The sequence below is a fragment of the Cibotium barometz genome, chromosome 59, assembly GCF_041138505.1.
Source record: "Cibotium barometz isolate CiBa-2024 chromosome 59, ASM4113850v1, whole genome shotgun sequence".
Classification (NCBI taxonomy): Eukaryota; Viridiplantae; Streptophyta; class Polypodiopsida; order Cyatheales; family Cibotiaceae; genus Cibotium; species Cibotium barometz.
The window spans coordinates 26,910,510-26,982,598 of NC_141104.1; the positions used below are offsets into that span (position 1 = coordinate 26,910,510).

The 72,089-nt window shown below is 40.3% G+C and overlaps 2 protein-coding genes and 1 long non-coding RNA gene across 4 annotated transcripts; 2 read left to right on the forward strand and 1 right to left on the reverse strand.

The window, feature by feature from the left end:
* Nucleotides 1-1,412: 1,412 nt before the first annotated feature.
* LOC147605651 (putative LRR receptor-like serine/threonine-protein kinase At1g06840) lies at nt 1,413-24,529 on the forward strand. Of its 2 annotated transcripts, XM_086793455.1 has the most exons (21): nt 1,413-1,734; nt 2,172-2,313; nt 2,484-2,628; nt 2,747-2,818; nt 2,945-3,016; nt 3,128-3,271; nt 3,389-3,460; nt 4,070-4,141; nt 4,229-4,303; nt 4,413-4,481; nt 4,664-4,729; nt 4,856-4,927; nt 5,047-5,136; nt 5,240-5,320; nt 5,551-6,065; nt 6,195-6,362; nt 6,473-6,768; nt 16,774-16,825; nt 22,843-23,105; nt 23,202-23,336; nt 23,757-24,529. In XM_086793455.1, the coding sequence occupies exons 2-21, from the start codon at nt 2,214-2,216 to the stop codon at nt 24,129-24,131; spliced, it is 2,934 nt and encodes a 977-aa protein (XP_086649581.1). In that variant the 5' UTR covers nt 1,413-1,734; nt 2,172-2,213; the 3' UTR covers nt 24,132-24,529. The 2 variants fall into 2 exon arrangements, with proteins under 2 accessions (XP_086649581.1, XP_086649582.1); XM_086793456.1 differs by lacking the exon at nt 1,413-1,734 and having other exon boundaries at nt 2,098-2,313.
* On the reverse strand, nt 17,212-24,715 carry LOC147605652 (uncharacterized). Its single transcript, XR_015265171.1, has 3 exons — nt 24,623-24,715; nt 24,407-24,492; nt 17,212-17,310 (listed from the first exon to the last, which is right to left on the reverse strand). It is a non-coding gene; the product is annotated as an uncharacterized LOC147605652 (long non-coding RNA).
* Nucleotides 24,716-63,818: 39,103 nt separating this feature from the next.
* On the forward strand, nt 63,819-67,161 carry LOC147605653 (uncharacterized). Its single transcript, XM_086793416.1, has 6 exons — nt 63,819-64,107; nt 64,490-64,517; nt 66,033-66,260; nt 66,347-66,410; nt 66,496-66,555; nt 66,804-67,161. The coding sequence occupies exons 1-6, from the start codon at nt 63,983-63,985 to the stop codon at nt 66,863-66,865; spliced, it is 567 nt and encodes a 188-aa protein (XP_086649542.1). The 5' UTR covers nt 63,819-63,982; the 3' UTR covers nt 66,866-67,161.
* Nucleotides 67,162-72,089: the final 4,928 nt, after the last annotated feature.

Sequence of the window (72,089 nt, forward strand, 5' to 3'; positions counted from 1 at the left end):
AAGGGCTTTTGAGTGACTATCATCATGAGTGATATTGATGCCAAATGGAAGTTATTTGCTTGCTCGAAATTACTGTCATGACAGTTTTAAAGGCCCCATAAGTGGAAGATTTTAGTTCTCATGCAAGAAATCTTTCATAGGAGTTACATATGGATATGGGGAATCATTTGGGAACTAACTCTAAGAGCGTATCATGCAGTTTCTTGGTGTGTGGAAGACATTATGCTCTCATGGACAAATTTGGAGCCATGTACATTGAAGCCACTACACAATACATATGGCTTACATGGTTATTGGAGTTGTATTCCGTCTTGTGAGCTGAATATACATGGTTATTGCAGTTGGATTTCATCTTGTGAGCTGAACATACATGGTTATTGTAGTTGCATTTCATCTCGTGAGCTAAATATTCATGGTTTCGAGGATGAAGCCAATGGGCGGGGATGGTTTGTAACATGGTTTTTCTTATTTTGTATATACTTATATAGGCCCGAAGGCCATAGGGCATGAATAATTGGTGTGGACATAACTAAGGGCCAAGACCACAAGGACGACCATCAATAATGTAGTGTGGAATGGGGCTCCATTACATGGAAAATCTCATATGGGTGAAGGACGCCATGGAAGCTTGCATGAAGCAAGAAAAAGATTAATCTTTGATTAGTAAAGTGTCATTAAGCAGTACATCCCCGCTCTCTTACACACACGGAGAGCCCCTTCTCCACATAGCTAATGAGTCATCATTGTGACTTTAGTCTCTAGCTTCTATATTAGCATACATCCTTTGTTTCAACAATTCTAGATCAGCCATTGAAGGTCCCTACACACGGGATTGGACACGAGAGTGGGGGGTTTGCCGTTTGTTGTATCACATTAATAAGACTATATTGTTCTAACGTCTAATTAGGCCTTCAATTGTCCCATATCTAAGGTTCCCTCTCTTCAAGTAATTAATATATATTTATTGTTCTCTATTTTTGTCATTGTGCAATTTGAGTGTGAATGTCCACATCTTTTTTAAGGTTGGCACCGAGCAACCATGGCAATAATAATAATAATTTATTGGGGTGTGTTGAGAAGAGAAGGAAAAAAAAAACAAGTGGCATCATTTCTAGAGTAGTAAACCTTATATTTGCAGGCACGTCACGCAGCAGCAGCATCATCATGCTGGTTTAGCAAGATACTTGGGAGAGAGAGAGAGAACCAGCATGCTGCAAGAATGTAATTTGGGCCCATCGAGCATGAGAAGAATTGGGCCTCACACTACCACTAGTAGCAGCTGCAGCACGCTCGACTTAATGCGCAGTTGTTATTATGGTGGTGGGTGAAATGCTAATAATAATTGGATTAAGCTAAGGCTTGCACACTACGTCGTCGTCCAGCTGGGGCTCAAAAGATCGACCCTGAGCTGCGAGGAGGAATCGCAATCGCAGGCAAGCAGATATAACAACAACCGTTTTCATGCTGTTTAACAATCAAAAGTTGTTTTCGTCGTAATAACTGACTGTATTTCCTCTTTAGTGAAATTCCGTCGTTGCGCCGGCTCTGTTGGGCCATCGTTCCGATGCCGCGTCTTTGTGCCGGATTTGTTGGGCGATCGGAAGCTGTCGAATAACTTGTTGATCGATCAGCGTCGTCCATCGGACAGCTTGTTTAGTGAACGGGCTGCCGTTTTCGTTGGGGGGCTATCGGAATTAGCTGCCGTTGCCGCGTATAATTTTTTTTTTTTGTCAGGTGAAAAAGTTATGGGAATTGATTCATCCAGATTATAGTGTTTTCCCCCCCCCCCCCCCCCCCCCCCCCCCACCCCCGGCCGATGATTTGTAGCACACTGTTTGCCTTGACTCAATCCACATTTTGTCCGTTTGTGTGATTAACGCCTTGATTTTTTAATCTATTCCAGTACCGCCCAGCATATAGTCCACAATGCATCATGTGCCCCACATCTCAATCCCAATCCCAATCCCTCACCTCGGGATTATCCCCCCTTTTACTTGTTGAAAACCCCATTTCTCTTTGGCCATCTCTTGCATCACTGTTCTTTTTCCCTTAACTTTTCAACACACTCTATGCTACTTCAATTTAAAACTATCCTGTCTTCATAATGTAGGCTTAGTCACAATTAACATAGAGATTAGCTATAAATCACACTCAAAATTAATCACATGCAGATTGACTGGAGGTAAGAAAACGCCAGAGTACACGCACTGAAAATGGCATTGTACACGCAATGGAATGCTGCTTTCTGGAGCAGCGTGCTATGCTTGACCATGGTAGTTCTTGAAACAGATGGTGCTACAGATCCTGCAGATGGTATTGATAATTTCTTTACCTTATCATGCTTATAATTTTGAGAACTTGGGTAGGTGATATTTGAAGGCATTTTAAAGTTTTCTCAAATGCAATTTTGGGTATGTGATTTGATGGCATTTCTAAGCTTTCTGAAATGCAAAAATTTGGGTATGTGGGAATGAACATGGCAGTTGCTGCATTAAGGGCTTTCCTAAGCACAATACAGGATCCCTTAGGAAGGCTTCAAAACTGGCAAGAAGAAGACCCCTGTGGTGACCAGTGGGAAGGAGTCTTCTGTAGCCCTCCGATCGACGGAACCTGCAAAGTAACAGAGCTGTATGTACCCTCTAGTCTTCCACTTTGAAAAAATAATATTTTGTTTTTTATGACTTGAATCTGTATCTTTTTCTAGAAATATAAATATGTTTTATACGTCTTTGTTTGGGGTTCACAGACGCCTTCTCAACCACAACCTAACTGGCCATCTCGCCACCGAGCTCGGAAATTTGAACAGCTTACAAATATTGTAAGTCTAGTGTTCAGTCAGGGGTTTGCCATACAAAAGAGAAAGCTCTACATATTCTGCTTTTCTAAATAAGGTTTACCAATGCATTAGCATCTTTACGATAATAATTTAGACTACCATACCCAGGGACCTCATGTGGAATCAGATATCAGGGAGCATTCCTAAAGAGTTGGGAAATCTGAAGCAGCTCACGTTAATGTAAGTTTTATCAAAAGAAGCTCAAATATGAGAAGAAATGTGTGTGTATTGTATGTATTCCTTGTGTCTTTACAGAGGTTAGTACTAAGGATGACATCCTTGCTACACCAGGCTGCTGAATGGAAACAATCTCACAGGTACAATTCCAGAAGAATTGGGGAACCTTCAGTTACTGGACCGGTTTCAAATAGATTCAAACCAAATATCCGGACCTATCCCTGTAACCTTTCAAAATCTCATAAGCATAAAGCATCTGTAAGTAGCACATTATAAATTAATCATTTCAAGCATTATTGTGAGGTTCTTTAAAAGTATTGCTTTCACCTTTCCTTTTAGACTTTTAAGCTGCATATGACTTCTGATCACAAGCAGGCATATGAACAACAATTCTCTGAGTGGAAGCATTCCCAAAGAGCTTGGAAAACTCCCCAAGCTGGTACACTTGTAAGTACTGATGCTTTAAGTGCATGGTATATCACGAGTCCATTTAAATCAGTATTATTGATTCAAAGGTTCTTGTCTGCTGTATTATATACCTCCCAAAACCATGTTGAAAAACTGTCAACTCTCTGTGTGAAATGCTGATAAATTGGTCAATGAAAAGTGTAAAGTTAAAACTATAAACGTTCTCTGTAAGGGTCTTTGCACACAGTTCCTCTGACCAGGGAAAGGGTCGGACAGGGGAGATGTCTCCCCTTTTCACCGGTGGGGTTTGTGTCATGTTTCATACCTTTTGAAAAGGTTTCATGAATGTTTCATACACCACGGGAAGGTGGGTATTGGCCCCAAAAATCATATGTATGCAGCTTTATATTTGTTTTCCTAATAAGAAGCTTAAAGAAGCTATAAAACATGCTGAAATCATGATTCAAATATCATACAATGATACATGCAAGTTGTAACATCAAGCTATCAACACACTAAGATCCAATATTGTAATTTGTATTACTACTCAAAACTCAAAAACAATACATAAGAGAGTCAAGAGTCCACTCAAAGTGCCAAGTGCTCACTACTCAAAGAAAGATATTCACGTTTTTATTTTCCTTTCAGGCTTGTCGATACCAATCATCTTGATGGCACCATACCCTCTCAGCTTGCAAATATTTCAACCTTGCAAATATTGTGGGTGCAACTTCTCCTATGTCTAGTCAAATTTTTGAAAACTAAGCAATTCCATGCAATCTTTGATTTTTCTTTATGTGGGTGCAGACAACTGGACAACAATGCCTTTACAAGTGCATCCATACCAGCTGACTTCAGTAGCATGCTTAATCTGACTAAATTGTAAGTTTCTTGTGTTCTCTCTCTCTCTCTCTCTCTCTCACTCACTCACACACACACACACACACACACACACACACACACACATTCTTAATGTTTGCCTTCCCTGCAGGAGCATGCGAAGTTGCAATCTTCAAGGAGGAATCCCTGACCTAAGCCATCTGCTCAGTCTTGAATACTTGTAATTTTTCATTCTCACCTAGCTGTTCCTCCTCTGAGTATGGCATGTGGCAATATGTGTGGTGCTTTGAAATTATTTCATTTGCATTTCTTAATTCATCGTAGTGGTGGTTATAGCTGAAAACATCATTTTTATGGATTCTGACGCGTGGCCCTACATCATCTGTTATTGATGTTACGCAGAGACTTGAGTCAAAATCAGCTAGGAGGAGAAATACCATCCAAAGTTCCTCAAAACTTAACCACCATGTAAGGTTACTCGTATTTGTCTGTAAATTGTCTGGTTAAAGATGTGATAGTGGCAACCCAAGGTTATAAAACGTTGTTCCTGCTAATCTGAAGTGCTAATATGGGTTTTCCTTTGTGCTATTTTAGTGATTTGTCTTCCAACCTACTTCATGGGAGTATACCAGATATTTTTGGCAGCCTTCCAAACTTACAGCTTCTGTAAGTTCGTGTAACTTCTCTAAGAACTCGAGCATCAAACACTTTTGATAGCTAGAACCTTTTCCTCAATTTTTCCTATTCAGAATTTACTAATTTGAGCCTTTCTATGCCATCCTTAGGGCCCTCCGGAACAATAACCTTTCAGGTCCCATTCCACCTAGTTTTGGAACAGGAGCTTATTTCACTTCTTCAAACGATGAACTTTTGTTGTGAGTAATACCTTGTAATCTGTCTGTTTCAATGTATTCTCTTCCTATCCTGTTGTTATAGGGCTTTCGTGTTTGTACATCTCGTTGTTCTTGTAATGAGCAGGGATTTTCAGAACAATTCTCTGTCATCTATTTCAACCAACTTGACGAATGCCGTGAAGTTTCGCCCGAATTTATTTGTGTGGTAATTGTTCGTTGTTTCTAAGATATTTCAATAACATACATTTGTTCTTGCTGCTGGCAATCAAGCCCATGAATTGTGCCTCCTGCACATCTGTGGAGCATTTGTGTAAAGGCCTTAAGGCATAGGACCCTTGCAAAACCATTGTCTCTCAATCAATACAGAGCAGACAATGCTCATAACACACTTCACTACAAGATCTATTTATGCTCTTGCTGATGTTTTTAATGCAGGCTACACGACAATCATGAAATATGCAGTACAAATGATACCTTGATTCACCGGCTTTGCAAATCACATCATGATACATTTTTTGGTGAGAGCAAAGAAGAAGATAACAACTACAGCCCAAGTTGTGATCCAATGACTTGTTCACCAGGAGAGGAGCCCATTCCTGCAGTCTTTTACAGCCAAGGCCTTTGCAGGTGTGCCATGCCCATAGTAGTTGGGTACAGGCTGAAAAGCCCTAGCTTTGCTTTCTTTGCACCATTCATAAGGGGTTATGAGCAATGGATTGCAGGAGGCATTCTACTCTCTCAAGATCAAGTTCACGTGGACGCTTTCACCAAAGAGCCAGGGCCTAGATTTTCTACTATTCTCAAGATCTTTCCCACCTCCGACGGACCACGTGTTTTCGCCGAAGGTGAGGTGTTGAGGATTTTCTCCATTTTCAGTGGTTGGAAGATGCCCCCAAATGATTTCTATGGTCCTCAAGAGCTCTTGTTCTTCAACTATACATTCTATCAAGGTATTGAACTACATATTCTATCAAGGCAATGGCTAGTTGCTGAATTTTCTTGATAATTAAGAGGTTTGCTGAGGCTTTGCTAAGGTTATGATGTTTACTAATGTGGAGGGTTGCGCTAATCACACACAGGGGATCTCAATGCTCTTTCTTCGTATCAGCAAAGCTGGAGAGTAATCTTTGCTGTTTTGCTGAGTTCCATCGTTGGCACTGCAGCAACAGTTGCGACAGTTGTGGTGTTTGTGTTAAGACATCGGCGCTCCAACAGCAAAGCTCGCAGATCCACACGAGCAAAATTAGGTGAGAAACCCAAATTCATTGACAAATCAAGCCAGCCCTAATCATCACAAATAAAGAGAATTAATCAAGATTAAAGAAAACCCTAACCGCCACAGGTGTCTCTCATGCAGGTAAGAGCGAGAGCAGCCAGAGGCTCCTCAAAGTGACGGGAGTGAAGGATTTTACCTTCGAGGAGCTGGCGATGGCGACCAAGTACTTTGACGACGGGATGCAGGTGGGGCAAGGAGGGTATGGACGAGTGTACAAGGGAGTGATGAGCGATGGGCAGGTTGTGGCCATCAAGAGGGCCAAAGAAGGGTCTCGCCAGGGTGAAGAGGAGTTTCACACGGAGATTGAGCTCCTGTCACGTGTGCACCACCGCAACCTCGTCTCACTTTTGGGTTACTGCATTGACCACAATGAACAGGTGTGTGTGTGTGTGTGTGTGTGAGAGAGAGAGAGAGAGAGAGAGAGAGAGAGAAAAGGGTAGGAGGAGGGGGCTGGGGGGCAGAGGGCATTCTTTGATGGATGATGATGACAATTCAAAAATTGGGGTACTTCCAGAATTTATTTTTTTTATTTTTTTTTGGGGGGGGGAGAGGGAAGCATGGGAAATTCTTGTAGACTTTGACAAGAGAGGCATGACAAATTCTTGGCATTCTAACTTGTCATAATTTGGTGTACATTTTGAGGAAGATTTGTGCTCAATTGTATTGTGGGGATTTGACTCTTCACAATCCCAAGGGGAAATGTGGAGCTGTACAATAAAGTGGGAGTCGTATTGATACTAGTTGTTCCTTTTTGTCTTCATGTGACTACCACTTCCTCTGTGTCTCCATGTGTATTTGATTACTTCCAAACGGTACATGTAGCCCTTCTGTAGTATAGCCTAGGTGTAAAGTCTCCACAGACCACGGCCAAGGATCATCTGACCTAGAATTGAACCCTAACAAGGTTTCATAGACCCGACATCGTACGCATCGCATGACTGCGATAGATTGTGGCTAGCGACTCACATCCCAACCATAGAGTCCTCCGGACTCACTCCCGAGCGTGAGGTTTGATTGACTGCAAGCTTGCTTGGTACTGATGGCCCCAACCTAGCATCCCATACCTCTAGGCCTATTTACCCACCTTGCAGCTCCATGGCCATGAGGTCTTGCACGCCTCTGGTAGCCCTCTTGTCTACCGCGTGGATACCTCAATAATTTATAAGTGCCCCCAAGGTCACTTACATAGCAATAACCTGGCTATTATTGGCCCTTGTTTTATTTATAAGTTTTCCCACTTTATTATAAGCTTTTAGCCATTATTAGCCCTAAGCTATTAATTATAAGATCTTAGCCAACTTAGCCCACATGTGAACCCTCCAGGTCCCCATGCCCCAGCTAACCCCTAATCCTAACATGGGTTAGTCCACATCCCTAGTCCTAACCCTAGGCGTGTCGGGAAGTAACATACTTCCCTCTTTCTATTCAATTAATGTCCTCATGAATGCATAAGGAGACAAGCCTATGTATGCGAATCCCTGGATTTGGGCATCCGTCCATAGCATTTATTTAAGTCTACTGCCTCTGACCTAGGCGAGTGTAAGAGGCAGTAGACAAGCCTATGTAAGCAAATCCTTAGATCTGGGAATGTGTTCATAGCATCTACTTAAGTCTATTGCTCCTTACCACCCACCTTCTAGCTCCATGGCCATGAGGTCTTGCACGCCTTTGGTAGCCCTTCTATCGCATGGATACCTCAATAATTAATAAGTTCCCCCAAGGTCACTTATATAGCAATAACCTGACTATTATTGGCCCTTGTTTAATTTATAAGCTTTCTTGCTTTATTATAAGCTTTTAGCCATTATTATCCCTAGGCTATTAATTATAAGATCTTAGCCAATCTAGACCTCATCCTATTGGTGCTCTTGAGTCTTAGCCCACGTGTGAACCCTCTCGGTCCCCACGCCCAAGCGAAGCCCCTAATCCTAACTTGGGTTAGTCCACGTCCCTAGCCCTGTTCAATTCACATCCTCATGAATGCATAAGGAGACAAGCATGTGTAAGCGAATCCCCACATTCGGACATTCATCCATAGCATCTACTTAAGTCTACTACCTTACCTAGGCCAGTGTAAGACTCCTCTTGTAGACCGTGCTACAAAGATCCAATTTCTTATTGTCAATTCATCTCATCCAAGAGCTGAATCCCAATAGGACATCCAGTCTTAGAGGTGCAATAAGCTCTACCATAACAACCCTAGCACAGACCCATATCATACCAAATGGCATCCTCCATGCGTTGTCGGAAAACACTAGTCCACTTAATGCACAAACAAAAACTAGTGCCATGTACTTCTAGTACAATATTCTAACCACAACATCTCCCATGTTCAATCCCCATCCAAGATTGTGTTTTCACATAACCATTAGATACCTACGTCTACTTTAGGGCAAGCATAAAACTCCCCATCAATTTCTGCATAGGTGAGCGTCCTCAAACAACCTGAAGACAACATATGGCTTCAAGCTACTTTTCACCCCACCAAATATAACGTATTCCACCCCTAACATATTACACCCCATCAAACACGTGGAAAACTCACATAACTCCGAAGTCCTGGAATCAAAATAATCCCATGGAACTCTATCCACCCTAGAGTATTGAACGATCAAACCGTCAACTGGTCTAGACACACAGTCTAAGACCAAGAAGTTCCAAACTTCTCATCTCTTTCATGTACAATTTCGAGGCTGTCTTATGCATCAATATCATTTGGCCATCATGAGAGAGTGCGATGAATCATAAAACTTGTCACCCTATGGTTGACATGTTGATGCTCAGACAACCAAGAAAGTTCCTTATCTTGTTGTCACTCACATGCTAGCATTGCTCTTCACAATTATTAGAGGTTAACTATGCCAAGGCATAGAGTGCCCTTGCATAGCCTTGGGAGATCCTACATGGGAATACACTCTGGAGTACACTCTGCGTGGGAATACACTCGCGTAGCCTTGGGAGATCCTGCATGGGAATACACTCGCGTAGCCTAGGGAGATCCAGCATGGGAATACTTTGGCATCCCATACCGCTAGAGCACACCCCACATAAAAATCCCGTTACGCATGAAGCATGATCATAGGTAGAATGGTGAACTTCCACCCTTCAACCCAGCCTTGAAGCAACCGAATTCCTCTTTGAACACCAAGGTCAAACCTTAGGTCAAATCTATCCATGCAAAGTCAAGGATGAAAGATACCACCATGTTCACACCCCAATACTTCTCCCTAGCTTCTATAGTTAGCTCTATTGGTTGGCTATACGCCATCTGGAAATCTTAGTCTAGGCATCTTGGATTATGACCATCACCACAAGGCTGCCTAACTCGGCACCCTGTCCTGGGTTGTGCCAATTTCCGACAAGACTTCATGTCACTTGCCACCTAGAGACTATCCGGATAACATGAAGGGTTCATGGTAAAAGCAGGTATGGTTTGGTTTGTTCACCGTTTTAAAAAGAACTATCCACTTATGTGGAAGAGTAAGAGCATGCAACAAATTAGATTCCATCACTATTTGCAGCAAAGATTATTAATTAGGGGTTTGACAAAAAAGTACAAAAAAATACTTGAAAACAAGTGTCATGACTTAGGGTCTGAAGTCAAGACTATTGAGCCATTCCTGGACCCCACTAGTGTGTTTGTGTGACGGTCATTGGTTGGCAAAGGCATGGAACACTTATCAACCTTGTGCCCGACACTCTCCTCCCTCAAGGGATCCTGGATAACGCGCTCTTGTTTATCTTCCAACCTTATTGCTTTTGGTAGGTAACATCGGAGCTTCACTTGCTTAAAGTTGTCATCACCCGACATACTTTACGTCGTTTCTGCCAGATGACTTCATGGAATTACTGCTTGTGCACACTAAACGTGCATGCTAACTTGGAGAAAAGAGATGACAGAAAGGTGACGGGTTATGAGCTAGAAAGAAGTGGAAGGTTAGAAGAAGAGCTTTTAGGGTGGATGAGAGGTCCCTTTTACCTCTTCGTTTTCAGATTTCTAGCCCTGTTTTGCTGTGTTTTCTGGACTGATTCCTGCTGGTAGCGCTACCTTCACTTGGGTTTCTTCAGTTGGACCCAAAGGTACCTTCTCTTCAACGGTTTTTCCTCATATGAGGTGAGGAAGCTGGTCGGCCTGAATTTTCAGGTTTGCCGTCCTTTGGTTGGCTGCGTTTTCTTCTCCGGTGGACACATATCACTTGCAGAGGGGGTTTTGTGTGGATTGTGGCTTTGGTGGCAGTTTGGTACTTGAGGACACTGAATTTCTGATTTCAATCAGCGTTTTGCTGATTTTGGAGCATCTATACCTGCATTTTGTTCCTGGCCTACACAGTTACCCGGTTTCTTCATGTTCCTTGCCTTGTGTTGGCGGTGGAGTGCTGTTATTTGCTGGACAAGAGTGTTTTGGCTGTGGTTTGCTTCTCAAAGGAGTTTTCTACACTCAGAGGGGGCCCATCTCCAGCTACTTCACTTGAGGATCAGTTTTCGGGAGCTGTTTTGTATCTATGAAGACTTTCTTCTTTGACAAAAGTTTTCAGATTTTGGAGGAGAGTAGTTCTTTCTTGACAAGAGTAGTGATCTTTTCAGAGATTCTAAGCAGAGTTTATTTTGTCTGAGCCTGTGTTCTTTGCAGTGTTTGCAGAGAAAGGATGGTGTTTTCCTGTGAGGTGTGATCCTTTCACATGGATCACTTTTTTTTTGCTCATTCTTGGGATATGATTCTACTTATGGAAGAGTCTTCTACTACCAGTGATGCTCTTGAGGATTTTGTTATCACTGCAGTTTATATTCTTGCTTCCCTTCTTGATTGTGAGGAGTCTACCTTTGCCTCTTTTTGTGATGCTTTTGAGGATGCCCCTCCCCCTGCCAGTTTTGCATTGGGTTTGATGCAGTGTTCAGGTTTGTTGTTTTGGAGGATGGACTTTTGGACCTGGTGGGATGCTTTGGATCTGTGGTTGCTAAGTGTGCCTGGGGCACAGTAGTACTTCCAGAGTATTTTGGATTTGGATCAGAATCAGGTTGGGCTTATACCAATCTGACGACATCATTTTTCCGAGGGGATGTGGAGTCCCTTTCATCTGGTAGTGGAGTGTGCTTATGTACAGCATTGGACAACTCATGGTACAGAGTTTGAGCAGATGGACCCCATCTTTTCTATAGAATCTTTACATCTTGCGATGTCGACCTTTCCAAAGGATGCTTCTTTTTAGCATTTGGCAACTCTTGTTACAGAGTTTGAGCAGAGGAACTCAAAGGGTTCCAGTGAGGAGCAGCCTGCTTTTCCCAGGATTGATTATCTACAGGATCTGATCTTGGTTGGTTTTGAGATTTTTCATACCTTCTCCAGGTTGGATACACGACATTCAACTTCGGGGAGTGTTCTTACACTTGGGTTTGGCACCATTATTTGGAGCAGCATGTCACCACCTACTTGGTTGTTTTCTTCCAGAGGAGCTGTGTAATTGGCAAGCTTGTTCTGTTGCTTTTGTACCTGAGTTGCTGAGGAGATTGCTTGTGGAGCTTTCTTGGTATCTGCTTTTGCAGGCTTTTATCTATGATGGAGGACGGCGTCTCTGGCTTCTTGGAGTTCACTCAGCATCCGGTGCTAAGAGGGGGTGTAAGACATCATCCCCTTGCTTCTGGCTTCCTGTGTGGTGTCCTATTTTAGCCTTCAGGACTGACCATGTTAGCTAGAGGGGCTAGTCACTCCTCACATCATTTACCCACCTATTTTTCCCTTTTATGGAGTCATGGGCATTTATCCCTAGTCGTGAGCTCGTCGTATGCCTCTACATGGGCATATGTATAGCTGGGCATATCCTCACTCATTTTTCATTGCTTGCTTTGTGCCTCTTGCATGCCTTAGTGCCTCTGCATATTGGCTTGTTGCAGTCCCTCACATACGAGGTCTTCTTCCCCTCTTGCTCGGGACTTGTATTCTTGTTTGATGATATTGAGAGCAGGTCTACACCTGTGTTTCCTCTCCATCTGTCTCTCTCTCTCACTCTCTCTCGTGTTTCCACCTTCCATCTTCTGTTGTGCATATGTTGGATGCTCCCTCCTCTCCCTCCTGCGTTTTTTTCTCAGTTTTACTGCCGGACAGTGTTCCTCTTCCAGGTGCTTGTCCACTACAGCTTGTGGTCATCCATCATCGGTTTGACCCCTGAGTACAGCTGTTGGCCTGCTCTGCTTCAAAGCAGCAGCAGCACTGTTGGTGCTGCATTTCTTCATCTACAGGTGGTTTGCAGCAGTTGGCTTGCCGATTGGGTTATCCGAGGCTTGGTGGTACCTTTCACTTCTGCGTTCCAGAATCTCCCTATCCACTGCCCCTTTTACCTCTGCGTTTTCAGATTTCTAGCCCTGTTTTGCTGCGTTTTCTGGACTGATTCCTGCTGGTAGCTCTACCTTCACCTGGGTTTCTTCAGTTGGACCCAAAGGTACCTTCTCTTCAGCGGTTTTTCCTCATATGAGGTGAGGACGCTGGTTGGCCTGAATTTTCAGGTTTGCAGTCCTTTGGTTGGCTGCGTTTTCTTCTCCGGTGGACACATATCACTTGCAGAGGGGGTTTTGTGTGGATTGTGGCTTTGGTGGCAGTGTGGTACTTGAGGACACTGAATTTCTGATTTCAGTCATTTAGTTAAAAACAATGCGAATTGAATTGAAGGTGTTTACATAGCGTAAGAACACTACTAAAGAGCTTCCCAATAAGCCAAAAAGTTTCCGATTTCGTGACCATTTGGATGGTCAACCTCTCATAGTTGAATTTCAAGTCAAAATAGAGAGGTATAGGGGTGCTCAAAGTGGTGATCTAGGGTGATAGAAGTGTTCATCTCATCAAGGTAAATGCGAAAAACTAAAGAAATCCCAATTTAGTTGCCGTTTGCTATGTTAACCACTTGGTAACATGGGGAACCATGGAAGGCCATCGTGATCTCAAGCACAAGTGCCCGGAAGACAACCAAGCTCATGATGACGCCAATAAAGTTGTTCGTGATGATATGGGACATGTGGGTGATGCTCCATTGAGTGAGAATCCACATTCCATTGTTGAATATGAGCAAAGTTCAAGGGCTATGCAACAAGATAGAGTACCTCTTAATGACATTAGTGGAATAATAGTCAATGAAGAAATGCCGGTGGACACTAATGAACAGGATCAAATCTCATTGGGTAACATTACTTTGGATATGTTAAGGATTGCTCTCCCCGTTTTGCTGATTTTGGAGCATCTATACCTGCATTTTGTTCCTGGCCTACAGAGTTACCCGGTTTCTTCATGTTCCTTGCCTTGTATTGGCGGTGGAGTGCTATTTTTTGCTGGACAACAGTGTTTTGGCTGTGGTTTGCTTCTCAAAGGAGTTTTCTACACTCAGAGGGGGCCCATCTCCAGCTACTTCACTTGAGGATCAGTTTTCGGGAGCGTTTTGTATCTGTGAAGACTTTCTTCTTTGACAGAAGTTTTCAGATTTTGGAGGAGAGTAGTTCTTTCTTAACAAGAGTAGTGATCTTTTCAAAGATTCTGAGTAGAGTTTATTGTGTCCGAGCCTGTGTTCTTTGCAGTGTTTGTAGAGAAAGGATAATGTTTTGCCTGTGAGGTGTGATCCTCTCACATGGATCACTTGTTTGTTGCTGATTCGTGGGATCTGATTCTACTTATGGAAGAGTCTTCTACTACTAGTGATGTTCTTGAGGATTTTGTTACCACTGCACTTTATATTCCTGCTTCCCTTCCTCATTGTGAGGAGTCTAACCTCTGACTCTCTTTGTGATGCTTTTCTGAGGATGCCCCTTTCCTTGCCAGTTCTGCATTGGGTTTGATGCGGTGTGCAGGTTTGTTGTTTTGGAGAATGGACTTTTGGACCCGGTGGGATGCTTTGGATCTGTGGTTGCTAACCGTGCCTGGGGCACAGTGGTACTTCTAGAGTTTTTTGGATTTGCATCAAAATCAAGTTGGGCTTGTACCAGTCTGATGACATCATTTTTTAGAGGGGGATGTGGAGTCCTTTCATCTGGCGATGCCCACCTCAATGGAGTGTGCTTATGTACAGCATTGGGCAACTCATGGTACGGATGGACCCCATCTTTTCTACAGAATCTTTATATCTTGCGATGCCAACCTTTCCAAAGGATGCTTCTTTTCAGCGTTTGATAACTTTTGTTACAGAGTTTGAGCAGATGGACTCAGAGGGTTCCAGTGAGGAGCAGCCTGCTTCTCCCAGGATTGATTATCTACATGATCTGATCTTGGTTGGTTTTGAGGTTTTTCATACCTTCTCCAGGCGTCCTTACACTTGGGTTTGGCACCATTATTTGGATCAGCACGTCACAACCTACTTAGTTTTTTTCTGCCAGAGAAGCGGTGTACTTGGCAAGCTTGTTCTATTGCTTTTGTAGCTGAGTTGCTGAGGAGATTGCCTGTGGAGCTTTCCTGGTACCTGTTTCTGCAGTCTTTCATCTATGATCGAGGACGTCGTCTCTAGCTTCTTGGAGTTCACTCAGCATCTGGTGCTAAGAGGGGGTGTTAGACATCATCCCCTTGCTTCTGGCTTCGTGTGTGGTGTCCTATTTTAGCCTTTAGGGCTGACCATGTTAGCTAGAGGGGTTGGTCACCCCTCACATCATTTACCCACCTATTTTCCCCTTTTATGGAGTCATGGCATTTATCCCTAGTCGTGAGCTGGTCGACTGCCTCTACATGGGCATATATATAGCTGGGCATATCCTCACTCATTTTTCATTGCTTTCTTTGTGCCTCTTCCATGCCGTAGTGCCTCTACATATTGGTTTGCTGGAGTCCTTCACATACGACGTCTTCTTCCCCTCTTGCTCGGGACTTGTATTCTTGTTTGGTGATATTGAGAGTAGGTATACACCTATGTTTCCTCTCCATCTCCATCTCTCTCACTCTCTCTCCTGTGTTTCCACTTCCGCTGTGCATTCTATCACTAACTTGGCTATTATTGGCCCTTGTTTTATTTATAAGCTTTCTTGCTATTTGTAAGCTTTTAGCCATTATTATCCCTAGGCGATTAATTATACGCTCTTAGGCATCTAGATCTCATCCGGCTAGCACCATTAGCCCACGTGTGAACCCTTAGACCTCATCCTACTAGAGCCCTTAGCCCACGTGTGAACCCTCTAGTCCCCACACCCCCACACCCCCAGCTAAGCCCCAACCCTAACCTAGGTTAGGGTTAGGTTTAGGGCTAGTCCATGTCCCTAGCCCTAACCCTAGGCTTGTTGAGACATAACACTAGCCCTTCTTATTGGTTATGGACTGGGCCTTGATATTATCATTTTATTATTTTTTTGGCCCTTTTGCAATGTATCCTTAAATTGCCTACCTTAAAATTTCAACGTGGAATCTTTGGGTGTTAAACCGAACTAGCCCTAACCCTAGGCTTGTTGAGACATAACACTAGCCCTTCTTATTGGTTATGGACTGGGCCTTGATATTATCATTTTATTATTTTTTTGGCCCTTTTGCAATGTATCCTTAAATTGCCTACCTTAAAATTTCAACGTGGAATCTTTGGGTGTTAAACCGAACTAGCCCCAATGTGGGATGAAAACTAGAGGGAAGTTAGCGGCTATCCTATGGCATCTACTTGGTTGCGTGAACTAAGTCATGGTCCACTAGTTGCCCACTAGAGGCCCATCACTTCCATCATGTGAAAAACTCCTATTCTGGTCACAATTTTGGTGGGGAAAATTTTATCACTATAGACACTGCTGTGTTTACAAGAAATAACCTCTCTCTCTCTCTCTCTCTCTCTCTCTCTCAAAGAGAGTTGGGGAGGTAGATGAATGTGGATGGGAACTGACTAGTTCAAAGTATTGAGCTTGAATTTCAAAACAATAGTGTCACACCAGAAAATATATATTGAGGTCTTTAATTTCACAAGGAAGAGTACATGCCTTTAGGTGCAATGCTTAGATTCATAGTATTGTTTTCCTTCAAAAGTCTGACTTGTTACACATGCACTTGGGCTAATCTTAATATGATTATACACTTCTCAATATGCACTTGTATTTGAGCAATGCCTTATTTTCATCTCCATAGGTTTAGCATCATAGGCCCTTTGTTTTAATTCACAAATGTAAATCTTTAGCTACATTGTGCATAGTGCATGTTATGAGTAGATTTTTGAGAAGCATCCATTTGCAAAAGTTCTAAGCCACCACATTGACCAGTTTGGTAATCTGAATATTTGGGCCATTGAATTGCTCATATTTATGTCACTTGGCACATGTATTTGGACAAAGGATTGATTTAGAACTTCATAATTTGTGCAGAAATTTTCTTTATTTAATGTAATACTATTACAAACTCAATTTACCTCGTGCATTTAGGCAATGCTTAATATGTGAGGCTTCCTCTTCAGATGCTTGTTTACGAGTACATGCCAAATGGAACTCTCAAGGATCGCCTCTCAGGTAATGTCATAATCACAATGATACTTGTCTTTGTTAATTTCTGCTTTAAGCATGCTTAAGTCTCAAAAACTCTTTAAAAAAATCACAAAAAAAATGCAACATTTTGCAAAAAACACTCTTAATTTGAGGAACTCTGCATTATTGTCATCCTATTGCTATCTAGCAATAAAAGTGTAGGTGGAGTTTCTCTTCTTGTCCTAGTTTAGTATCAAAAAAGGTATCAACATCACAAACTCTTGATTTCGATGGTTTGAAAATTACAAATACTAGGTCTTTTTCTTGAAATTATTATATAGAAGCTAATAGCAATGGTACCTTAATATCACTTGTTTCTTATATTGTTCCTTCCAATTCATGAAGTAAAGACAATGGGTAAGCATACCATGCTTAATCTATTTTGAAGTTGATGTCACATTTGTGTATGCTTGACCTTAGTTCTTCTAACTTAGTCATGCTTTTACGTAGACAACAACCTGCAAACTCTCCTGAGATGCAATAAGCCACATTAAGACATCTCATTAGCTTGGCGTTCTTCAAGCATACTTGCACAAAGCTTCACATTTTCTAGCTTATTTAGTAATAAAAACAGACCTTAAAACATGTGAGGAGGAATAGATTACACAACTTGATGTTGCTCTTCATTCAAATCAAGTTGTTTTGAAATTGATTATAGAAATTATTTCTTAAAAATCTTCATTCAACATTCTAAAATTCATTTCCTTAACAAACTATGTACTCATCATTTATTTTAATGCTTGATACAATAATTTGAAGGCCTTAAAGATGCATCCTCAGGTTTTGACCTTTCAAAACAACACTCCTTAATTGACTCCAGGAAATACTATACAGATCCTCCCTCCTTAACTGACTCCAAGAAAATACTACTCAGATCCCTCCTTCCTCCTTTGCCCTTTCTTCTTTTTCATTTCTCTAACTAGTACCACCCTCTCCTTCGCTCCCCTTCGCTCCTTGTTGTGCTATCTATAAGAAAATAAACGACTTGTGCTCTCACACAAACACCAAAATCTTTCACAAGACAAAGAACTTAATGTGAGAGAGATGCAGAACAATTAATGTTTGTAAACTAGATTACAAACTAGTGGTGTCTGCTGACCCGTGTGCTCCAACAAGGAGCTTTGATGGCAATCTAGGTAGTCTAAGGCTGAAGATATCATGCACACTAGTAAGCATGCACAATGTAGTGAAGATAGATCTCAACTCGATGATCTCAAAATGACAGATAGACTTCCACATGCATCTAAATATGCTGCGTAGGGTTGATTTGTATCATATCGTGTGCAAGCCACCCTATGACTGGTGGGCCGAACCGACCACCTTATCTGTTGACTGGAATAATATTAGACTAAACATGAGACTGCAGGTTGTGGTGTAATTTTCAGGCCCATCCGAGCTCTGGGGCTGTTCGGGCCCAACAAGCCAAGAAAACCAAGTGTTCCTGCAAAATAATACTGAAATCAATGCTGACAAGTGATTACAACAAACACGTCTAGGTTCCACTTTGGGCCCGGAACCCAAAGACCAGGTATCTTAGGAAGATCTCAATCTGGCCCAACATGGGAATATTGGTCTACATTTGCATGTAGCCTATATCATAGTAACATGAACTCCCAGAATAGAGTCTAGTCTATCAACCTGCACTTACATGCATCCTGCTTTGCATGGTGCTAAGTCTACATAAGCAGTCTCACAACTATCTGGACACCTATGGTCATTCCCAATGTCTAACTGGACACTATTAGGCACCCGGGTATGCTCTCAACACACAATGACCACTTCTCATAAACTGGACACTACTAGGCACCCGGTTATGCTCTCAACACACAACGATCACTTCTCATAAAGGAGGCCTTACTAAATAGATCAACCCATCAACCCCATAGTCACAATGAGGAGGGTGGAGCATTGATTTCAAACACCCCTTCTTAACCCGTAGGCAAGAGGCTTTGTGAATATGGCCGCACAATTCTCAATTATTAGCTTAGTCTCTCCATTTATATTAGCTCGTGCACAAAGTGCTGCTGTATCTCAATATGTGTATCTCAATGTGCTTTGTGCAAGCGTGGATTTGTGAGCTTAGAACACCGGGTTCTTTGCGAGTGCCATGTAACTTTGACTATGGCACAACTACTCTGTTGTTTGCTCTTGTGCAACTCCCATGTCTCCCAAAATTCTCCTCAATGAGATTGTCTCACATGAAGCAAAGCAAGCTGCCTTGTACTCACTTTTGTGCAGAAAAAAGGGCCAATGTAAACTGTTTCTGTTTCTTACTTATCCAAGAGGCAACTCTAGACCCAAGTAAAAAACAATAAATCTAGAAATTGATTCTTGCTATCCCAATCTCGTGCCCAATTTGAGTCACAATATCCAGTCAAGGTCATGCACAATATCCAGTCAAGGTCATGCACAAGGTATAGGTGATGCCGTACTCTAGTGTATCTCGGATGTATTTAAACACTCACGTCCCTTGGTTCTCTTGGGGTTGATTCAAGAACTCGCTCAATAAAGCAGCTGCAAAGCTCATGTTTGGCCATGTATTGCACAAGAAAATTAAACATCCCACCAATTTCATGTACTCCTTCACATCCACGAGTGGAGAAGTGTACTTTCTAGACAACCTTGCATCAACCTCCATAGGGGTTCTGTATGACTTGCATTCAGCAATACCAAATGTCTTCTCTTGCATACTTCTGCTACAAAATGAAGATGGCATAAGTGTATCATTTTATACTGTGAACTTAGCAACTCCTCCATCTCTGCAAGACCTCCTCCTCATGGTTTCCCATCAAAATGAGGTCATCCACATAAAAGGACTATGAGTACATGCCCAGCTTAGAGAAAATATATACGTAGAAAATAAGTATATGTATCAAATGTATCAAGCTTGAGGGGAATGTTTCAGCCTATACAATGCCTTCCGAAGTCTCATATCATACCTTCTAAATTGCAAAGCCTGGTGGCTATTCCACATACACCTTCTCCTTGAGATGTCCATTAAGGAAGGTTGACTTCATGTTCATCTGCCTCAACCCAAAAGGTATTTCACAATCCTTTCCCCTTCAGCACATACTCCTAGCCCATCTCCACGAACCTACAGTTCTTACCGTTTTGCAACTCCATTTTGTTGAGGTCCGAGGAGTATGAGCAATGGTCAAATGTCTTTTGATCCCATGCTTCTTGTAGTAGGCATTGAATTCACATGATGTAAACTTTCCACTCGGTCAATTATAAACTTCTTTAGCTTCTTTTATGCTCATTCTCGACCAATTTATGCCATACCTTAAACTTTCCAAATGCATCCACCTTATCCCGAAGAAAATACACCCACATCTTTCTACTATAGTCATCGATTGATAACATAAAATACAAAGAACTACCCTATTCAATGGTAGGCATCTTACCACAAAGATGAGCATGTACAAGATCTAGAGGAGACTTAGCCCTATTGTTGCTCTCTTGTTGAAAGAGTCGTCGATGATGCTTGCCCATCAAACTTCACATACATTTTGGCACTTAAAATGCTAAATGCTAGTGGGTATCCCTGACTTTGCATCTCTTTCAAGACCACACAGCTCAAGTGTCTTAACTTTTTGTGCCACCAGATTAGCTTCGGGGTAAAGGCTGATAATTCATATAGATTGTTGCATCTAGTTCCTTTCCTAATGACATTGCTGGTGGCATCCAATATGGCTAAACCAGACCAATTAAAGTGAACCCTCAGGTCATGTTCTATGATGGTTGCAATGGAGAGTAGATTATGCTTGATATTTCTTGGTACATAGAGGGGACATTTGACAACTTTTAAGTATGACACAAAGGAGATAGTGCATGTGCCTTTTGCACATCTTTCTCGACCCTGATTGCAGGATGGACTCTCCTACTTGCTGTAGGGAGAAGTCTGAAATGGACCTCAACATGAACTTTCAAAGTCTATAGTTGGTTTCATTTAACTTACCATCACTGAATGGTGGTGGTTGAGCCCTTGGGATTGTGTTATTTACAAGTTTCAGCCATTTCTCCAAATCTACTACCATAGAGCCACTTGCAAAAAAGCTTTGTCTAGAGTTCGTGCTCTACTACCATGTAAGAAAATACAACTTGTGCTGAGTGCTCTTACACAAATAAACAAAATCTTCCACAAGACAAAGAAATTAATGCATATTGCTTTGAGACCGAGAATGTCATCCACTAGTAAGGACCACTAGTAAGGACGCACAATGCGGTGAAGATCAATCTCAACTCGATGATCTCAATATGATAGAGAGGCTGATAAATTCGTCTATATATATTGCACATAGTTGATGGTATTGTAGATTGGTGCACATTGGCTACCCTATGACTGGTCCAGATGGAGCGAACCGATCACATCACCCAACTAGGACAATATTAGATTAAACATAAGACCATAGGTCTTTGGCGCAACTTCAAGGCCCATCCAAGATAGTTTGGCACCTATTGGACCGCACAAGCCGAGGACAAGGTGTCTCGAGAAGATCTCCTTCTACCCTAGAGTGTGGTCCATCAATCTGTACTTACATCCATCCTACTTAGCATGGTGCAAAGTATACATAAGCCATCTCACAACCACCCGAGGACAAGGTGTCTTGCGAAGGTCTCTTTCTACCCTAGAGTGCAGTCTATCAATCCGTTCTTACATGCATCCTACTTAGCATGGTGCAAAGTATACATAAGCCATCTGGCCACACCTATGGCCAACCCCCATGTCTAAACTAGGCATTGTCAGGCGCTAGGGCATGCTTAGTACACAACAACTACTACTCATAAAGAGGGCTCTACAAAATAGAGCAACCCATCACCCGCATTGTCACAGTGACGAGGGTGGAGCATTGATTTCCAACACTGTACCCCATCTGTCCTCCACTTGCTAGCTTAAGCTCTGTCCTTCTACACTTGCTTTTACCTACTTCCACGTTATTGGTTACTTATGAGGTTGATTGTCTGTTTTGAAAATTTTAGGGTGTTTTTACTTGTATTGATTTTTAGCAAATTTTATGCTAAATTGTGTATTTTGTAAAGGTTTTTGATGATTTTGAAGGGTAGGGCAGCCTGTCAAAAAGCAATCCTGGTGGTTACCTTCTGCCTCATAACTAGAGTTGCCACCACATCCAACAATCTCTCGTACAAAATCCTTCATACCATCACAAATCCCCATTTTACCATAGTGAGTTAAGGTCATTGTAATGTCCGAGTTGACCTGAGCCATTTCTTGATACCTTTCCATAGAGGAGACACCTTCCAACAGCTTTAAAAAAGGAGGAATGCATCCTTCTTGGCCTTTTTGCAAGGTAGGCACACGAATCTACCTTCGACTATTGGCTTTGATTTTAGCCAGCCACTTACCTTATTTATTAGCTCAGATGTACAACCACTTGTCATTGGATAGAAAAGGGAATGTGGGCTAGCCCTCAAGAAAGCCAATAGTAGCGTCTCAAGAAATCATATTCCTCAATGCTGATGTTATATCTAGTCACAATTGTGAAATAGTCCATCCACTCTTGCTTGTCTTCTTCCCATTTCTTGATTCCTCTTCTATGGAGTTTCTTGGCTTTATGCAAATTAAATATAAGCTATCAACTTGCCATCCCCTCTCATAGGACCACCAACAAATACATTCTCCCATCACCTGTAACAGCTCTGATTCTCTAAGAAGGGCTTCCTTCTAGCTTAGCACCCATGCTTTTGAACAAGAGGACTGACGAATTCTACATGGGGCTAGCAAAAACAATCAGTCTCTCCACATAGGGCCAATCCATTTTAGTGGGATGCCTCCTGCATGAGGAAGCCAATCCTTCACGATGTAGGCCCCAGGGTTCTTAGGAGATCCATTTGCACGCTAATCCCATGATGATATTTGGGAGACGGACTCCACCTTGATCCTAATAACTGCACATTTGTTCCCATCATGACATTCAATATTTGAGTTAACGAGAGAGAGAGAGAGAGAGAGAAAGAGCTGATGGCGTGTGTTGCTCCACCAGACAATGATTCTGCTGGCAAGGGGGCAGTGTTAGACTTTGCAAGCAGGCTGCGGATAGCCATCGGCGCGGCAAGAGGCATCCACTACCTGCATGTGGAGGCGAATCCACCTATCTTCCATCGCGACATCAAGGCCTCCAACATCCTGCTGGATGCACGCCGCAACCCCAAGGTTGCCGACTTTGGCCTGTCCAGGCTAGCCCCCACTCCCGACTTCGAAGGGGCCGCCCCCGGCCACGTCTCCACCGTCGTCAAAGGCACCCCAGTAAGTACTTCCCCATTCTATGTTCATTAATCTGTTTGCTGATTGGCATTGTTTAATCGTCCTGTTTTGTGATTTGGGTTTGCATGAATTTTCTAGGGTTACCTCGACCCCGAGTACTTCTTGACACACAAATTAACAGACAAGAGCGATGTGTATAGCTTTGGTGTTGTCCTGCTGGAGCTCATCACAGGCATGCAGCCCATTGCTAATGGCAAGAACATCGTAAGAGAGGTATGCATGTTTAAGGTGGATTTGGGGTAATTCACTTTTATATGACGTGCCCATTTCACTATCAAGCCTACAATTCTACTGGCTGAGCTGCCTTCTACCGGCCTCCTTATGCTCAGCTCAGCCAATAGAACTAGGGGTTGCTATGGGTGATGATGCATGTACTTAAGAAGCACGTGAGTGTGGTTGAATTCTGTTGAAATGAAAAGTAGTCTTCAAAAGGTTGCAGTTTTGAACAAGATTGCATCAAATACTAAGTGTCCTTCAACAATAAAAAGAATTGAAGCAAACACACATGTATACATGTGTGTGCACTGTGATTATTTCTTTTCTCAATGTAAGCAGAATAGGGTACTCTACCACACATGGGTAGAGCTTATAAATAACAATATATATTGGTTATATGGGTATATATGTGAGCAGGTGAAGCACGCCTATGACACTGGAAACCTGCTGAATGTTGTGGATGCTCGAATGGGATCCTACCCTGCAGAGGCCCTGGCACCTCTAGTAAGATTGGCACTTGCCTGTTGCAAGGATGACACAACAGAAAGGCCATCCATGAATGACGTGGTTCGTGACCTCGAAAGCATTTGGCATTCAGTGCCCTGGCCAGACTCAATGACAACACTTGATGTTGATTCAGTTTCATTGACCAGCTCGAAGGGCAACTCTACACACAGCAAAGGGTCCTCCCACAAGTCTGAAGGATTAGCAAAAAATCCTTACTTATCCAATGATGATGACGAGAGTGATATTTTTAGCCAAAATTTACAGGCTAATGTGGTTCCCAGGTAGGGACAAGTTATGGCACTGAGCCCTTGCTTCTTCTTGTTAGCAAAAATTTGCGCAGGCTAATGATGCTCCAAGGCATAGCATTGCCATGCCTTGTTTCTTGCTTATATATCGGCTTTGGTTGGCTTTCGTGGCTTACCCCTAGTAGGCCATAGTTGTGCAGAGTTTCAAAGCGGGTGTATGTCTTTGCACTTGCTCTTGTTGTATAGAGAGATGACAAGACCTTGGCTCCGGTCGCTAGGTATCAAAACACACACAAATACTACATTATTGTGTACCTGCCTCATACTTGCTGTGATCGATCACATGGTTCTTAGTCGTACTTGTCACGAAGCCATGAGAGAGCGTCTTACCATCATTTCTCCTGAATGAATTAATGCATTGGTAATTGATTTGAACAACTGCAAACGCCAGAGTATATCACTCACAGAATCTCTCTCTTTCTCTCTCTCTCTCTCACACACACACACACGAGAGAGAACGTGCACACTCACATTAAAAAATAATAAGCCCGATGGTACTGGCCCTTGCCCGACCATGATAATTGGCTAATTGTTGGAAGGGGAAATCGGCTCCACCCACTTGAGTGGGCCTCGGGTGTGTACGGAAAAACAAAAAAGAAAAAAAAAGAATTATGCACTTGAAAAAGGGGGAAAAAAAAGTGAGAACAAGAGCTTTGTGCGTAAGGTAAGAAGAAGAAGAAGAAGAAGAAGAAGAAGCAAAAGCGTATTATTATAGAACATCTGCTTCTTCTTCTTATGTTGTAGAAGAAGAAAACATAGAATAAGAACATGGAAAAAAACAAAAAAAAGTAAATATGGAGAATAGAAAAGAGTAATTTTTTACCTTACTTCATTGTTTTCTTGTCCTATCAAAAAACTCAAAAAAATAAAACTAATTGGAAGTTTTATTTACAAAGCTCATGCATATAGTTTATACAAAAATAAAAAAAGGTACCAAGAAGTAAAAAGTTTAATCACCCATGTATAAAAATGTGTAACATATAAAGTTTATTGAACTTATACCTTAAGGGGATTAGAAGAAGAAGCAGCACCTACAAAACACTCATGAAAACAAGAATTATTTGGTTGAAAAAACATGAAGTGAGGATTACGTGGATGAAAAATAACACGCTCTTGCATCAAAAAACTCACCTTTGCTTAAGAAAGAAGAGAAAGGAGCATGCACCTTTGCTTGAGAGAGTGGAGGAAGGCGCATGCACTTTTTGCTGAAGAGATAGGATGAGAAGAATAGGTTCAGAGTAAAAGTTTTCAAAAAAACCTTAAAATTTTGGTGCAACATTCTTTTTTTTTTTTTATAAACATGGTGTTTTTCGCAATTTCATTGTTAGATTTTGTTGCTAACCCGCTCGTCTCTTGTGGTATAGACACAATTTAGCTAGGCGTCCTCAAGTAAACCAAATGAGTATCACACCACTCATAGCATTTATCTTGCTGAAGATTGCAATTGACCTTAGTATTGGTGCTTGAACTTCAATAAAATATTTGGTATAATGTTGACTCTTAATATCTAATCATGAGTTATGTCATCTCATGATGTAAATCAAGTAGGCTAAAAATAAATCTATTCTAGGACTATGGTCAACTTTGTTCAAGTGTCTTTTTGATCCATATAAGCATTATTATTGTCAAGGTTCTTTCTATCTATACCATCTCAGTATGACATCATATGATCATTATTATTGTTGAAGTTCCAATAGAAAAGCTCAATGTTTGGAAAGTTTATCTTTCAATCCACCATAATCGACAACGTATGTGCATCATTGTCTAATTACACTTTACGGTTGTGGTTTCTCAAGTCCTGATAGTAAATAATATTCCAACATGTATGGTCTTCCGGGTCCAGAAGATACAAACATCAAACCACCATGATCGTTTCAAGTTTTTTTTCTTCTCTATTCTAAGATATTTTTGGAAGCATATATTTTCTCCTAGACTAAAGATTATTTACTATTGTCCTTGACAAGGAAATTCATGTGTAGTGTCTCATGAAGTTTATAAACTTTTTCTAGCTGTCATCTATGCTTTCTTTCTCTTGCTTATTGTAATAAAGTAGGAACTTTAGTTAGGGCATGGGTACGGGCTCAACTATGAAAGGGACTCATGGATCTTCATTTGTACCTTTTGATCATATGGCTTTTCAAATGTACATTGGAGCCTAAAGCTACCATACCAAGCTTATGAAAGGCTATTTCCATTCTTTGGTGAAAGGCTAAATCACTTGGGCATTGTGTATGTTTTTTTGCTAATTGCATGTTAATCAACATAATGATTTGTTCCAAATCTCAGCTTATGGTCACTCCATTTCAATTGGTATCAGAGCTCTTGTGTTTTGATCCATGGTTCCATTGGTTTTTGCCAATTTTGGGTGAGACTATGGTTCTTGGACCAAATCTAAGTACTGGACTAAATCTTTTGAGGTTGTGGACCAAATTTGAACTTAAGTGGGTGTTAATTTTTTGATAATTATGTTTTTATCATCTCTTCCACTTTTCTTCAAGGTTTCCATGGCTAGGGTTCATCACACAGTAGTAGTTTGCAAACACAACCTTGGGGATTTGGTCGGGGTCATTTTTAGCAACACAGAGCACTATTTTGAGTTATTTTTGAAGCATGGATTCTTTGATTTCCTCCCTCTTTCCATGTATTCAAGAAACCTTAGAACTGGTGATCTCAAGCTTCTAAGGTGTTCAAGATCTATCATACACACTATCTACTAACCCTAGGGAACACTTGGGAGCGTTATATGTGTTTGCTTCTCTTCCAAATCCCTCATGGAGTTGGCAGCGATTTTCAACCTGTAGGGACTTTTCTTTGCTTCAACCAATCGCTTGTTGCAAGATTTGATGTCTTCTTTGGCTTAGCAATGGTCTTGGGAGACCAAATGGAACATTCTTGACATTTTTCTTGAAGATCTTGAAGACTTTGGAGCTCTCTGGAAGTGGACAAACTAGATAAAAGTTCATCACAAATCAACACAAAGAGAGGGTAAATCTTCATAAACTCCAAGTATTGGAGTTTCCTAAGGGGCATTGGTGAGTTGCTATTGCTAGATCTTGATTTCTTGGTTGATTTCTTGTCAGATTCAATGACATTTAGGGATTTCTTCAAGAAACCCTAATTTCTCAGAAATTGGCCATTCCCTCTTGCCATTGGGAACTCATTGAAGCTATTGGAAGCATTGCATATGCCGTAATGCTTGCATGGGATTTCATTTTGGACATGTAGCAAAGATTGGGCTTATTGTGGCATCATTGGATGGAACTTCAAGCGTATGGATTGCCAATTTCATAAGTAATGATGTGTTAAATGACAATCCATGATATGGATGCATCATTGATACTTTGCATTGCATATTGAAGCCATTTACATGCTTATGGAATCATTCATGGTGGCCACCATTTTGGTTTTATTGAGTTGAGAGGGCATTCGTCAAAGCTTCTATTCTGATTGGATACCTTAGAATGCTATTAGGCTTATATGCATGAAGAAATTGATGGCAATATACTGCATGAGTTATGATTATTGGTTGTGGTTTTGTTGTTTGGGAGCTACTATGGACAATGGAAGAAAGCAGGAGTCCATGCTAAGTTGATTAATGATATGAAATTGTGGCATGAGTTCATGCTCAACTCATTGTAAGCATCTCTACCAACATTTGTGATTCATCTACACCAATACTACACATTGTACTCACATTACATTTCCTAGAATACTAGTGATGTGTGAGGGTACCTTGGCATATGATGAAGAGGCCAAGGAGAGCATGTCTTGAACCAACCGTGCCGTGAGTGCTTTGGTAAAGTGGTACAGGAGGGGATTATGTACTTTAGCATGAAGACTTGGCCCCAACTCTCTCCTTTAACTTAAACTTGATAAGAGGGTGTCTTGGACTTAAACTTAGTAAGAGGATGGGAAGTGCTTGGCCAGGAGATTGGCAAGCATCAACACACTCCTTGGACACTTGAAGACTTCAAAGAACTATTGTATGAGGGCAATGGGGTCTATCTTGTGGACACATTGACACTTAGATTAGTCAAAATCTACATTAGGTGATATCAAATGATGTATGCAATGTGGGCAAGTGCAAGTGATTGATTGGATATTAGATTAGATGCATTAGGAAAAATGAGATTTGGTTCCAAGTGCAAAGAAGGCCATGTCAAAATTTTCCCAATATTCTATGCACATAAGGGATTGAAGGAAAATATGGTGATGATGATGTGCTTTGAAATGCTTATTATGCTTATGATGCAAGGGAGAATGGCCTAGTGCAATTAGAAGCCAATTGGAAGCCATTTGAAGTCACTTTGATAATTTTTACAGAAATTGAAAACCCTAATTCAATCCGTGCACAATTGGATTTAGGTTTGGGCATTTGCATACTCTCAAAGTACTCCCTTAGATCTTCCTATTAAGCCGTCAACTTGTCAAATTGGGCACCATTTGACTCTCCAAATTGCCAAACTTCACTAGAAGATAATCTTTGGCCCATTCAAAAACAACAAGTTGTTTGGGGCATTTGACATCGTGGAATGATTGTACAACCTTAGGGCTCTCCAACAAACCAAGGTACACCCGATTTCGATGTCATTTTGGATGTTCAAATATCTAGGGTTGACTTTGACCTAAAAGTCAAAATTGAGAATGTCTACACATTGACCAAGGTCAAAATCTTATACAATTTTTCAGTATACTCCTAATAATCTTTCAATTTAAATAAGTTTTGAGGATTTTAGGAGAAAATCTTCATTTTCATCTATAACCATGTTAACCCTAAAACAGAGAATACCAGGACACATCCAATTTCCAATGTTTTTTCATAGATGGATAGAGAATCTTAAGAGCTTTCTAACAAGCCTTAGATCACCTCATTTTGACATGTATACTCTATTTTCTCATCCGCTTTTGAAAAAAATGTATTTCTATGGCCGGCAAGCCAAAAGGGAGGCCGAGGAAGTTGTCATTGGCCATTGCGGAAATGGATGGTGGGGATATAAATGATCATGACACTATGGAAAATATGGAAGACACAATGGGTCAAGCCTCAAAGGAATTTGAAGAGGATTTGAATGTGGGGAGTGCTCATAAGCCAAACTCTCAAGCCTCACAACCCACATCGAATGATGCCCTCCTTCAACTATTGCTGGATTGACTTGACTTCAAACCTCTTATGGAAAATTTGGAGTTTATCAACTACAGTTTGAACTCCAAGTTTGATACCATAGTCACAAAGATGGGAGTTATGAAGGAAAGGTTGACCCAACCCATGAGTCAACCTCAAGTCAGCAACAATCATAGTGTATGGCAAGATAGAGCAACATATATAAGAGAGAGCAAGAACACAAGATGTATAGAAAGCTTCTATATTACCTTCTATTTCAGTCACTCCAAAGTTGGTTGACCTTCTCCTTATGAATGTCTTGATTGTGTTACAAAAAGTGAGGACTCCCGCCCTTTTATATAGGGTCCACCAAGGGCTAGGGTTGGGGCAGCCCTAAATCCCTTTTCCACCCACATGCTTACTTTATTTGGGATGTGTTCACACCTACATGACCTCTTTCTCTCACCCTTTATCACTTATACATCATATATTTCAATACATCTTGTGCCGAATTTTGTCATAATTCAAGCAAGCATTTGAGCATTGGGATGTCTCCTTTTGAGGCTTTATGGGGGTGTCAAGTGCATATGCCATCCATAGCTTTTCACGAGGATAAGGTCGTTAATCCTTTAGCCAAAGATGAATTGGAAAGGATGAGCCAGCTTCTTCAACTTTGCAACAAGGACAACATGAAGAGAAGGCTCAAGATGTCATGAAGGCTAATGTGGATGAGCATAGACACAATATGAAGTTTCAAGAGGGTGACTATGTGTTGTTGAAGCTTCTATAGAGAGGAAATGATGTGTAGAATCCTCGTGTATGATCACTTTGACCGTGGTCAATGCACAAGTACTCTCATATTGAGTAAAGATGATAAAAGTGATTATTTACAACTTAGCCTTATAAGTGTTTTATATACCTTGGTCCCCTTTTCCCACCTATTAATGCCTTGGCCTCCACATTGGGCCATGCCCGACGCCCATAGTCCTTAGTTCTTTAGCACTTTATTACAAACCATCCCAACCCATAAATTTTATCCTCAAAACCTTATAACATTTAGGCTTCCATATGGGTTGGGTATCCACATAAAAGGGCTCAAATCCATGTCCACCAAGCATGTGGAAAGGAATGACTCATGTGAGAAATTTCAAAGTGATCCATGGCTGTAAATTGCTCCCAATGGCCAAAAACTGCATCTTAAGCATGCAAAACAGCCCCAAACTTGCTCTCCATGATGGTACCTCCCTTATCAACACTTCCAAATGCAAGTACCATGATATTCAAGTAGTATAAAGCTCTCTAACACTGATTTACAAGAAATTCCAACAAGAAAAATCATTGTTATGCCTCCTTATTTGATCTACCAAATACACCCAAGAGATAGAAACAACCATGTACCTCCTGGGTCAAATGGAAATCCACGTCGTGCATTTGCCAAGATAATGGCTCTAGAACCCCCTGGATCAAATGGCCAATGTCGTGCATTCACCAAGAAAATGGCTTTAGAACCCCCTAGATCAAATGGCCAATGTCGTGCATTCGCCAAGACAATGGCTTTAGAACCCCCTGGATCAAATGGCCAATGTCAAAAATCATCATCGAAAATCATCATCAGAAACAACCATGTACCTCCTGGGTCAAATGGAAATCCACGTCGTGCATTTGCCAAGATAATGGCTATAGAACCCCTTGGATCAAATGGCCAATGTCGTGCATTCGCCCCAAGACAATGGCTTTGGAACCCCCTAGATCAAATGGCCAATGTCGAAAATCATCATCGGAGGCAAGGGTACGCATGTATCCTCCCGAATCAAATGGAAAATGTAAAGGACCATCATCTATGAGACGAAGATAGGCATGTGCTCTCCATCAAAATTACATTCTAAATGGCACAAACCACATCCAAAATGCCTCAACTACATATAAAACATCACCTCATGTTGGCATCCACAAGGTCCGAAGATACACACCTCATAGCCAATATCCATATGAGCATAGGTGTGATCATGATTATCCCATAGACTCTCCATATGTGTCACTCTAGCATCAATGTAATGCACATAGCTCTAATCAACATAGCCTAAATCCTCGCGTGCATCATCACATTGCATGTGTAATCCTCGCTAGTATCCCAAGTGTGATCCTCAAAATTAACATAGACACGACCCTCATCAATACTGGCCTCTGATAAGGTATCCACACATGAAGTGGTCTCATAGAGCTCACAATCGTGAACCTTAAAATCCAAACTTGAAAAGGCATCATAAGTTGGATTCACAAATGTAGTCCACGGACCACCTATCAATGTGTGACCAATACTATCCATAGGTGAATCCAAGGCACAGTTGTCCACACCAAACAATTCATGAGTAACACTAATCAATGTATGAGCATCACATATGTCCACACCATGAGCATCACACAAAGTAGATACACAGCTATCCAATCTCTCGTGGACATAGGCATCCATCTCTTTCGCAAAGTCATCATGGATACATGCATCAATAGAAGAAGGTGTAGTGCCCAAAGCAAAACCATCCACCTCCATAACACATATGGACTCCATCATCTCATGCACATCAATATCTCTTGAAAGACGACACCAAATCAACCCCAAGAAAAGATGAGTCATCCCAAGAAGCTCGGTGCCAATCCACATGTGCTTGTTGCCCCACGACAATCATCAATCAATGCATCATAAAGCCAAGTGTGAAAAGTCCTTGAGAAAGGTGAAGGAGGCTCATCCACACAACTATCAATGGGTTGAAATTTTTCAGCCACCATCATAAAGCTCATCATTGGCTCACAATGGGCCACTACATCAACACATATGGATGTTTCCAACATAGGGAAAAAAATCTATGCATGCCGGAACACAATCGACACATGAGATAGTGTCCAAAACTTCTTGCACTTGAAAACTACCTTCAAAGTGAAGCCACATTTAGTGTTTCCAAGCGCATTTTTAGGAGGCGAAGACAAAGCGTTGACTTTTTGACAACCTAGTCACCCTGGCACTTATGTATGCAACTCCCTTCTAGGCACCATATTTATCCCAGCAAATTGGCAGTGCATAGTGCATCCTAAGATCATGATTCTATCACCGATGATACACAGCAAGCCATCTATTCCCCACCACATCATCCAGGTAGAGTTTGCTACGGCTCCTATGTTGATGGAGGCCATGTTCCAGACAGTCACTTATATACAGAGGGTGAGGGAGATGGATCCACTTCGACTCCCCCAACTCGCAGTATAGTCATCACAGGAAATAGCGGCCGGAGGAGAGCATTTGACAGTCACTGATATACAGAGGGTGAGGGAGATGGATCCACCTCGACTCCCCCAACTTGCACTACAGTCATCACAGGAGATAGCGGCTGGAGGAGAGCATTCATCTTGGTATGGCACAGTACTCATCACGTTTCAGGCACATGGACCAGCTCCCTCCATTTCAGTATGATCTAGATTCCCCATACATTTGGCTTAAACATGAGGACAGGAACTAGGTGATTTGACACAATCTATTGGGGCTATTCTAGCATGTAATAGGTTGATTGTCGTAATGTGCAACATAGCCTTCTTTATACCCATGAATTTATGCAATTCCATTTTATTTGAGAGAGAAGAGAAGAGAAGAGAGAGAGAAAAGATAGTGTCAACACAATATTGGGTCCCAATTACCCACTGAAAGCCAGCCCCCCTGCCCCATAAGCAAGAGTACTTTCTTATATTTCTTTGGATAACTTTGTACAATTGAGTATGAAAGATGACTAGGGTCTGTCAAATGCAAGGACGAAGTAGACCCAATGCACGTTGAACCATATGCTGTCCAAGCTCCTTTGAATAGCTCTTCGATGACCACTATGCAAACCCAAAACTCAGAGATGCACATATGCTAGCTGAATGCTGAAGAATGCTCTTCATGGAGGCCTTGAGAACCGTGGCACAACAAAGTGTTGACTGCTGAATGTATGCACAAGAAGTCGGAGGCTCTAGGCACACATAAGTGCTCTTGAACTGCTTGTACAATGATTTGATGAATGATGATTTACATTGAGAACTAGGCAACTACTTATATATGATGTTTTGCTGCTGCTGCTGGTCAATCCATAGAGATGATGTCTGGTGGGCTAGAAGGTGGCTAATATGTTAAGTATGCTAGACAAACTAGCCCTCATGTCTAAGAGCATTGGCATAGAGTCCTTAGACCCCTGTGCCAGCAGGCAACTCCCATGTTGGGGTGCCTTATGGGTTGGCCCATGTGCATATACCCTACCTGCTTGCTAATGCAATGTCTAAAGCTAAGGTTGACTTCTACACGAACCTATTTGATGAATTCTCCAAGTGGGTAAGAGGACTAACACATGTGAACTCTCTATGGCTGTGGAGACTAACCTACATAGGTTGTGCCTGCATGTCCCAGATTGGGGTTCACAATGGGGTCATAGCATATGACAAAATATGTAATCCCATTGTATACATGTTGCACTAATGTAAAGCTAGTGTGTCACATAGCACTCTAGTGCAAGGTGCATGTGACATTCCCTCATGCTCAGGCATCGCAAACCAAGTGATCATTGCTCCTAGCGGTGGTCACATAGAGTCTTCAGCAAAAAGGAGCTTTGGCCATGGGATATGAGTGCCAGGTATATAAATTGACCTTAATCGTTTGAGACCTTTTGTGGAGGTAGACATGATGCATGTCCTAGTCATGGATCAGTTGGGTTTGTCTCATGAAAGGTCGACCCAAGATGGCATCATAGGCGCGAAAGTCCATTACTACAATGTGAGGTGGAATGTCATGTCACAGACTTTTACCTTGAGGTCATGCACTAGGCCTAGGGGCTTTACAGAATTCCCGTCCACAAGCTTGATCATCAAAGTGGTGGGATCGTGGTTGCCCCTAGTTTTCCCAAAACAACGATGCCTTTGACCACATGGCCATTATAGGAAATGGGCAATGTTGCATTGGTGTCATCACCTTCAAAGTATTGTCCCAGTGCATTGACGCGAATTGTTGGTGCGCCTTTGGGTTGTGGGTGATGCCAGCCAGGTCGCATTGATGATGAGTAGTAGCTTCTTGAGGTGCAGGGTCATGATCATAAAGTGGACTAGCAATAGTATATGGAAGTTCAATGTGGTCCTTATTTGACGGGGGTGGAGGTCGAGATGTGGTTATCATAGGAGGATAAAATACCTCAGCAAATTTTGTGTGCGAACCTCGTGAGTTGCTACCGGACTCTGTGTCACTGTTTGCATCGAGTTGTTCGATGTGAACGTGGGATTTGGGTTGGGTCATTTGTGGAATAGGCACACTAGAGGATGAGGAGGCACATGAGGGAAAAAATCTTTGTTTGTCAACATCATGTTGGCAAACGGATCCTCCTCGGCCTTGAGCAATTGCGAGGGCTCTTGCCTTACCTGGTGCGGAAGTTCAGGTATCTCTACATAAGCATATGCTCTAGAACCTCGTTGGGTTTCTAGTTTGACCCACCATCGGATGGTTAACCTCACTCTTAGTTAGAATGATATTTAACCTTTGAAGATTTTCCTTCAAAGATAACTATCAATCTTTCTTTCTTTTTTGGGACCAATATATATATATATATATATATATATATAAAACCAAAAAGTGGCTTTACATCTTTACATTAGATTTCACATCACGCTGCATATCCTCTAGTAAGTGTATCCTCTGTTCCATCAGGTTTCTAACCACAAGACTTTGATGTCATAGAGCATGCAAGGAATTCCTTGAATGTTAGAGCACATTCATTATGAGGTTCTTGACGATTTGAGAACTTTTGGTGTATACTAAAGGCATGATCTTATTCGATGCCTTAGTAGTAGCAATTTGTGTTTTATTGACATCTTTCATAGTTACAAGTGGCAACTATGGTTTGGTGTTCTAGATAAAACATGAGTGTTGAATGTTTCATTGGTCATAGCACTTAAGGAAAATATGTGCCGTGTGTCTTTCTTTCCTTGTCATAGTACTTAGGGAAGTTACGGGCGTAGATGACCATATGGTCTACACATGGTCTACACACAGACACTTGTTTACAACTTTCTGAACCATTTTCACGAATGAAAACTCTTCTTGAAGGGAAAAGTAAAAAGGTCAACATTTGACCAATTAATAAGATGTGAAAACATTTGAGTTTGAAAGGCTCTTTATCAAACATCTCTGCAAACTATATGGCCTGCCTGTAGATATAGTACTAGTTGGGTAGAGATAAAAAGACTGATAGTCATAGATTGACTCATGGAGTGAGGGAGTGGGAGTGATTATTAGAAGATAGCGATGCATATGTGGGTAGACGTGGGCGAGTGGGCATTACTTCACGTGTGTGGGGGTCCCCGTATGCCAATCGGGTGACGACCGAGGCTTGTATGCATGGAGGGACATGGGTGCAGCAGATTAGAGATTATATGGGGGGTTGGGGGATTGGGGGTTAGAGAGTTTTGAGGACATAAAACGGCTGCGTGATTAGGACAGTATGGAGAGGAAGCGCAAGAGGGTATTACCGGACTGGGTAATAGAGAGGGTCAATGCACAGTCTCAACGGGCTCAGAGACGAGAGATAGGAAGGTATGTTTGAAAGTCTCTCCTGACCTTGTTAGGAAGGTATGTTTGAAAGTCTCTCCTGACCTTGTTAGGAATCAAGTCGGCCTCTTCTCCTTGTGCAGTTTGATTGTGTTGTGTTCTGGTAAGCCTCCCTCTAAAGTTAATATTGGTAAATGGTTTCAAGATATCTTTCAAGATAGGGAGGTCTCTCAGTTCTTTTATTTAGGAAAGGGGTTTGTCAATATTCTCTTCCCTAAAAGCCAAGTAGTTTCTAAGATTTTTGCAAGGCGCCTCTATTCATGGGTCATAGACTAGTGCATGCAATGCCTTTTGATCCTCTTTTTGATGTAAACAAAAGCTTGATATAGAAGCCTTCCCTATTTGGGTTGATATAGTAGGCTTGCCCCCTTGGCTAAGGCCTGCGTTAAGCGAGATCACTAGTGCTAATGGTATGGTTCTGTATTTACCAAAAGATGATGTTGGAGGTCGTCAAGCCAATAATATCTGTATTTCATGAAACACCATGGTGGAAACCCCCAAGACCTTAGAGGTAGACTTAGGAGAGCTAGGTAAGTTAGAGCTCAACTTGAAATTTGGGCCATTTTTTTGGTTTTTTGACTTTGGGCACATAGCCAAAAACTGTGTCAGGGGGGGGGAGGGGGTACATGTAAAAACTAAACAGTGAAGTAAAGGAGATGGGAGAGACTTGTGGAGATAATAGGGCTAAGGGAAAGGAGACATGCACTAACAAAGCTGAAGAAGGAAAAGGGAAGGAGACCTTATTCAATGAAGGGGAAACTTAGGGTGAGGGAGCTTGGGAAAAAGTTAAAAGGAAAACTAGTGTGAGACAAGTTAAAGAAGAGGCTAGGAAAGCTCTCAACAAGGGGTTGTTAGAGAGAATCAAGGGAATAGGTCTCCAAGCAATTTGAGTCCTCTGTTGTATTCAAATCCTTTTAGTCCTTTGGGTGATGAGGATAGTGGGACCTCTTCTATTTAAAAATTTAACTAGCAGGTGGAGGCGGCTTGGAAAGAGATACAGAAAGATGGGGCTCAAAGAGGGAGTGAGGAGGAAGCGGACTGGGTTCCAAAAACAACTTTAACATGAGTAAGCCATTAAATGTTAATAGATATACATGGAATGTTAAAGGAATTAAAGATTAAAAAAACTCTACTTTTTGGGGACTAGTTAAGGAGTGGGGACTCTCTATTATGACTATCAAGGAAACATAACTTGTTTCATCTTAAGTCTATTAGAAAATGTAGATATAAATATTGGATTCTTGTGCTATATGGGGGAGTGAATGGTGGGTTTAGTGCAGTGATGACTATTTTAAAAAGTAGTTTAAAGCCTAATATTGTAGCTAATCATCCTAATGGTAGGATATTGGTAGTGGAGATTCTAGTAGATGGGGAAAGAATGTGGATAGTAAATATTTATGGGGCCCATATCATAAAATTAGAAGCGGGATGTGGGAGTGGATTGCTAATTTGAATATCTAAGGGCAATGTATTTTTTTGGGGGATTTTAACATGGTTGAGAAGTAAAGGGATAGGTGTGGGGAGATCACTATCTTGATGGGTCAAGAAAAGATGAGGTGGGAGGAATTGAGAGGGAGAATGGGATTAATGGATGGGTGATTGGGGATCTGATCTTGGACATACTTATTTTAGCCTACATTATTTTGGATCATCATCTAGAATAGACATAGTCTTTTTTAACCATCAAGCTTTATGGGTTCCTCGTACCCTCAAGATGACAGTTGACTCTAGTATTGGTTATCTGATCATATGCCTCTGAAATGGGGCTGACATATAATTAATTGGGAGGAGGCTCAAATAAATAAGTTCCCCACAAGGAAACTAAGAGTAAACAACCTGCTTCTCAAGGATGAGCTCTTTGTTAGACATACTATGGAGGCAATTGAGAGACTTAAAAAGAGAGGAACTTCCCAGGGCTCCTGGAAGCATTTTTCTAATGAGATGTAGGGCATAATAAGGGGGGTTGGGAAATTGAGAGTTGAGGAAAAAAGATAGGAAAGGAAGAGATGGAGTGAACTTCTAGAGGTCCTTAAAAAGAGACAAATAGGGAAACTTACAAATAGGAAAGGAAGAGATGGAGTGAACTTCTGGAGGTCCTTCAAAAAAAGAGACAAATAGGGAAACTTACAGATGAGGAAGCTGCTTGGTATTTTAAGTGTCGAGTTTCAACAGGCTTGAAGAGTGAGGATAAAAAATGTATCAGGAGAGAGGATAGTAGATATAAATGGTAAACCTTTAATAATAGAAGAAAACCTGATAGGTATCTTTTCAAAATGGCTGAGGAGAAAAACTGTAAGGAAATTATTGGAAGGGTATTGGAAAAAAATGGGCAAGGAATGGAGGGAATCTGCTTGATTGCTAAAAAAATGGGTGGAATTCTTGGGCTCCACTCTTAGTCTAAAAGAAGACTGCTCATGCAGAAGGTTCCAAGCTAAGAGCAAATTGTTAGGACTAATTAACAAATAGAGTAGATCTTGATAAAGCCAAGTGGCTTTAGAGAGATATTAAAGCTGAAGAATGCTGTAGCCCTTCAAAAGCTAGGGAGAGAGAAATCACCTGGGTGGGATGGTTTGTCATTATAATTCTTCATTACTTTTTGGCCATCATTAAAGGACTTAGTGTGGAAAATTTACGTAGAGGCGTTTTAGAAAGGAAGAGTAGTGTCTATTTGTTGGGGAAAAAAGGGCTTCTTTGGCTAAGGAGCATGCAAAATGCTAGAGTGAAGGAGAAGAGAAGAGCAAGCATTCTCCCATTGAAGAGGTTAAGTAGTGTGAGCTGGACCAGAGCAGAGGGAGTGCTTGAGAATGGACCTTAATTCAACGAATTTGCGCAACTGTTTACAAGTCTTTAGCAAGTTGTTCTATAATGTGGTAAAGTTCACTTGACCTTTCACATAGTTTAAGGAAAGCTACACTCTCCTCTCTCCAAAATTTCTTGCGTTCTTCCAAGAATAGTTTACACATCTTGCAACAAAGATGATTTCCACATACACAGTGTCTATGCGATGTATAATGTCCTATGCACTACTAGAAAATCAAGAGTAATTTGCATCAATGAGAGTACCACTCCCAGCCAACAAGTAGATACATGCCTATCCAGATATCTACTCCTGCAACCACTTTGGTTGCTTGGCAATACATATCTTTTTCTCTACAGCCACAACCATGTCTCTACGGACATGTTTATGGGTTATCTATGGCACATCCAAAAGTTAATACCACCATCCAGACACACCTTTACAAGTGTGGTCTCAGTGGACACCTCTACTATGTGAAACAATATCGTAAACCATTTCAATTATGGAAAATGTTTTACTATAAAATAATAAACGAGAATTCTTTATTGCTTACCTAGTCTGTATATACATATGTGGATTAGGTATGCCTCCAAAACACCTTACATTGATAGACAAACAAAATCAATCTTTGTACTTTGAGATTTCTTTGACATGAATAACAAAACATCCAAATTGTGTTCAATACCAATATGAAGTCTGGCATATAACAAATCGTTGTTGCCTTGTTGCCTCCCCATGACAATGGCAATGCACTACCTACCTGTATAGGTGGCAATATACTACCCAACTGTAACTGATAACAACAAAAAATAACTGCTCTTGTATGCAGTTCATAAACATATTACAAAACACAAATTTGTACAAGTGAATCCTCTTATGACTTTTGGTAAAGTTGGAATTTACCACTTATCCCATGTATCTTAAATACCAAATTCTTTCTCAATTTGGCTAAGTAACTCCGTACTCTTTACAAGAAACTCTGTACTCATGGTGGATACACCCTTCTCGAGTTAGAATATCCATAGAGCCGTCTTTAACAAGACTTATTGTGAAGTTCTCATCTAGATTGACTCAAAACCTTTGGCACTATGGCACAAAGTATGGGGCATTCTAGCACCCAATTGTTATTGATTCAAAGACATTCACTCAACAACTATGCCAATCTCTAAACTCTACGGTTACCATATAACCATGAGTCCTACTAGGCCGTGATAGTAGCCTTAGACTTTAACTTTTAATGTGAATATAAACAGCAAAGTCCCTAAAGAAGTTGCTCAAAACTTTGTTGTACCACTTCATGGCCATCTACCATGCCTGAGCATAGCGTGAAAACAATTTCATGCATACTCAACTACATACTGAACACTCTTACCAATTTGGTTTAGCACCGAATTGACAAGGTTAGGGATTTATCTAGAATAACAAGCACCTAAGGTTTGCGACTTTCCATAAAATTTGAGCTCGTTGGAAGTCAACACCTATATCAATTAAATGAATCCATCACTTTCTTCCGATAAATTTATCACCCCCATTTTGACACAAGGTCAAGTGAGCATGAAGGGTCCACCCCTGAGCACATAACCCAAGAGATTTGTCTGATCGCTTTGAATCAACGCTTACTCTTCTTCTCGTAGAAACTTTGACTATCACTCTGGATTAGAACACCTTTCTGACGAGGAACGCGATGACTGTTGGAAAGTGCATGCACATACAATTATACCATGCCAAAGTATAAAAAACAATCAAGCTAACTACTAGGCATTCCATACTGGCATCAAGTTTAAGATTTGTGTAATCAGTCCAAATTTACACCAAATCTAGTGTGGTTTACCTCTAATCTCTTTGGATTAGCTTTAAACCTTGATTTTACTTTTAAACCACTATGTTCAGTCCTAAACTTGCTAGACATGTTAGAATACTTTGCTAAGCTCTCTGGCTTAGAATTCTTTCTAACAAACACAGTCATGGTTTATAAAACTATGTTGGATCCAATGACAATAAATAACCATGCTTGTCTGGAGTGAAGTACTTCTTACTTTAACTAGGCGGTAACCCCATCGCATACTGGTAATGATCCACTCATTTCCCAGCACCTTGCAAATAGTAGGTTCTACAAGGACATGAACTTTGCAACACTAAATAGCCCAAGCAAACTAAGATTTTACTTTTTTAGTTTATGAAAGTCGTTCCATACTTCCATAATTTGTACGATAGCAGCCAAACATGTTCTGAAAAATGAACACCAGTGTTGGATATATGTGAGATTACACTCCCTAAATGTTGTAGGGAATCCCCCACATATAAGAATCATCTGACAATACTAGTCTCCCTACTCATAAATGGTTCTATAGCACTCTCAAAGTAGAAACCACTCTATTAGCACTAGTATAAGATCATGGCTATGCTACCTAGAGCTTCTCCGAACTCTGTCGTTGGATTTCTTCCAACAAAAGGCTATCAAGTGAATCTTAAAGCTTAATTTGCCTAAACGCTTGATCATAATGGAACAAGCATACACACACTTGATCACTATGGAACAAGTATACAACCAATCAAAGGGTCAACCTCTCTGTGTACGAGCCTTGGTGTCCCATACCACAATGACTTTTATGAGCACTTGACATCCCATACCATCAGGTGAGCATGAAGCTCATTGTGACACACAAGTGGACTCTTTTCCTCTCCTTGAGAAATAGGCTCATTGTGACACACAAGTGGACTCTTTTCCTCTCCTTGAGAAATAGCTACAAAATCTCAAGCATATGGATGACAATGCATCCAAACCAAAGGTGTTTGAAACTAGACCAACTATGCAACATCGTATGGTGCACAGGTTTTTCAAAGTCTAACATGGCTATGATTTAAGGAGCTATAACAAGCTCCACAGCCATTTGTCAAAGTAATCTGGTAAGATCTAAAGGGGCCGCCACCTAAACTGGTAATCAAGCCAAGCGCTTAAGATATTAAAGAATAGCGAGAAAAGCTAGCTTTATAACAAGACCTATTAGAGATGCTCTCATTTCAAACAAAAGGACCAATGACATTGCTCCATGAGGTAGGTTAAGTAGATGCATACATTCTAGAAGTCAAGTTGAACCACAATTCAAGTCATCAACACCCAAGTTTCTCTATGTTTGGTAAACTCCAAACTCAAGGATCACTACTACCAGATCTCCCTCTAAGATTACTACGAATCTTAGAATAGTTGATTTTTATGGACCATACACAAGTGCTTGCACCTGTAAGGACCAAGCTAGCAATACTCTAACTATTAAATATCACAATCATACGGTTGCTAAATAGTCGGCTCTGCTCAGTTTGGTCTCATTCACACTACAGTGAAAATTAGACTCAAATGGGTGCCTCTCCTTGGCCCATTAAATCAAATCCAGCATAAGAGAGACCAAACTCGCAAAGGGTTGATATCCACTAACGCGACAATGAAAACTAACGTCCATGTGTACCATGTATAAAGTTGGTGGAGTCTTCAAAACCCCACAACCTATGTTTTAGTGTCAAGCAATGTTAATTCCAAAACCACAATGTCCATCAAAGGTGTCAAGCATTATGGTGGATGTTTCACGACCAAGGAAACATTTTTACGGTGGCGCAGCTCGCCGGTAACATACAATGTCGATCACACCTCAAGATCCATCAAAGATCTCCAAAGCAAATGCACTCATTGCCAATGGACACTAAACCAAGTAATACATATTATGTGAACTATGCACACGCATAGGTGCTTCAAATTTTATTGCACCCTTGTTTTGCTACAAACTATATGTATGTCCACACCTCCACACCAAGGTACCAAATGATATTGAGTCCAAAATATATGAAGACATCATAAGATGTTTGTTGAACAAGTTGCCCTTTCTACAAAGGATTATAAGTCTACATCTCATGCTTGGCTACACATGCATCAATTGTGGCCCACATGTTAATGCATGTCTACGCATGCACAAATGGTGACCAAAATTTGCGGGAACATCCTTTTTTTTTAAAAAGCTTTAAAGTTATAGTTTTAAAACCTTATCTTTGAAGCTGGACAAAAAGCAGTGTTGGGTCTGGATGCAACCTTGAGCCAATGTTCATCCATCGGCTTGTTCACTACCTGAATATGCTACATGTTGTCAGGCATACGTGCGTGCGACCTTGTTTTCCTCGCATTGTCACGCTTGTATATGCAAGTAGAGCCAATGGGGTCTGGTGGTCTGGTGTCAAAGTCAAACTCACCTCCTCCATCTTCGTCTTGAAGGTGATTTCAGGTAATTCCTGCAGCTCTCTAAGGAGAACACAATATAGGGGTACACTTGTACCACATAACGTGATGAGACAGACAAAAAAATGTGAGGCACGCCTAGTAACCTGCCATCAATTCCGAATAGGAAGGGGCATCCTTCTAAGCATTCATCTAACATGCTGGAGATAGCTTATGGCTTTCTGATGCATTGCCAATGTAGTAAAACTCCCTGTGATCGTACTTCCTTAGCACCTTTAAAAGGCAAACGTATTATCATCCTCAGGCAGCCTCAGCTTTGCTAAAGCAAATTGATCATTTGATGTGCAACTCTTTGGTGGCGTGTAAAAAGTTAGAATTAATCCAAGAGACAACCATTTCTTGGGGATCAATTTATTTTTTTTCCATCAATAAGTGTGGCACAACATCTGCAATTGCATTAAGTTATGAAGCCTCCAATTGGAGTTTACTAGCAATGTTTGCCCGATAATCTAGTATAGCACTAATCCTCTTCATCCTTTATGCATGCCAAGACATGCTGGCAAGCTTTTGATGGGGTATGTTCCATGGGAATCTCGACACCCCTTAGAAGTGGTAGGATCTAAAATCAAAAGAAAGTTATTAGAGTTTGAGATGAGTATGAGATAAGGACTACCTTCAACCAGTATGCAAAGCAAAATTGATGTGAGCCCTGATCTCGCCCCAAAAGTAAAGCCACCTACTGAAACCTATCAGCTCATTGAGCATAATGATAGTGAGGAGAGCTACTCTTCTAAGGTCAAGAATATCAAGCTAGAGGTTCCATATATCTCCCCATTTTAAAAAGATATATATTGCAGTTACAATGTGTGTTTTTAGTCTTCTACAACAACAGTCATAAAAACTCCAAGAACATTATCCAACTTGACCAGTAAAAATGTTAAACATGATTATATAACAATAGATTTGTGTACAATAATCATATAACAAGTACATGGAGCCACTGACTCCATTTAGTGAAAAAGAATCTTTTGTTGTAGAGCATAAACCACGAAAATATTTTGAGAGAATAGATCCTGTTACCTACATCCATCCAAACAGATATACAAAGAGTTTGGCCATGTGTTTCTTGCAGGTGTCACAGGATCTACCACGTGTTATACATGTCACCCAAACTATCTTATGATTTATGCAGTAAAGGGATCTTGGACCCTTGATATATATTAGGTTTGTTACCTTAGTATCCTTCATGAGTAAAGGAATCAAACTCTATCTTTATCTATAAGCATGGAAGAAAGTTGGCTTTGAGATACTATCAGGATAGTTGGCCATATAGTAATCCCAATAACGTAGTAGATATTCAATCTCTCTCTCCTATCACGTAGGTAAAACTAACATGTATTTGTTTCATAATTTTGTGTAACTCAACAAATGTATCTAAAATTACCCTAACTCATAAACCAATGACAATAGATTGTCATTGGTATCTTACTATAAAAAATTCAAAAAAAAATAGTTATGAGTCATACAAATATGACAATAGATTGTCATATTAGTATCTTACTATAAAAAATTTAAAAAAAAATAGTTATGAGTCATACAAGCCCATCAGAGGCAGTATTAAGATCTGTAAAACTCGTAAAATCATTCATTTTGTCTTTCTAGAATATGAGCTATATTATCACCCATATAGGCAATCACGCACAAATATCTGAATCAAAATAGAACATCAAAATGCCATTGAAAAAGTACTCTTGCGTTAGGCCATCATTAAACAATATTTCTAGACCTCATGTTTCAGTTTTCAGAGGTAAATTGTACGTAACCATGTATCCTCAGTAATCATACAACATGTGTGCATTACGATTAGGTTTCGGGTTCTGCCCATCGGCAAGGGTCAAGGGAGTTATTTATCTAATAATACCCGTCAATTATTTGGACATTAGTATAGCCAGTAGGATGAGGAGATCATCTCAGGAGAACATGCCAGATGACTCACCATCCAAAGCCCATAGTTATGCATGACCAAGGGTAAAGGAGACTTATTTATAAAAAACACAACAAGAGCATCCATCATATACTATTCCTAGTAGTTAGGCACAGTCTCGTATCATAACTAATCCAGCATTCCATGAATGAGGGAGTTTAGGGCATCCATAGAATAAAATCAGAGCAAACATGAACAACATTCTTTCATCTCCAACATATGGGCAACTTGCAAATATAAAAATAATCAACCCACAAAAGGCGGTGGCTTCCTTATTGGTATGTTTCAAAGGAGAACTTGATATAGCAAATGGCCTACTCCTCATCATGGGGGATGTATAAACATGAGCTACATCCCTGGATGATACAATATAAGGGTTTATTAATATCCAACACTATTTCTTCCCTAACATATCTAGGATGGTAACTTGCAATATAACAACAACAACAGGCAATAGCTTCCTTATTGGTATGTTTTAAAGAAGCCCTTGAGATAGAAGCAACGACGACATAATAATGCATTAAAATTATTATGGGAACACTCTCTTTGGTAGTTGTATTCCATATACACATGCACTAGTAATAGTGCACAACACAGTGAAGATAGATCTCGAAGATAGATCAGAACTAATGATCTCAGTATGATAGAGAAGATTGCCAAACTTGTCTATATATAGTACCCAAGGTTGGTTGGCCACCCTACAAGGTTATATCATAGGTTGTTAGAATTATAGGATGGTCTCCACCCTACAAGATGGTAACCTAAGTTTGGTAACTCTAAACCTAAGTGGAAAATAATAACTAGAAAAAGATTTCCTTCTAGCACAATCTCGCCCAATCTAAGCTATAATATCTAGTCAATCTCCTACCTGAGTTATAGGTGATACCATACTCCAATAATGGACCACGGATGTAATTCAACACTTACATCCCTACCTCTAGAGGCTAATTTGAGAACCAGCTCAATACACCAACTGCAAATATAATTTTTGATCATGTATTGCCAAGAAAATCAAACTCTTCATAAGCTTCCTGCACTCCTTCACATCCACCAAGGGAGAAGTGCCTTCTCTAGAAAAACTCTACATCAACCTCCATGGGGGTGCCAATTACACGCAGCAATACCAAATGAAGCCTTTGTTGAGAAATGAAGATGCAATCTATTAGCTCCTTCCAGACCTCAATTCCTAAATAAGAATGTATAAGCCCAAGGTCTATCATTTTAAACTCTAAACTCAGCAACTCCTTTGCCTACAAGATCTTCTCCTTTGCCTACTCTCAGCAACTCCTTTGCCTACAAGATCATCCTCATAAAGGAGTATGATGATTTACATGCTTTACACTCAAAGAAAATATAAAGTATATATGTGTTGAGCTTTTAGAAAGGCCAAGTGTCTATCCACTAGTACTAAGCTCGAGGGGGATAGCTCGTATAATACCTTTCAAAGTCACAAAACTTGGTAGCTTCTCAGTATATACCTCCTCCTTGAGATGTTCATTTAAAATGGCTGACTTCACATCCATCTGAATCATGTTTCATGAGTAGCCAAATCTAGGATTGTGCTAGCTTTGGAGGTAAATGTCTCCTGAAAGTCAAATTCCTCAACCTATTCAAAACCCTTTACCATTAGATATATAATTAGTCTTAGAAACCATAAATGACCTTGCATTTCTCTAGATGAGATCTGCAAGATCCCAAGTCGAGTTCTTCATCCAGTTCGGATCTTCATGTGCTTTCTCCAAACATGTTAGATCCTGCACTTATATCTTAGCTATAAGAGCAACGTTGACAATGTTTTCTTGATCCCTCATATGTTTCTCAATTCTCTTTAATTGGAAACAGTTGTTGGCTCATCTTTTAAAGCTAGGGAGATTTCACATTAAAAAGTTGCTTCACCCACTTTGGATATGGCATTCTCCTCCTTTGTGCTTTAGCATACCCGTCATCTTCATCTTTTGATTTTACCTCTTTTTTAGAATGAGTGCAAGCATCCCCTTTGTGATGGAGAAGTGGGAGCTTGAAACTACTGCTATATCTTTGTTGATGGATAAAGTGGATGGAGCCTCCTCCCTCAAATGATGGGGTTGTTCAACAAACAACACATCATGGCTCACTATAAGAATCTTCCTTGCCTTGAGGTCCTAGAGTTGGTGACCCTTTGACTCCATGTTATACCTTAGTAAGATACACCCTTTTCTCTCAAATCCTACTTGGACATGTACATCACAATCATAATCACATCCAAATGCTCTAAGATATGATAATGAAGGTTTCTTACCAAAGTAAGCTTGTTGAGGGGTCATCCTCTTCATTACCTTGGTATAACTCTTATTGATGAGTATGTGCACCATAGCGTTAATAACTACCTTGGCCCAAAAGTATTCAACACTCTTTTCCCCTTGAGCATACTCCTTGCTATCTCCACAATTGTATGGTTCTTACATCAACAACTCCATTTTGCTAAGGATTATAGTCAAATGTCTATTGATCCCCTGCTCCTTGTAACAGAAATTGAATTCACTTAATGTAAATTCTCCACCCTGATCTATTGATCCCCTACTCCTTGCAATATTTATTAAATTCATTTGATGTATCCTAGCCTGTGAAAAACTTCTTTAACTTCTTTCTTGTCTCATTCTCAAAACCACCTTATGTCATACTTTAAACTCCAAAAGCACATGCCTTAACTCCAAGAAAGTAGACCTGCATCTTAGTAACATAAAAGAGGAAGAACCACCCACTATAGTGCTAGGTGTCTTATTACAAATACTAGCATGTACAAACTCTAGAGGAGACTTAACTCTTGCTACTCTCTTTTACAGAAAAGGTAGTGGCCACACCTTGCCCACACCATCATAAAAGATTCACATGCATCTGACATCTTTAAAAATGCTGGTAGGTGCTCTACAATCCCAAACTTCTACATCTCTTTTTCAAGTCCAAATAGTTCAAGTGTTAAATCTCTCATGCCATAACCTACTAATGCCACCTACTAATGCCTACATCATATTGGATAGAAAAGGCTAATATTATTGTGCCCAGTTCCTCTTTCAAACATTTCCATTTGCATCCAAGATAATTGCACCAGCTTGATGAAAGTGAACCACATCAAGTCATGGTTTGTAATGACCACAAATGGAAAAAATCGAGAGTAGATTTTGTTTAATATATAGTGCATAGAGGACATTCGGCACTAAAGTGAACCACATCAAGTCATGGTCTGTAATGACCACAAATGGAAAAAATCGAGAGTAGATTTTGTTTAATATATAGTGCATAGAGGACATTCGGCACTACATAGAGGACACTTGGACAACTCTTTAGTATCACCATTGCTTAACATAAAAGAAATAGTACATGTGTCTTTTGTTGGGCATTTGGCATCATTTTTTACTGCTACTAGGATGGCCTTTCCTACTTGCTCTAGAGATAAATACCAATCCTTCCAACTAGGGATATGATCCATTCTCAATGATGAACCATAGGGGGAAGAGTATTCTACCTTTGCACAAATTTGTTTGATTATTACAAAGATCTCTAAGTTCACTTACTTAATTTCTACAAACATAAGTTCACTTCAACACTCTTGCTAGGCTCCTTTTTGGTGCGCTTCAAGGTGCCATTATTCTCATATACTTCCCTCTTTATGCACTTTAAATGGATATGTCCAAGTTTCTCACGGTAGAAGCATTTCATCATCTTCTTCTTCTTCTTTCCAATCAAAGAAGAGAGGTTACACAAGAGTCCATCCCCTCACCTTTCTTTGTACTTACTCAAAAGGTGAAATCATCACCATATCTAGCCTTTTGATGCATCTTGTACTCAGAAACATAGCATTAAACTCCTCAAAAGTCAAAATAGGTCTTCTCACCTGAGTGTTCAAAGAAGTGACCAAACAATTAAATTTTTAGGGTAAGATCTTGATCTATTTGTTGGGCCAGATTTTCATATAACTTGTTAATCATAATGGCTACCAATTAATCTTGAAAATTCTTGATCCTTGAAATAATTACTCCCTTGCTTCTCCATCAAAGAGGTTATGCTAGTTGATTCTCAAGGTTTTGAATCCTTTTCTAATTTATCACCTCATAACTGGTTCCATGTCTTCACAAATTGTCATCTCATATTGTTCCCTGTCTGATTTGTTATTCCACAAAGCTAGTGATGCCTCTACATTGTAATAATCATCCATCAAAGAGGTTATGCTAGTTGATTCTCAAGGTTTTGAATCCTTTTCTAATTTATCACCTCATAACTGGTTCCATGTCTTCACGAATTGTCATCTCATATTGTTCCCTGTCTGATTTGTTATTCCACAAAGCCAGTGATGCCTCTACATTGTAATAATCGTATGTTGAATCATAACATGATCAGTGACACCGGATGGCACACAGAGTATTCACATCCCCTCTCCTCCATGCTAAAACAAGATGTTGGAGATGTTGGATCCACAAGATCCAAAATTGGCTATGGTCTCCTATCATCCCCAATAGTGGTCTCCCACAACTTATAAAGGACAAAATTAACCTCAACTTGAACTTCCCCTTTCCTCCATGCTAAAACAAGATGTTGGAGATGTTGGATCCACAAGATCCAAAATTGGCTATGGTCTCCTATCATCCCCAATAATGGTCTCCCACAATTAACCTCAACTTGAACTTCCAGAGTCTATAGTTAGTCCCATCATCTAACTTACATTAAATAATAATGGTCAAGCCCTTCCAATTGTGTTATCTATAGGTTGACCCATATCTTTGAATTTGCTACCATTGAGACTATGATCTAATACCATGTAAGAAAATACAACTTGTGCATTCACATAAATAGTTGAATCTGTCTCATAAGATAAAAACTTAATGCAAGAGAGATGGAGAACAATACTGAATTATTGTTGCAAACTGAATTACAAAAAATTGATTGATGTTTGCTTGGTCGTGCACTTCAACAAGGAGTTTTAATGGTAGTCCAAGTAGACTCTGAGATATAGGATGTCATACACTAGTAAGGGTGCACAAGACAATGAAGATACTTAATTGATGATCTCAATATAGCAGAGGAGGTGGCCAAACTTGTCTATATATAGTACCCAGAGTTGGTTATGTTTAATAGGTCAACCAACAACAATAGCCCACTATTGGTACTATATAACAATAAAGGGGCCAAATTTATCTATATATATAGTAACCATGGTTGGTTGTATCATAGTTCAGCCCACTGCCCACCATGGGTACTATATATAATAGAGGAGGTTGCTAAACTTATCTATATATAACCTAGGATTGGTTGTATTGTAATTTTGGCCCACGCAGATGGACTAAAGCGATTGCATCATCTAATTAGGGAAATATTAGACTAAAAAACATACCATAGATGGACTAAAGTGATCACATCATCTAATTAGGAAAATATTAGACTAAACAACATACCATAGGTCTTGGTGCAACTTTTAGGCCCATACATGACGCGGATCAGACAACAATAATACCATAGGCCTTGGTGCAACTTTTGGGGGCATACAAGGTTGTCTATGTGCCTGTTTTAGGCCTCACACAACCTCACGATAGTGTGTCTCAAGAAGATCTCCTTCTACCATTGAGTGCAATCTGTCAACCTACACTCTCATATATCCTACTTAGTATATAGAGCCAATTCTATATAAGTCGTTTCCTATGTCGGCATCTAGCTGCTTTGATTTTCTTGTCATAGGATTACTTTCCCTAGTAAATGGGGCGGTAGTTTGGGGCTTTTGGACTTAAAGATACACCTATTAGTAGCTAGAAGATCTTGGTTGGGAACATCTTAAGTCTTGGTTGTAGTTGTCAATACTCAGTAGGGATGTTGGTTATGGAATAGTGACCTTTGTAATTTTGGTGATTTATTAAATTATTATATAATGTACTTCACCACAATAGCATATAGTTGCACTTGCAGAGCAGCTAGTGTTAGTTGCCCCTAGAGAAAAACATTTGTGTGCACACAAATGTCTTATCCAATAAATTTCCCTAGGTCTTATCCAAGTATATTACACTTTGCATTTCATACATGAGTTTTTTTTATGAGGATAACCAAAAGGTGAGCGACAAAAACCAAGCGATCCCCAAAAAGCAAGCAAAGAAAATCGAGCGAGAACCCCTCATAAAATAATTTGCATATTGTGCACTAAAAATTACCACTATAATCAAGCGAGAACTCCTCATAATTTAATTAAAAACCCATAATTTTATTTAGCTATCAGTAGTGTGCACTTAAAGTTATCATGATATCAATCAAGAACATGACAACCCACAATACATATTTGATAGAGAAAAGGAAAAGGCAATACTTAACATCCAAGGAAGACTGATCTAGCTATACCTATCATAGGAATGAGATTTTTCAGATATTTTACTATCCAATTTTTGTAAAAGAAAAGCTCGTGGAGCAAGCAAGGATTTTCAGGTATTATCATCTAATTTTTGCAAAAGATAATTTTATGGTGCAAGTAAGGGCTAAAATAGCCATGTAACCTATTTTTGAAGTAATAAAATCTATAAATACTTAAGCCAAGGATGCTTTTGGCACATGCTTGGGGGGGTAGTTATTGGGACCCAATCTAGTGTTTCTCTCTCGCGTCTTAAATTTTTGTTTGGCATGCTTTCCAAAGTCCACAGGTTCCCGTCTCTCAGTGGTATATCAAAGCCTTGGCTACGCTCCATCCGTCAGAAAGGTGTGTGTGTTTGGGGCTCTCAAATGACAAGGGACCAACAAGTCCTCTGTGTGAAGGTGAGAAGTGGTGGCACAAAGCCCAAGAAGCCCAACACGATGGCAACATGTCAGAGCACCGATAAACAGGATGGCCCGCAACTATTGTGAACATCGGCCAAGCAACGAGCACCACACCATCTCACCGAGGCACCAACCCGATGGTCATAATACCAACACAAACAGCAAAACAACAGCATACAACTGACACAACATCGCAAACAATGATGACCGAGGAGATGGCACCAAATGGCATCAGAACGAGCAACATAAGTCAGGCATTGGTGTCTCCATAAGAGACAAAAGCAAAAGTATCCCTCCTTTCTTCCTTATACCCTATCTGTCAGGTCTTGCTAACGGTATGTGGGATAAACTGACACTTGCATGGCAGTGCGTGGTGAGCCATGGGGGAAAGAGGAAAAAAGAAAAAGAAGAAGAAGATGATGATGATGATGATGATGAAGAAGAAGAAGATGATGATGAAGAAGAAGAAGAAGAAGAAGAAGAAGAAGAAGAAGATAAAGAAGAAGAAGAAGAAGAAGAAGAAGAGGAGAGAAGGTAATAGAAGATGTAGATGTGAGAAGTAATGATGCTTCCCTACATGTAGAGTAGGAACCATAGGTTCTTAGTGGACCTAGATAGTCCTTTAGTATAGTGGATTCAATGTTAGTCCATGATCAGGCAGGTTGAGGAAAAATACAAGGAATGTAAATTCATCATCTCGTGGTACTACAGTATTGGTACACACGTGTCCCATGCAAAGGTGCAGGAAACTAGGTTGGCCACTCATGGCATGGAGTGACAACATGGGTGTGGTTCACCATCCTCACATCTCATATGGGAGAAGTTTACCATGAAATCTTAGGCATGAGATCTCCAAGAAAGATAATAGTCAAATGATCAATAATGTATACAATGTCTATGAGCCCAATGTATCATATAATGATACATTTTTGACACCTTGGTAAGGAGAAGGGGGACTTCAAGGAGGTGCGTATTTCACACATGTGGTGGAAGAGAAGAAAAAAGAGAAGAAGAAGAAGAAGAACAAGAAGAAGAAGAGGAAGAAGAAGAACAAGAAGAGAGAGAGAGAGAGAGAGAGAGAGAGAGAGAGAGAGAGAGAGAATTATTGCTATATGAGACCAAAAATGAATATTGTTATATGGTTATGACCAACCGAATTCGATGTGTCATCAGCTCTATAGGGATTCGGGACTTGAATAATTTTTTTGGTTATGCACCTCACTTGGGCCGACGTTACTCTAAGCCACATGGTTATTTTACTTAACTAGTTTATAGACTTTAGTTTGTACATGAGGGTAGGCATGTTGTTATGTGTGGTGTAAGCATGATGTGTAAGTTATACCAATGATCTCTACCATAGAGCCGTGTTGAGCTTCTGACAATTATTAGCTCGACTTGCCCACAATAAGTCCTCATCTTTACCAATTTTTAGTTATTTATTATGAATTGTTTTAAATTCTATATTTTCTTAACTTTTTTCATTTTTATAGCCAACAATACATCAAGGTAAGACCTTCTTACTTTTGCATTCTATTTTACATCATCAAGTTTTATTTAATATTTATTTATTTTTGTAGCAACTTTTTATTTTTAAAAAATTTAATATTTCAATCAATTCACATTGCCTTCTCATTTTCCTCTCTAATTCCCAATGAGGTATTATCAATATAGAACATCATTGCAATCGAATCAATGTAAGGTGCGACCTTCTTACTCTTGACTCAACCTTACGATTACCAAAATTTATATTTATTATTCAAGTGTATTTTAACTTCAAGTGCAAATTAATCTTTTCATCATCATCTCGTTCGACATTAAGCTAATTATATAGATTTATACTTGTTTATTTAAACCATTTCCAAACCTATTAGTCTTATTTGAATTTAAAGTTTGTGAAGTAACATATTCATTTCATTTGATTATCTTTACAATAAAGTTTATTTAAGAATTTTTTGTAAATTTCAAGGAGAGTTCTTATGCATCAAAAGTAAAACTTCTTGGAAGAACTGGCCCTTCCATCCTGAACTATACTTTATGATTTTTTAACTATATATTAGTCTTGTGGTATGGGACATGAGATTAATCATGTGTGAAATATTCCGATGCATACTTATCTCTAGATTTGTGTGGGATAATTTCTGGTGGTATGGGACACTATAATTTATTACGTATAGAAGTCCTTGATACAATTTCTCTTTTACATGTCTGTGATGAATACTTAGTGATATTTATCAATGATGGATAACTTATCAGTGTTCAGTGTTGAGAGAGTGACCCAAGTGTGGCATAGGAATTAAGAGAGAATCTAATTAATTCTTTAGACAGTGACCCAAGTTGGTTGTGAGTGAATCGAACTAGTTGTGACACATGTGAGATGTATCGTGTGAGTTTGATCAACTATGTGAATACGTGCGATGCGTATGAAGATATTGTGAGTGAATCCAATGTGGGAGTTTTATTGTGCGATGCGTATGAAGATATTGTGAGTGAATCCAATGTGGGAGTTTTATTGTGAGTGAATCCGATCAACTCTAAGACATGTGTGACGTGTGTAAAGATTGTGGGAGTTTGATTATGAGTGAATTCGATCAACTCTAAGGCACATGCAACATATGTAAAGACATTGTGAGTGAATCCAATGTGAAAACAATTAATGTGTTTAATCATCCATGTGTGCTGATATTTACAACTTGCCTTCTCAACTGGGAGGACTATCATTAGAGTGAGATTTTTCAGATATTTTATTATCCAATTTTTGTAAAAGAAAATCTTGTGGAGTAAGCAAGGATTAAAATAGCCATGTAACCTATTTTTGAAGTAATAAAATCTATAAATACTCAAGCAGAGATGCTTTTGGCACACGCTTGGGGGGAAATTGGATCTAGTGTTTCTCTCTTGCGTCTTAAATTTTTGTTCGGCACGCTTCCCAAGGTCCGCGGGTTCTCATCTCAAAACCACACAAGGAAACTATTTTTCCATACATTCAAAGCACTTCACTTGTTTAAACACAAAAAAGATACATATGATAAAGCTACTAAAGCATAGTCTGTAAGGTAGCATTGTGCAAGTCACATATATGGCGCTCCATCCTATCCATTTCTTGGAAGCAATGCCTATGAAAACTCCAACTTTGCTAGAGCTGCTTGGTGTGGATGAATTGATGTACCACTTTATCAAGTCCCAAGACCTTAATGAACACATAGTACAAGTGTTTGCATGGCATCTTGTGTCCTGCTGTGTGAACATTAAGGCATCCTTACATCTCACCAATTGAACCAAGACATAAGCCTTGGGAGCTCGCCATCCTTCACATGCTTGTGTCCTGCTGTGTGAACATTAAGGCACCCTTACATCTCACCAATTGAACCAAGACATAAGCCTTGGGAGCTCGCCATCTAGGGCTTCTTTACACTTGTCGACCTCAAGTTCAGAGCTTGCAGCCTTCCACTTCCTACATAAGAATTTGTGCTCCTCAAGGTATGGAGCCTTCACACATCTTTTTGCATCAATAACCATGTACATCTCCCAATGAAATGAACATGTCCTTTCCTTTCCTCAAGGTATGGAGCCTTCACACATCTTTTTGCATCAATAACCATGTACATCTCCCAATGAAATGAACATGTCCTTTCCTTTCCTTCCATTATATTATCAGGGCCCCCATTATAAGACGTCCTGACTGCCAAACCAATTGGCTGGAGCTGTATCTGCCCATAAAGCCTCTAAAGTGTGGTAGAGAAAATCCATTTTTAAGTATAACTTCATTCAACATTCTCCAAAAGAAAACCTGTTTCTAATGATCCTCCACTTTAAAATCACAAGTTGCAATTATCAACAACTCCCCAATACGGGGATCATATACATGTGCCCCCATTATATTCCAGCCTTTGACCCAATGAACATGGCCAAAGTGGATCCATTGTTCTCCCAGTGACCCGCCCGCTCTCATTCTGTTCCCTAGATCCACACTTGAGCCTGGGCCACAACTGATATTTTAAATATGTGGGGCATGTTATTATCAACTGACTAGGAAACAACACACTATGGAAATATGGGTACATGCACTTTCTTTTCAATGCCAATATTTCATCTAGACTTGCATTAGAATTCTCCATGCTTCTTCTGGAAAATTTCATAGACCTTTGCAGTATTCTCCTATGGGATAGTGGTGTAATACTATCCAACACATCATGCATCTTGGCCTTATCAAAATCTTGGAAATCATTCCCATCCTTAGCAAGCAACATGTCCATGACCATATCCTGCCCAAATACAACCTCAATATTCTTGCAAGATGCATATGGATTCAAGTGAGCACAGAGCTTCACCATATCGTCTACTTGTTTCTACATGCTCCTAGATAGACCAACTTCAATTGGATGATCATGTGTACTGACATGAATTGCTTTCTTCAATAAAATATAGGGAAAACTATGTTGCCCACCATCCAACTTGAAACCCATGACTTCATCTTCTAGGTATATCACTGACACTGCCACACTGATATCAGAAATTTATGTACGTTGATGCATCTCAATAGCATCAGCATCTACAATTCCAAAATGATCATGTAGCTCTTAGAGGCCAATCTCACACAAAGCTGTGTCATATCTAATAGAAAGAGTGTTGGAGTGGCCATATTTTATGTGCACTGTTGTGCATGGCATGGTGGTCTCCCAGATTTGTGTAATAGAATAAAAAGAAAAAGCTAATTTAGTGTGCTTCTGTATGTGAGTGTAGTGGTTGTTGTAGTGGTAATTTCAAGTTGTAAAAATATGGACTTGGTATAGAGGTGGTTTAAGTTTATAAAGGTGACGTATTTGAGTTGGTTAAAGTTATGATATAGAGGTAATGTAAACGAGTTGATTAAAGCTAATTTGTAGCAGACTCAAAATATTCGACATTTTTTTTGTCAGATCTTGTATATAGGGGCGGTTAGACAATGAATTTCAAATCTCCAACTTGTGCCATTTTTCAAAAAATAATTTCTAATTTTTGGAAACATTTTTTCACTTTCTTCTCCAGCCCCACTACAAAAAAACTGTCTAGTAAATTTTTAAAAATATCGGTTTTAAAACTAGCTAGAAAAAGTAACTCCAAATTTAGAATTTATACTAAGAAATATTAAACTATATAATTAATAAATAATATATTGTTATAAAAGAATAATAATTAATATATAATTTTAGTAATCTTAAATGTATTATTATATAAATAATATATTATACCACAAAATATTATAACTATAATATATTAGAAATAATATATTATACCAAGTAATATTATATATGACCTCTTGTTTTTCACAAATTTAAAGGTTTTTATGGACCTTAAAAATTTGATCACTAAACTTTTATTTCAACTTCATCAAAACATAAATTTGATCACTAAACTTTTATTTCAACTTCATCAAAACATAAATTTGCTAAAATAACTAAACTTTTAAATTTGTTTTTGAGAAAAAAATTATGTTTTGAACAAAACTTAAACTTAAACAAAGCAAAACTTATACGAACACACAAGGCACCACGTTTTAAGAAGCACGGCAACACAAGGCACCATAAAACAGGGTAATGTTCTCTCTCTCTCTCTCTCTCTCTCTCTCTCTCTCTCTCTCTCTCTCTCTCTCTCTCTCTCTCAATCAACATTTGGGCACCAAAAAGCGTATTAATATGCAATGCTCTCAACCCCATAAAGTTGCATGTATTGATATGTGTATTGATACGCTTGGTTGCAATCCCCACAAAGCTGTCTATTGTCATGAGATACTGAATGAGTCTTTTTTACGATGGAAAAATTATGCTTTTGATAAATCAATTGAATCTTCAGTCAGGTGATGGTTTATAAGCAAACAAGAGAGCCATTTGACCTTCATAAGAGGGATGTCATGTGCTGGGTTTAGGAGGACAGATGGGGGCAAAAGTTTTGAGAAGCAAGGCACTAGATCTGAGGGCTAGCTACGAAAGGTTTTGAGAAGCAGGGCACCATATCTCAGGGCTACCTACAAAACAAGGTACTCTCTCTCTCTCACACACACACAACATTTGGGCACAAAAAAGCACCACGTATTGATACGTAGTGCTCTCAATCCTCATCTTATGCTCTCATCTTGTCAAACGGCATTCATGCGTATTTGGATATTTACCCCTTCTTGCCAAACATGAATCTTGGTAATTGCAGAGACAGCCCAACTGCTAGCATAAAGGTCAATAAAAACTTAGTAGATTGTTCTCTTTCTTCATGTAAGTTGAGAAAAAAACACATAATCATGAAAAGAAGAAGAGAGTTTGCAGATATTGTGGAAAAATTATAATCTTACATTAGTGCCCACGTCTTGCATATCCAAGATGGTGTTGTCCTCTACATTGTCAAAAATGGGGCTATCTTTGCCTACAAATTACATGGCTAGATCTAAGATATTTCTATATTAAGAAATTGTTAATGCATTCTCTCTACTCAAGCCCCTTCATATATATAGTTCACCCTTGTGGAGACAGCTTACCACCACAGGCTTTGATTGCGATCAAAACCTGCCCAGGAGAGAATCCCATTTTAATAAGTATTTGTTTGGCATCTTTTAAAACACACTAGGGAAGGTTGTGCCTCAATTATTTCTTCCTTCTGAGAACAAGTACAACAACACATGGATTAAGACACATGGATCAATTTTAGTAAATATAAACTTTTCCTTATAAAATTGTACATAATAATCCAAATAACTACCTTACAGCTCAAGAAACAATACACAGTTAGTATGCTGACACTTGGACCTGTAAGAATCTTGTGGTCGAATCCACCTTTTTTACTCGCAAAATGAGAGCACATTGGGTCATGCATGTAGTAGTAGGTGCTCATTCTATGGAGGTAGGATGATGTATTGTGGAGGTAGGATGATGTGAGTGTATGTCTTATGTTTAAGCACAACAAAGCACCATGTGTTGATACGTGGTGTTTTGTCTGCAATATGTGAAGAATGACACTTTTGATGTTATTGTTCTGATCAGAGATGTACATGCTAGGCTTGTTTCTTTTGAAAGCTTAAAGAGAGATGAGATGAGTCTTTAACGTCATAGCCAAGCCTGCGAATCACATACAATCCACCTTAGTGCAAGGAATGGGTTTGGGATATAATTTAGGAATGATTTAATTTGATGGTGCATTATTGCACCTCACCTTCTAGTGCACCAATGGGCTACAAGCTTATCTCCAAATTGTAGAGGTTAAGATTTATCACATGATCAGACTTCAGATGTTGGACTTGTTGTGTCCAATAAAGGGTCTTGCTTACAAACAGGCTAGAAGAAAAAAACACTTGAGGTTAACAATCCACAATTTGTTTAAGCAGAACAACAAATCAAATTTCACTAAGAATTAGTTTGTTCAAGTTAATTATGTGTGTGCATATTCTCCATTATCCCCTTGTGGGAGACTAGTCTAAGTATATAATTTATCAAGAATATAAGTGTCCTCAAAATATGCATCAAAAGAATATTGGAGGATTATGTAGATCATTTGAAGCTCAGGAGAACATCGTTGAAGCAGTGACCTTGCATGCTTGATTAAGGTTACTTGGTAGTAGTCTTAAGTGTATCAATAAAGGCTATCTTATCCATTGTAAAAATTAGGTTTGTTAATTTAGCCATGGGTCAATTAGAACATAGCTCTCGAGATATTTTCATCTAGCCTCACCTTTAGTAAATTGCAAGGATACAATTATTTGGATCCAGTATGTATCCTCCAATCAAGAGAACCCGTGACCTTGTCTTGATGTCCAAAAACAAACGAGCTACTTTAAAGAATTATCCAAGTCAATTCTTAGTCCCATTTGCCATTTATCTTCAAACTTTTTCAATACTTGTCTCTTATTGCCTCCTCCATACGTGCCTCCAAGCTTGCAAATAGTAAAATATTCACAAAACTATGATGAATACAATTAGTTGGATCCAATGTGAAAATTATTTGACATTAACGGTGCTCTAGTATCGTGATAGGTGATAAACATGAGTCCAAGAGGGGGGAGGAAGACACCAGGACACTCTACCAGGGGAAAGACATAATAATATAAGTAAATGTGATATCGTTGCTTTCTTGGACACCTTGCTCACGAGAGTAGTGAAAGTACTTAAGCCAGAGAGCTAGAGATACAAGTACAAAGGGGAAACAACAATGCTATCCTTTCATAAGAGGATATCTTTCAAGGCTACTATTTCAGGTATATTTTATCTTTACATATTACAAGGATAGATGGAAGTTCAATTATATACAAACTATGTCAAATTTTTTTAGAATACTCTTTTTTTGTTTCATAAAGGTGGAGCTTAGAAAATCTGAGGAGTTGGTGTCAAGTACAATTCCTATTGAGAAGGAGGAGGAGGCATTAAGGAAAGAGTGCTTAAAAATCCATAAGAGATTGTCTGATCATATGTGCATGGTATGTACCTGCACTTCAATCCATTTTATCAATTTTCCCACAAATGTCATGATGAGTGTTATGGCATGTGCCTTCCTCTTTGGTATGCACATGCTTAGTGTCCTCGACCCAAAGCTTGGTGATCAATGGGCGTCTAAGGTGCTAGGCTTGAGGTTTGACAATCTAGATTCTATGATCACCCTACAGAAATGATGGTTCTCACTAGTAGAGATGAATGGATATTCTTAGCTTGTCTCTTATTAAGTTTTCTAATGGCTTGTCTTATTTGCAGTGCAAGAGGAAGTCGGCAAGAGTCCGCCATGGGATGATGCAAAGCATGTGGATGTTGGCAAAGGTGGAAAAGGTAAAATGGTGGTGTCTACTACCTCCATGTGAAATGTACATATATAATAGTGGTGTTGGACATATATATATATTTAATTTGGAATTTGCATTGAATGCCTTGCAGATGATATGATTGCAATTAGGGAGATGGTGCCTTTTTTATATATGCCTGCATCGTCCACTATGTTGCGTGCCTATGGCGATGTTTGTGCCCTATGGTTGCATAATGGGTGATTACTTGTCTATGGGGCAAGACTTTGTGGAAGGAAAGAAGAATGAATTTTATAAGGTTGTGCATGAGTTCTTTGCTAATGTTGCTAAAGATGACCATGAATACAAGAGGATGGGGAAGCACTTGAAGTGGGCATGTGACTTGGTTTTCCTCGACTTGCCTACTGGATATGAGATGGATAAAGATTATGAGATATGAGATGGATAAAGATTATGAGATACACTAGTGGAACGTGCTTAGTGAGGGACATGTTTATATGGGAATCACAATGGTAGTGGCCTCCTTAGGAGAGACAATGGTTGGCCTGTAGTGTGGGTTCCCTTTGCAGGTGCTTATTTTTGTTTTTACTTTTCTATTGCAAATCCACTTACAACAAGGATGGGTTAGTGAGTCTTTCCACTTTGCTTTCATGCATAGGTCATGCATTGACATGGTTGGAGTAGTACGAGCATGTCCTTGGACTTGAGGTGGTGAGAAGAATCTTTGTCCATGATAAACTTCCGTATGGACATGATTCACAATGTGGTTTGGACTTGATGGTAGGTCCCTTTAAAAATTTCCAACTTTTGCATTGATTGATTTGGACATTGTATAACATGTGTAATTGTCTCACTATGTAGATGAGGTCGTCATTGATGGTGTTTGTTTAGGCGAGTAGGGTGTAGACCACCTATCTACATTGTGGAGATTAGCACTTTTTTTTGTAGGTTGTAGATTGATCAACCAAGTGACTATACTGGACACACTATCTTCTAGAGAGATCAAAGATAGTGCAGCCATATTCTATGGCTTCTTGGTGTGGGGCATTGGAGAGATCCACTAGCTTTATTTCATGCATATTGCGTCTTTTATGTCCCCCATCTAGGTTGGTCCTCGAGATGGGGTGTGGTACGATGCCTATAATGAGTGCTTATTATGCATCTTCTCGTCCATGCTTCTCTTTTGATGATGATGAGACCATAGTTCATGAGCCTTCACACTCATTGACGATAATTTTGACATTTGATACTCATCTTTTTTCATATGGACATGGTGGCTTTGGTTATATAGTCATGTTTCTCTTTGTTATGATGCACTGAATATACATACATATAGATGAATTGTAGTTCAGATGTCATTTTTGCAAATTATGATGGTTTGTTACATTCTTTGTCATGTGAAATGTTGATTGGCGTAACTCATTTTCCCATCTTCCCATTATCCCCTTTTTTTGTAGCGTTCTTCCAAGTGTTCTTCCATGCTACACCAAAGATATAGCAGATGAAGTGGCTCATAACAAGATATTTGATGCTGCTATAAGTGAAAGGAAGGGGAGAAAATGCACCTATGTGGATAACGAATGCTCAAGGTCATGAGCATACATACCTTGAAGTAGAGATATGTGTCTGGTTTTATTCATAAACCTATTTTTTTATCTCTAGCTAGTCATATGAATAGTTGGACAAACTTTTGGATTGTATAATTGTCATTTCTTATACCAATGGATAGTTTTTTGTGTGTGGATAATATGACCTAAGTGTGTGAGTTAAATGAATGCTATATGGAAGGCATTTCATGTGTTGCATACATTAAGTATATGGGTAAAATGAATTACTATAAGGGTTCTCGCTCGGTTTTCTTTGCTCACTTTTGGGCCTCACTCGGTTTTCTTTGCTCGCTTTTTGGGCCTCACTCGGTTTTTTTGCTCACCTTTTTGACTGCCTCTTTTTTTATCATGTATTCTTGTTGATTATAGTTAAAGTTTGCATGCTCTACCAACATAAAACATTTATTCTAAGTATAAAAGCAACCTTAGGGTGTCTATGAATTTAAAATCTAATGAGGCCCTATAGAGAAGGACAAGCTGCTTAACATGCTTTGTTGAAAAAAACTACGACATGTTTTTGTCATAGCTTTGACATGCCTTCATAGCACAACTTCAAGTCAACATCTAAAGACTTTTATCTTTTGTGTTATCATCTTCTAGCTTGGTGTTTGGGTCACCTTTACCTAAAAAGGTTACATTTAAAAGCTAGCTATCAATAGAAAACAAAAGGTGATTGGTATTAGTTGCTTTTATACCTTCATAGTGTGAAGTTTTGTGCATTACCACAAGAAGACCACGTGAATGTGCCCATTGTTTTGTAGTGAACAACTCATCTCATTCATTCTTATGTACCTAGAACCCTTCCAAGTTGCAACGTACAAGACAAACAAGGAACATGTGAGGAATCTTCATTCACCATGAAATAAAAGTTGAGCTTATTATTTATAGTACTTGGAAAGCATGGTGCACATGGTTGGTTGCTTGCTTGCTTTGTAGAGTTGAAAAACTACAATGCCAACTAGAAAGCCTATGGGGGATTTTTGATGTAACTTGTTTCTTGGAAATCTTGCAGGGGAGAATGCAGGGATGTAAGACAATGATAAGTGAGTTCGTGAAAAAATGATTCCACTTTTCTTGTCTTGCTACTAGATTTCCAAGTTTTATAGCTACAACTTTGGAATCAAGAAACTTAAAGCATTAAAGTACGTTCAAATGTGCATCAAGAGACCACGAAGGAGGTAACAAGAGCGGAGGGATTTGGGCTGGTTTAAAACTTGCCTTGATAAGCTATCTAGCCCGCTAACTCAAAGGCGTCTACCATCCCCTAGACAAACAAAGTGGATGAAAAAACCTATATTATGTTTGTTGTTAAGTGGATGTAAGCCATGTGATTAGTGAGTTTGTGAGGTCCTTGGTTCGTGACATCCCACAACTTCGACAAATTGCTTTGTCTTGTTCATCTTCGGTGCAAGAGCGCTTGATCAGTGAGCTATTATGCCTTCATGTAGTTGTGCAATCGTTGGGCCCAACATTTTGTCTTTTTTATGCCATGTCCATGGAGTGTTCAGCCCTTCAATACCGATAATGTTTTGCAAGAAAGTTGGCCGTGACTCAACTTCATGGCCGGCTCGAATCCACATGGCCAGAGACGTTTGTGAAATGAATAAGTGCCGAACATCTTGGTTTCATGAATCACTTCATGCGTGGACCGTGGTGCCTTGTATGGCCCTTGTCCAATGCACGTTTGAAGGGTCTGCTACTAGGGCAAGGAGTTAGGCCACATAATTACATGGTGGGCCCACATAAAGCACCCATTTGTCAAGCCCACAAGACAACGGCCAAAAAAAGTTCCAAAACCCCCCCCCCCCCCCCCCCCCCCCAAAAAAAAAAAAAGCGCACATGGAACTTGGGCCATAAAGTTCAGCTTGGTAAATCTAGGGGCCAGGGTGTGCTCGTTTTCTTCATTCTGCAGACTTACAGCGAATGCAGCAGGGACGTGCTCTTTGCTCTTCTGCCTAAGGAATTTCTAGGGTTTCGCCTGGAACACAACAAATTGGCTATGGAGTCTCGAGCCCCCACTCAGCAGGGCCACACCGCCATCGCCAACACAGTGATCCCTCCTGTCAACGCGAAGCAGACACGGCCCGCAACTCAGCCCGTTGACAGCCACTCCGTCTCTCGTAGGTATGCTCTCTCCGTCTCTGTTTATGACCGAACCCGGAGCCTCTGCTGAGTACTAATCTTTCTTTTGCATCTCCTTAAAGCATGTTTTAGGGAATGAAATTTCCGAGCTGATTGGAAGGGTTTTCTTAGACGTCATGATAACTCGCAGTTTTCGTATCTTGTATATGCGTATGGGGCTAATTGAACTAGGTTGTGATTAGATGCATTGATCAGTATGCAGGGCCGTTATTTCAAGACTGTAGCATAAAATATCTGATTAGTAGTGAGTTTGTAACCCTAATTAATAGAACGTCAAAGTGATTTGTCAATTAGTTGTAACTCAGATCAGATTGTTCAAGCAGTCACGTTTTTAATATGCTGGTTGCTTGTCTTGTTTGTGCAGGTTGCAGACAGAGCTCATGTCACTCATGGTAAGTTTGGGAATAAACCTGTTTTTTTTGGGTCTTACAATGGAATCATAAAATTTCTGGTAAGGAGAGAGGAGTCATTGAATAAGACATCATGGCATTATGTGGACAGTGTTATACGGGTGTTTGTTGACTGATCAACCTTAACCATGTATGAAAGGGTCATATTACAGGGCACCTGCATGGTCTGGTAGATCTGTATGGCTCAATTATTCAGTTTACACTGCCGCCACACCCGAGTTGTACTTGTGGACGGAGCATCAATGATTTGTAAGCAGTTATAGATGAATCGATTGCATATATTAGTCACAAAATCTGCTGAAGAAGTAGAGGGATTGCATGAAACTGAGATAGTAGCTTGCATTTGATATACCTAATCTGGTGATAATTTTATTGGAAGTGGATGGGCTTATGCTTATCAATTTCTCTGTTCTCTGGTCCTTTTCCCTTTCTTCCATACCTAGATCACCTGTTACAGTAGGATTCTCAGGACTTCAGCTTGATGCAGCACGTAATTAACAGTTTGTTGGCCCATGTTTGTTTCCCTTGTTTCAAAATTGTCTCCAAGTTTGTGGGAATTGTCCATGAGTCTATCTTGATTGAGATGTTTACTTATTTACAAAAGTTGATTGAAGGCATTGCATTGTTTAATAGCTGGAAAAATCTTGACAAAGTTCAGCCTAGGATGTTTGATGGGTTGGTGGTGTATTTTTTGTGCTTGCTGTAGACTGCAAAGTTTTTGGAAATAGGTTCATCTTTTAATAGGCTGAAATGGGAAAGGCCATGAGTAAGGGAGGCACAAGCTAGGAGAAGAAAGCAGAAGCATGAAAAGATTCTAGAGGAAACGGAGGAGGAAAGAAAGAGAAAGGAGAAGAAAGAAAGAAGATGGGCGCGACCTAAACCTGTCCTAAAATGGAGGTTGCAGAGGGGAAATGAGGAAGGATTGAACAGGTGTGAGACTGACAAGGGCTGGTGTGGGTGAATCACTGACAGGAGTTTTTATTGCTGAAACTTCCCCTCTTCCTGCCCACCAACCCAGCCACATGTCCCATTTAGACTGCCTTCACACATTGATATAGATTTGTCTTAACTGCTCCAGAGATGTCGTATTGTTTGAAATTGATCCTCTCGTATTCCCCTACTCTTGGCCATCTTTTATTTGTTTTCATCGCTGTCTTTGATCCACTTTGGAGTATGAAGCTTAGGAGTTTAGTCTTGTGCCATAGGTCAGCCATGTCATTTGTATGGATGCATGCTGGAGAGCTTGAAGGAGGTAGATGATAGTATCTATGACATATGGCAGTCACATTGGCGAGGCTAGCATTAGAAGATAACCAAATTGCTGTGGATTCATGTCTAGATTCTGCCTTCAAAGAAAAATAGCTGTTGTTTTAGAGCAGGTGGATGCATGGGAAGAGATTAAGAAACACCAAAGAAGAGGATTCTTTAGATTAGCTTTTTATATTTGTAGATTTGGACTGATGTGTACTATTTCTAATTGGAGCTATTTTTTTGCAGACATCTGGAGATCCTGGAATATCTGCTTTTCCAGATGGCGACAATATATTCTCATGGATTGGCACGATTAAGGGCAGTTCAGGGACAGTGTATGAAGGATTGTCCTACAAATTATCTTTACGATTCCCTACAGACTACCCTTTCAAGCCTCCTCTTGTGAAGTTTGAGACAACGTGTTTCCATCCAAATGTGGACCAGTATGGAAACATTTGCTTGGACATACTTCAGGTTGGGTGGCTTTTCACCTGTTTGCCCATTTCTTTTGTGAGCACCTTGGGGAGGCACTAACCTAGGTTTTGTTTGGGGGCTGACAGGACAAGTGGTCATCTGCATATGATATCCGGACTATCCTACTTTCTATCCAAAGCCTCTTAGGAGGTAATTGCTGGCCTCCCGTTTTGCATCTGCATCTCTACTTTCCATCTCTAACAGCACCTGATGTTTATGATGACTTCTAAAACAGAACCTAACAACGACAGTCCACTGAACAGCTATGCAGCAGCATTGTGGAGTAATCAAGAAGGCATGCTTCTTTTTCACTTTTCTTGGGTGTGTGAGTAGGGGGTATGGTTATGTGTGTGCATAATCTTTCAAAAAGATCCTTAGGCCTGATACTGAACAATGCCTGCCTGGGCTTATCCAGGCCCTTAGAGGGATGGATCGGCAATCTTACCCATGGGCTCTGTTTCTAGCCTTAATGTGGTCAGTGTTTTGGTCTTCTAGCTTCATATCCAAATTCTTATGAAATGATTGCTCAATATGCAACTGCAGATTATAAGAAAGTGATGCACAAGCAGTATCAGGATGCAACTAGTGGAGCTCTTCATCACTAGGGATTTGACATGGAGTTTGGAGGATGATTATCTCTTGTTCATATGATAGTATTGAATGTGACTGACCTACTGTGTCACCGATGACATCTATGAGACGTACTCCCTCTTAATGAAGAGAGGAAAGCATTATAAGGACACGACCAACCAAAATCAGTTGGCAATTTAAACGAACTGTTCAAGCATCTAGGCTTGTCACCGTGGTCACCTAGTCAAACTGTCATGTAGATAAATTGTTTGCCTTACCTGTTTTTCATGTAGTCTTCGCTATGCATGATGGAGTTGCAGCTTTGTGAGTAGACAGAGTGACTTTGATTTTTGTTCCAGTTTGAAAAGTTACCTGAACTTTCCATTGGTATATGAAGACTGAACTAGGATGCTTTTAAGGACACGGTGACATTGGTCAAATGGACCAAACTAAACAAATATAAAAGTATGTTTGCTTAATAAGTGCTTTGATGTTCAAACTATTCTGACTTTTATGCTAATTAAAAGTCCAGAAATGTATGTGGAAGTAATCTAGAATACTAACGGCACTAAATGCTTCGTTTGTGGGTGCATTTGAACGAATGGAGGGTTTGCATTTTTTCACATGAATATTGTGATGCTGTCATCGCACTACCTGTTCACATTTTCAAGTAATTCAAAACATTGTACTAGTGTCTTTATTGTAGATGCCATCATGCCAATGTAATGCCACAAAACACCTTACTCATAAATACTCGTCGTACTTCATTATGTTACCTTGTAGAAAATATAAATTACGTATTTGAAATAGAACTTAGGAAGGCTTTTGTTACATCCTTGGTTCGGCCTAGGGCTAAGGGGACGTGCTAACCTAATGTAGCTAAGCATAGGGAGTGATAGAATCTGCACAAGGGTTAGGGCTAGCAAGGATAAGGTTAGGATTGGCCAAAAGTCTAAAAAGCTAACTAGATGCTCATTAAGACTTTAGAGGTGAATAATAGTAACAAGTCAAGTAAACCCTTGTGATTACTATATAATGTTGAGATATTAGTGCTACGACGGACATTGATGACTTGCTTGGATGATAGCTTTCGCATTTATGCCATTAGCATGGTTGGTGAGATTATGGTTGATATGCTGTCAGTGGATGATAGGTTACGTCACTTTGGAGTACTAAAGTTATGGTATAGTTATAACATTAGCTCATATAGTAGAATTCACACTATGAGTTGATCATTGTGTGTTATTGTAGGAGAGTACTTTCTCTTTATATAAGTACTCATATCTTTTAGTTACATGGTTGTAGAGAAGAGAAGACAAAATAAAATTCAGCTATCTATCTCGTGTATTGCACTCTCTTGTGTGTGTGTGTGTGTGTGCGCGTGCGCTTGCAAAGAACTCAAGTCCTCTCTTGTATTCTTTTTATGGTATCAGAGCTCCAAATCATATGAGAGCTAAGAAGGCAAGCAAGAGACAAGAACAAGAAGCAAGGAAGAGACAAGAACAAGAAGCAAGCAAGGAAGTGGTACACGGGTAAGAGCATCATCATTTTTTTCCTTTCTTGTTTAGGATAATACTTCCTTGGTAGCTTCGGGAGCTACATATCTTCAACTAAGGAGTTGTCTTTGCAAGCTTGGAGGTTCATGTATGGTATACAATACCTTGCACTATAAGTTTGTGGCCACATTCGCATTTTGGGTGCGTTTCGGTCTCTGTTTAATCATTGAAGGTATTATAGTGCAACAATGCACTTCAGAAGTACGCACATGTATTTTTGATATTGAGTATATGTACATGTACTTTGGTTAGATTTGGAGGCATATAGGCTGTGCTAAAGTACCACTGTAGCAGTCAGAATATCATACTGTTGTGTTATAGGTTACATATAGAAATTGTTTGTTTGCAAGTTTTTGATTATTGCAAGCAAACATGTCTGATGGACTCAACCAGATTTTTAATGAGAAGCTGGACAAGAATCACTTTCATGCTTGGAAGTTCAAAATGATCAATTTTTTGATGGGTAAAGGATTTTGGGACTATGTCAAAGGAGACAAGGAGAAACCTCCAGAGTTGTTTGAAGAGAATGCTACTTCAGTAAATATAAAGGCATTCAAGGATTAGAATCAGGGTGCAAGGAAAGTCATGTATTGGCTTTCGATTAGTGTCACAGACACAATGGTAGTACACATTCAGAATGCTAACATTCCAGCAATTGTATGGCAGAAGCTGGTGCAAATGTTTCAAACTAATATAAAGGATAAGGAAACTGCAGTTAAAATAAGAGCTACATACTGTTGAAAAGAAAAACATATCTATCAATGAGTATACTTTAAAGATCAAGGGCATTGTTGAATCCCTTGGGTTTATCAATGTATCGGTAGAAGATGATGATTTGGTGAGTGTCTGGGCTTGGCAAAGAGTACAAGCCATTCAAGACCTCCATTTTACAATTAGAGAGAATGTTCTCAACTTTTGAGACTTAATGTCTATGTTGATTTATAGAAGGAAAGTCTCTAGTTGAGAACTTTTCTTCACAAAGCAAGAACACATCAAAACAGCCTTCTACTCTAATTCAAGTAGAGGTAAAGATAGAGGTCGTGGTCGAGGCCAAGGTTGTGTCCGACAAGAAAACCAAAATTTTGGACAACAGTCCAATGATTCGCAACAACAGTAATCATATACATAGGTGGAAAAGGCCAGTCTAGAGATAGGGAAAGCCAAAGAGGTCAAGGTGGTTGGCAAAAAAAATCAAAGTGTAAATAGCATAGAGTACTATGATTGTGGAAAACCAGGATACATGGAAAAGGATTGCTATAAAAAGCAGAATGACATTAAAAAAGAAAAGTTGCAACACGACAACTATACATCTAGTAAACATGGCGGTGATGATAGAAGTGAGCAGTTGTGTCACGTAGGCTGTAACGCCTGTGTGACCGACGGCAGACCGCATGGCCATGTCCGAGGTTCAGTGAGAGAGGACGCCCATGCGGAGTCATGGGCGGCCAGGCTAGTGTGGACGGCAGGCCACACACTATATAGCCTGGGGGATGAGGGGCAATCCTCATTCTTTCTCTATGGCTGGTGTGGGTGGTGAGCCAGAGGACGTCCCCTCTCGTGGTAACGTCCGTAGTAGTGTTACGAGTATTTAACACTGGTAATGTCACGTAGGCTGTAACGCCTGTGGATCGACGGCGGCAGACCGGATGGCCATGTCCGGGGTTCAGTGGGAGAGGACGCCCATGCGGAGTCATGGGCGGCCAGGCTAGTGTGGACGGCAGGCCACACACTATATAGCCTGGGGGATGAGGGGCAATCCTCATTCTTCCTCTATGGCTGGGTGGTGAGCCAGAGGCCGTCCCCTCTCGTGGTAACGCCCGTAGTGGTGTTACGAGTATCTAACACTGGTATCAAAGCATCGATTCGATTGGGTCGTCAAGGTCTGTGCGCGTGACCGGGGGACCGAGGCCCACTCAATGGTTTTCAACCATTCAAATCTCATCCTTATCTCCACAATGGAGTGTGTGGAGGGAGGCGGCCAGAATTGAAGGGAAGAATTCTCTCTCTCTCTCTCTCTCTCTCTCTCTCTCTCTCTCTCTCTCTCTCTCTCTCTCTCTCTCTCTCTCTCTCTCTCTCTCTCGGTAGCACACACCAAAGCGAATCTGCAGGCAGCAGGCATTTTTTCTCTTGGATTAGAGCATCCCGGAGTAGCGACGCTTGTAGAGGCTTGCAGCGCAACACAAATCGACAGGCGACCGTAAAGGGGGGTGACTATTCTCTCTCCACCACACTGCTCATTTTATTAGCGTTTTTTTTGTAATTTTCGAGTTCTCGCATTGTTTTTTGCAAGAATTAAAGATGTCTGCTAGGCGTAGTGTGTCCCCACCGCCTTCTACTTCTCTAGGGTTTTCAGGTCTCTTGTCCTCGGTCGCGGGTTTGACCCCGACCGAATTGTCAGGCCATATACGCCCAATCGTTGTTCGGTCCAGAGTGCGCTCGTCGATCACGCGTGATCCGCCAGCGCCCTCCTCGTCTATTGACCCCGCCTTAGGACCCAGCGAGCCCGCAACGGTCGCATTAGCAGATGACCCCTTTTTGGCCGATGAGCCAGAGGACATGAACACAGACGTCGCTGAGGGGACCGAGGAGGACCTCTTGGAGTACGACGATGATTATGACCTATTGGACCCTGTCGACGTCCTGACAGAGACGGAGCTCTCTAGTGGACTGTTTAAATATCTTAATGCCAAACTGAACAATGTGGGTAAAGTCCAGGCTGATTTAGTCACAATGCTATACAGAGCATCTCCACACGGTTAGATGCACTGACAGCTGCCTCGGCTAGTACTCCGACTCCTCATGGTAGCCGAGCTCCTGCGGCACGGGTGAGCGTAGCCTCGCCAGCGGTTGCAGGAGTACAGGCCGATGCGCCTGCGGGGGCCGTCCGTAGCGACAGCTTCGTCGTTATTAAAAGACTTAAAGCCGCCTAGTTTTGGTGGCGAGGAGAAGGAGAGAAACAAGGACTTGGTCAATATGTTTCTAGCGAAGTGGTCAGATTTGCACGTGCCGCGACAGCAGCCTAGCCGTATACAGCCCGTAGAGGCTAGCCTCTCATTAACCGACAAAGCGTACAAGTGGTGGATGAGTTTGACAACTCGTCCTGCCACTTGGACGGAGTTTGAAACGATGTTTCGAAAAGAATTTTCGCCTATTAATGAGGCAGAGAGAAGCTGGGAGTTATGGGACAAGTGCTCAATGGAGAACAAATCCCTAACTCAGTACATCTCAGACTATAGGGAGATAGTACTCAAGCTAAAGGGAATCGATGCATTCCAGACATTGCGAGGCTTTAAGAGAGGCCTCAAAGATGATTACCTTGAGTACGTAGAGCCCTTACAGCCTAAAGACTTAGCAGAGGCAATTAAGTATGCGCAAATATTTGATGACATCAAGCGCCGTAGTGCACGTGGTGGTTCTAGCAGGGCCGAAGGTAGTGAAAAGAGGAGGTCAGGTCTTAAAAGAAAAGGGTTCCGCAGTGATAAACAAGGGGAGAGGACGGACCAGGAAGGACAGGGTGGTCATTGGTCTGAAAAACCGCGACCATCCAGGAAGAAAAGAGACACCGAAATCCAAAAGAAAGAGCAATATATTAAAGTGCGAAATGAAAATCGCTGCTTTAATTGCAATGATATAGGGCACACGAAGGCTGAGTGTCCAAAGCCTAAAGCCAGCACGAGTGGCAACGAGCCCAAAAAAGATGGTA

What these genes read in the sequence shown, in the direction of transcription:
- LOC147605653 (XM_086793416.1), top strand. Translation starts at nt 63,983, where the DNA reads ATGGAGTCTCGAGCCCCCACTCAGCAGGGCCACACCGCCATCGCCAAC. An exon ending in CAGAGCTCATGTCACTCATG is followed by an intron (nt 64,518 to 66,032) that starts GTAAGTTTGGGA and finishes ATTTTTTTGCAG; the next exon opens with ACATCTGGAGATCCTGGAAT. An exon ending in ATTGTGGAGTAATCAAGAAG is followed by an intron (nt 66,556 to 66,803) that starts GCATGCTTCTTT and finishes ATGCAACTGCAG; the next exon opens with ATTATAAGAAAGTGATGCAC.
- LOC147605651 (XM_086793455.1), top strand. Translation starts at nt 2,214, where the DNA reads ATGGCATTGTACACGCAATGGAATGCTGCTTTCTGGAGCAGCGTGCTA. An exon ending in TTGAACAGCTTACAAATATT is followed by an intron (nt 2,819 to 2,944) that starts GTAAGTCTAGTG and finishes TACCATACCCAG; the next exon opens with GGACCTCATGTGGAATCAGA. An exon ending in CCTCAAAACTTAACCACCAT is followed by an intron (nt 4,730 to 4,855) that starts GTAAGGTTACTC and finishes GTGCTATTTTAG; the next exon opens with TGATTTGTCTTCCAACCTAC.